The sequence below is a fragment of the Tripterygium wilfordii genome, chromosome 17 (assembly GCF_013401445.1).
Source record: "Tripterygium wilfordii isolate XIE 37 chromosome 17, ASM1340144v1, whole genome shotgun sequence".
NCBI lineage: Eukaryota > Viridiplantae > Streptophyta > Magnoliopsida > Celastrales > Celastraceae > Tripterygium > Tripterygium wilfordii.
Window position 1 is genome coordinate 9632667 of NC_052248.1, and position 72089 is coordinate 9704755.

General features: G+C 37.1%; 3 protein-coding genes across 4 annotated transcripts; 1 reads left to right on the forward strand and 2 right to left on the reverse strand.

The window, feature by feature from the left end:
* Window positions 1-16746: 16746 nt before the first annotated feature.
* LOC119982007 (nifU-like protein 2, chloroplastic) lies at window positions 16747-20527 on the forward strand. Its single transcript, XM_038825154.1, has 4 exons — window positions 16747-17009; window positions 17093-17195; window positions 18292-18602; window positions 20207-20527. Exons 1-4 carry the CDS (start codon window positions 16917-16919, stop codon window positions 20393-20395), a joined length of 696 nt encoding a protein of 231 aa, XP_038681082.1. The 5' UTR covers window positions 16747-16916; the 3' UTR covers window positions 20396-20527.
* A 4334-nt stretch (window positions 20528-24861) lies between these two features.
* Window positions 24862-34085, reverse strand: LOC119983112 (zinc finger transcription factor YY1-like). 2 transcript variants are annotated; one of them, XM_038826781.1, is made up of 7 exons: window positions 33943-34085; window positions 33708-33866; window positions 31906-31964; window positions 29232-29431; window positions 28856-28945; window positions 26742-26885; window positions 24862-25709 (listed from the first exon to the last, which is right to left on the reverse strand). In XM_038826781.1, the coding sequence occupies exons 2-7, from the start codon at window positions 33788-33790 to the stop codon at window positions 25173-25175; spliced, it is 1113 nt and encodes a 370-aa protein (XP_038682709.1). In that variant the 5' UTR covers window positions 33791-33866; window positions 33943-34085; the 3' UTR covers window positions 24862-25172. The 2 variants fall into 2 exon arrangements, with proteins under 2 accessions (XP_038682709.1, XP_038682710.1); XM_038826782.1 differs by lacking the exon at window positions 33943-34085 and having other exon boundaries at window positions 29232-29439; window positions 33708-33790.
* Window positions 34086-42524: 8439 nt separating this feature from the next.
* LOC119983111 (serine/threonine-protein kinase-like protein At5g23170) lies at window positions 42525-43895 on the reverse strand. Its single transcript, XM_038826780.1, has one exon. It carries the CDS (start codon window positions 43870-43872, stop codon window positions 42805-42807), a length of 1068 nt encoding a protein of 355 aa, XP_038682708.1. The 5' UTR covers window positions 43873-43895; the 3' UTR covers window positions 42525-42804.
* Window positions 43896-72089: the final 28194 nt, after the last annotated feature.

The following is a 72089-nucleotide window of genomic DNA, read 5'->3' on the forward strand; positions in this document are numbered from 1 at the left end:
TAAGGATTGGAAGAAGGGTTACTTCTTCGTGAAGGCACCCTTTCAGCCTGGGAAGCACCTTTCTTTCCAAACTAACTTCGGAATTCCTCATATTTTTCACTTCAATAATCCCTTTGAAATTAGACTTGAGGCTGATAGAGACTTGTTGGATTGATTGAAGTCCTACCTTACTCCCAATCCTTTGGTCCACTTATCTTTTAGTAGAGTTGATTCAATGTACGCCTACTCTTCAGTTATTCTTCAAAGAGGTGTGCTTTGGTTGGTCCATTTAGACTTAGATAAATTCCCTCCTTTCTATTGCTTCTTTACTAATAAGTTCGATCATCCTTTTTGTAGATATGGCTAGTATGGAGGATTATGTAAACATGTTCAGTGCCGGTGCTTCCAAGGGTAAGAAGCATGGCATTGGCAAGGGAAATAGAAGGAAGTCTAACCCGAAGCGCCTCTAGAAAAAGCAATACTAGGGAGACTTTGGTCATGAATGCTGCTCTTAACGCTCCCACCACTTTCAATACTTCGGTCAGAGTCACCCAGTTGAGCACAAATCGATCCCATACTCCAGAGTACTCGAACATGTCGATTCTAGTGACACAGCCCGCTCAAAGGATGAACATCGAAGACCTTACCGTTCATACTCCAAATTGGGAGGTTTTGGTAAGTGATTCAGCCAACAATCCAATGATTGCCGATAGGATGGTCACGAAGACCCTCACTCCTGCGGACTTTAGCCATTACGAGGCTCTGTCTCTATCAGATAAAGTGTCTGAATTAAATGTCGCAGTAATGAAGGTATGTTCTAGTTCACTTCGCTTCAGTTGTTATGTTACTTCAATACGATTTTAAGGACTTGGAAAATTTTATTGCAAATAACTCTGATATGAAGTAGTGAAGTCTATCTTCTTACCTGTGTAAGTCGTTTATGTTCTTGCCACATTGCCTGGTGGTATTACAACCTTGGCCCATAATGAGACTGCGACCCTTGAGCGAGCCAAAGCAGCTGTTGTAGCCAAGGCCAAGGCCGAATCTGAACTAGAGAGGTTTCAGGCTGAGCTTGTCGAGAAGACTGAAGCTCTTGCTTCAACAAATTCTAGAGAGCTGAAGTATCGTAAGAAAAAATCTAGGTTGGAGGGTGAGGTCGCCAAGCTTTCTCAAGTTGCTGAAGTAGAGCGGGTTAAAGCTCTTACTGAAGGTAAGGCCATTGGGGTTGATACCTTCAAGGCTTCAAAGGAGTTCAAGCTGACCTTACGGCAAGAAGGCTACTTCGGTGGCCGAGGTGCCTTCAAGATGTCTAGGAAGGCTTTGATTGATGCTGGGCAAGATCCAAGTGTTCTTGACAAGCTTTGCCCGGTTCTAGTTGGGAAGGACAGATTGGTGGAAGCAAAGGAAGAAATATACGCTAAACTTGCCAAAGCTGAGGATGAAATAAGGCGCCAGGCTGAAGATGAGGAGAACTCTGAAGCGGATTTCGAGGATGAGGATGAACCTCCTTCAACTGTTGACCTTACCTCGGTCATATCAAATGAAGATCCTCCTCACATTGTTCATGTAGATCAAGCTCTAGGCAATTCCCCCGTTCGTCTATTTGACCTGGGTGAAGTCCCTTCAGTCATTCCTGATGCAGCTTCTCTAACAGACTTTCCTGAAGCCCCTTCGACTGAAGCAATTGTGCCAGAGCAGCTGGAGACTGAGCTGAACCCTCCAGCTGAACATACTTAGTTTTTGTTGCTTTTTATTCCTTGAACTATGTATGAACAAATTTTATTCTAGAATGATATTTCCATATTTTGTTATCTTTAATTCTTAATTAATTTGTGACCGAAGTGGGGACTTCTACCCCAAGTTCGGTTTTTTTGCTCTTTAGACTTAGAAACTTCTGCAAATTTTTGAGGTTGAAGGGTACTTCAATGCCGAAGTGTCCTTTGGGCCGAAGTACCCTTCTTGGCTGAAGTACTCTTCTTGGCTGAAATGGCCTTTCTTCATTCTCTAAACAATTTTGCAACTTCTTTGGCTAAAGTGTCCATTTTGGCCGAAGTACCCTTCTTGCCCGAGGTAGCCTTCTTTGTAGACTTAGAGATTTTTCAAAGTGTTTGGGCCGAAGTGGCCTAATTGGACCAAAGCGGTCTTAGTGATCTAAGTGGGCCAAAATGACCTATTTTTAAGACATAGAAATTTTTCTGAGTTTTTGGGCCGAAGTGGTCTGATTGCACTAAAGGGTCTAAATGGGCCGAAGCGGCCTAATTTTGAGACTTACAAATTTTCCTAAGTTTTTGGATCAAAGTGGCCTGATTGGATCGAAGGGTCTAAGTGGGCTGAAGCGGCCTAATTTTGAGACTTAGAAATTTTTCTAAGTTTTTGGGTCAAAGTGGCTTGATTGGACCAAAGGGTCTAAATGGGCCAAAGCGGCCTATTTTTGTGCTAAAGTGGCTTCATTTTGGAGGATTCTTGAGATAATTTCTGAACTGCTTTTATTGAACTAATGAAAAAGTAAACAATCACTGTAATAAACATTGTTAACTTTAGATGAAATATCTATGTAAGTTGTCAGCATTCCAAGGACGCATCTCCTTCCTAGGGTTCTCTGGGTCTTCAATACGATAAGTCCCCTCCTTGAATGCTTCAATCACTTTGAAGGGTTCATTACATGTCTCCCCAAGCTTTTCGGGGTGCTTTCCAGCTGCTTCTTTTTTCCTTAGGATGAGGTCCCCTGGGTTAAACTTCCTTTCTTTGACCTTATGGTTGTAATACCGGGCCATTTTCTGTTTGTAAGCAGCAGTTCAAATTCGTGCTTCCTCCCTAGTTTCTTCTATCAGGTCTAGATTGTTCAGCAATGCTTCATTGTTCTCCTGGATATTAAAATTGATGACTCTTGTAGTTGGGATTCCAATCTCTACGGGTATCACAGCTTCAGAACCGAATGTCAGGGAGAAGAGTGTCTCTCCAGTAGAAGTTCGTGTTGTAGTTCGGTAAGACCATAACACACTTGGTAGTTCTTCTACCCGTCTTCCTTTGGCATTATCTAGCCTAGTCTTCAATTCTTGAAGTATCACCCGATTTGTCACTTCGGCCTGCCCGTTTGCTTGTGGGTGGCTGACCGACGTGATTCTGAGATCAATCCTCAACTCTACACACAGCTTCTTCATCTTTTCTCCGATGAATTGTCTTCCATTATCAACAATTAGGGCTCTTGGTATCCCGTATCTACAGACAATGATCCTCCATATGAAGTCTATCACCTTGTTCTCTGAAATAGTTGCAAGTGGCTCCACTTCTACCCACTTAGTGAAGTAGTCCACAGCTACTATCAAAAATATCCTTTGACTTGATACGGGCGAAAAAGGACCAAGAAGGTCAAGCCCCCACTGAGCAAATGGATAGAGGTCTGAATGGGCACCATCTGACTAGGAGGAAGGTGGGGTACGTTGGAATGCCTCTTGCACTTATCACATTTTTAAACCAATTTCTTGGCATCTGGCATCATCGTAGGCTAGTAGTATCCACAACGTAATACCTAGTAGCTCAATGTTCGTCCTCCTATGTGACTCCCACAAATTCCTTCATGTACTTCCCGTAGTGCATAATCAGCCTCCCTTGGTGCCAAACATCGCAAATAGGGGAGTGTGAAGGATCTTCTGTATAATTCTCCATCAATCAAAGTATATCTTGCTACCCTTTTTTGTAGACTTCTTGCTTCATTTCGATCTTCAGGAATTTTTCCATCTTGCAAGAAGTCTCTGATTGGATCTTTCCAACATGGTTCAGTATCTACTTGGGCTACTTCTAGTTCAACCGAAATACTTGGTTGAGGAAGTACTCCTATTCTGACTTAAGTAGGTTTGTTGGCCAAACAAGCTGAGGCTAATCTGGCAAGCACATCTGTCTCCGCATTTTCTTCCCTAGGTATTTGGTTGATCTCTACCCTGGGAATCTTAACCAATTGTTTCCTTACGGCAGCCAAATATTTGACCATTTTTGGGCCTCTCGCCTCATAGTCCCCCTTTATCTATTCAGTCATTAGCTGAGAGTCTGTTGATCAATAAATTTTTGACTTCAAGTTCAGCAGCCAATCTCAATCCAGCTAGTATTGCTTCATACTCTACTTCATTATTAGAGGCTTTGAAGCGAAATTGCAAGGCATGCTCGATACATATGCCCCCGGGCCAAAGAGGAGTACTCCTGCTCCACTCCCTTATTAGTTGGAAGAACCATCCACGAAAAGGTTCCACCTCGAGTAATCCTCTACGGTCGGCATTATTTGGTTCGGTCGGAGGCATTCTACTACAAAATCTGCTAAGGCTTGAGCCTTAATCACCTGCCTTGGTTTATATCGGATGTCGAACTCACTCAACTCTATTGACCACTTTATCGACCTCCCTGATGTATCTGGCTTCTGGAGTATGTTCTTCAGTGGTTGATCAGTGAGTACTACTATCGTATGTGCTTGAAAGTACGGTCTTAGTTTTCTAGCAATAACCCACCTGTTGAGTTCGAGTTAAACATTCACATCGGCTCAGTAATTTTTCAAAGTAGTTTTGATGTTCTCGAACCGTCCCAGTTTGCTTCATCTTAGTTAAATCACTGAAAAAATCGTTGTAATGAGTTAGCCCAAATCTCGTATGCAATTCTATCTTTAATGCTTCCCAAGTAACCGACACCTGCTCCTCCTTCATCAACTGATACCATAATTGTGCATCCCCCCCCCCAAGTATAGGTGGCTAATGCCCCACGTTCTTCATACACAGTTTGTTGGAGTTCGAAAAATTGCTCTGCTCGACATATCCAGCTTGTTGGGTCATCCTTCCCGCTAAAATGTGAAAACTCCAGCTTTGCCACCTTGTGGATTGAAGACACTTGACTCCCTCCTGAATTGGTCGTGCGCCCCATACGTTGATTCTGGCAACTCTCTCCTTGATCTCGACTCAGATTTCCCATGACTTGGTCGAACCTATTATTCATAGCTACAATCATGGCATGAATTTCATCCACACAGCTCTCCAATTGACTGATACGTTGATTATCCATGACCTATTCCAATACGAAGTTGATAGTTTCCTTGCTCATTGCACGTGTGATGGGTTTATGCAAGGAATTGGGATCCCGTTTGGCAAAGGAATTCTTGTGTTTACCAATTGTGATAATGTAAAATAAAAAGAAGATGGTTTAGTTCAAGGAAAACCAGACCTCCAAAGACTTAGAGTCCTGTTATAATTCTTGATAACTTCATTCCCATCCACAAGAAATTAAATACAAACATAGAGAAGAGGTTGAGTTGCCAACAATCGTGATCACCACCACTCCTTCAAACTAGGAAAACAATATAGAATGCAATAACAGTCTAAACTATTTACAACGTGTGCAACAAGCACCCATGATAACTGGAAATATAATAACTTGCACACCACCAACCCAACACATATGGTAACACCACCCACTCCTAGTATTGCATGATCACAATACTCCTTCATGGGACCCCATGTGCATCTCTAATAGGGGAAGTTTATTTTCCTTCCCACAGACGACGCCAAACTGATGATGTCTAAAACAGGTTCACCCAATCAGACGAATCAGTTAAGTTACACTGAGTAATAACAACTGATTTCTCCTTTGTTGGTGCATGATCCCTTCCTTCCTTCCTGCACAAGAAGCGAACGTAAGCTTTGGTAGGGCCCCGAGGGTGTACTCGGGGGGACCTCTCCAACGCTCAAGTCAATACAGTACTAAACTTGGGAGAATGGCTCAGTGCTTCGAGCATTGCCTATTGCTCAGTAAGTATTTTAGAGTGAGAGTTAGAGAGCTTACTTAAGGGCAGAGGTTCCCCTTTTATATGAGTTTGAAGTGTTTGAGTTGTAGTAGGAGTCAGACTCTCTCTCATTGGTTTCTTGGAGGGCTTTTTGAAGGGTAAATTACTTATGTGCCCTCTTCTAAAGAGGAGTAGGACTCTGTTGGGAATTGGCATCCCATGAGGACTCTTCATCGGTTGAACTTCGTATATACCCGTTTTGTAGTGCAGTTACCGAAGTACCCCCTTCTGTTATACACCGAGGTGTAGTCTTCGATTTTGTGCACTGAAGTGCCTTCTTCCTCTTTGTACGGAGGTGTATACTTCGGTTATGAAACGAAGTATACCCTTCAGTTCTTCTACCACCTCGGCCTTGCTGGCACTTGTTCTACCACGTGGCCTTCTCTAATTACGAGGGGTATTTTGGGAATATTAGATACAGTCAGTTTCCAGTTGCAGCCACATTCTTTTATGCACTTCAATATAAGACAACTAGGATCAGAGTGTGTTACTTTGTATTGCGTATGTGCTTCAATATGGTACATCTTCACAGCATAAATCAGTTCTGCCTTCGTTGGAAATTGTGCTTCGACATACAAGTTTTCATTTGTATTTTGGAGTTGAACTTGTTGCACCCACTGGCTATCCACAGTTTGGTTGGCCCAGTAACATCTATAAATTCTGGAGCTAGAGGCTCCATATAGTGAGCAGACATCCCAACACCCATATTGCCATGAACTTAAGAGTATGCAAAAGGCCCTGCGTCCATACTACTCTGAAACTGTGAGAATGCTGAAGGCCCACACCCATATATCCTCTTGTGATATCAAATTTGGAATTACATTTAAGTTCACCGTGTTAGCCCTAGGATCCATATTCCCTTGAAAGCACAAGTAATAATCTAATGAGATACATAAACAATATTTATATATATAAACAATACATACATATATATATATATATATATATATATATATATATATATTACCTTTGCAGCTGTGTGTCGTCGATAGCAGCAAGTGGAGACTGGAGAGAGGTGTGAGGGAAACATCCAGCAGGTGGGAGGGTTATTTAAGGGCAGTAGAACACATCAATTATTGATGAGAGGGGTGTTTACTCCATGAAGTGATGTGTGAACGCATGTGTAAGGTGACCCATGTGAGCATTATCATCTTTGTCTCCCTTTCTCAAATTTTATCATTTCTTAATGCATGTGAAAAAAAATAAGGCTAACACATGCTGACACATGAAAGAGATGTGAGGTATTATCATGTCTTTTGTGGTGCCATATAGGCTCTGAATGGTAGATTGGGTAATATTTGCAATCGGATGCTACATTGGGAAATAAAAACCCATACGGATGGTACATGAGAAAAAAAAATCTCAATATAGTATCGAGGATTCATGCCATTTATTTTTTATTTTTAATAACAACTTTCCAACATAGAGTTCGGGTGCTTTTGGAGTTTGGTGCATCATATTTAGGATCAGTTTGATAGATAATTTTAACAGTAGCATATAATGTGGTAGTATATATGGTGATAATAAATTGTAGCATATATGGTTCCTAAAATATTGGTAAGTGTTTGGTTGTACTTTTGCTTGTAGCATATTCGTGTTAAAATTATTGTGACAAATTATATACAGGGGTATTATACATGTAAATTGTAACAAATTTAAATAAATAACAAAATAAATTGTTAATAAATATCTAATACTAATAAAATTATTAAATTAAATAAACAAGATAAATAATAAAATTATATATTTTAATAAATAATTATCATATTTAATAAATTAACACCATCTGAACCATTACCAGATATCATAAATAATTATTTAATATTAATAAATTAATAAAAACTCTGTTGCAATTTCTCATTTACACAAGGACAAAATTGAAAAATTAATTAAACTATTGGACATAAATGGAAATTTGTGGTTAAAATGTTAGAAATTATCCAAAAGAACACCATTTTGAAAGTGCAATATTATTGTCTCAAACCTGCTTAAGCATATATGTTACTTAACAGTATGAGTTCGTTTGGTACACAATTTTGACAGTAACATATATTGTGTAGCATATATATTATAGACAATAAATGAGGGTAATAAATGATAGCATATATAGTTCCTGAAATGCTGGTAGGTGTTTGGTACTACTGGTGGCATATATGGTGTTAAACTTATTGAGTAAATTACGTGTAGAGGTAATACATTAAACAGAATAATTAATCAATTTAAAATAATTTTTGAAAATTGATTAATTAAATAATTACTTAAATTAGCTAATTTATTTAAAGGAAAAATAAAGAATAATTAAATTCTTTAATTAAGGATAAGGGATGGTTGTCGTCGAAGCTTGAATCGAAGGAACTGGAGTTCATACTCTAACTCCACCACAACGAACACCATCGAATCTTCAATGGGTGAAATCCTCCATCGATTTTTTCTTGTATTTATTTAAAGGATTCAACAATTGCGAGTACTTGCTGTCGATGTGGTCTTGTATGAAGAGACTAAATAGCCTGTGGGACTAACCATCATCTGAATCTTGTGCTCCGTCGATGTCGGAGTCTACCAAGTTGGGAAGAAGAAGAAAACAAGGTTTGAGAGAGAGAGGTGAAAGAGAGGGATAGAGAGAGATGGAGAAAAGTGGAAAATAGAGGTTGCAATGTGTAGCCTAACATAAATGGTATTATAGTTAGTTTCATAAAATATGTTGGACAAAAGTAGAAAATGGTTGCACAAATGCAAAAAATTGTCCATTTGTGAGCAATTTCAAAACCATCATAAAATTGTATCAAAAATGTCTCGAACTACCCACCCAGATATTACAGTTTGGTGCTTGCAAACAATATATGCTACTAGAGTAATTTATCAATATATATATATATATAACTGAGGATCCACAAGACTTCTCCTTAATTCATGTTGCCACGTGGACGTCTTTACAAAAAAGCCTACATAGACAAAAGAAAATTTTAAAATATATTAGAAAACTTTAAGACCCACAACCACACACATAAATATATTACAAAACTTTAATACCCACAACCACATTCATACACTTTAAGACCCACAACCACACTCATACAGTTAATAGTATTCAAATAATTTTAAAATTATATTACATTGTATGGGAATTTAATGTTTCATAGGAGTGGTTTGATGTTGTTTTGGTTTCTCAAAGGTCATGTATTGCTAATTATGAGAGTCTTTTCATATTACTCAATTAATGAAATTCATTTGTAGTATTTAGTTTGAAAACATTTTGTGTGTTTTTGGCATTAATTACCATCATTTTGTGGGAATTTTTGTGTGTTTTTATCATTTAGTGTGTTTTTGATGTATTTTATGTGTTTTTGTAGTATTTAGTTGATGTATTGTGCATGTTTAAAGTTTTGTCAGGTTTAGTAGTCTGTTTGGATTGTAACATACACAACATGAGAGGTTTTTCTCATGCTATATTGTTCTAATGTGTAAGTAAATTCAGCTCATTTGGTATTGGAACATGTAAGTGGTGACAGCAAAGCACGGTAGAATTCAATGAGTTGTTGAAGGTCAAAGTGATTATAGGCATAAATCTACCAGTCATACATAACATTTCAAAAATATAAATTCAAAAATCTTATTCTAAAAATATTAAGAATTTTATTCCAAAAATATCATTTCAAAAATACTACTTATGCTACATTGTACTTCTCGATATTAAATGTTACTTTGTAAAGATTGTTGTACTAACCATACAATATTATCTCATAAACATGTCTTTGGTGACCTATAACACTTTGTAGATACTAGCGACGCAAATAAAAATTGATAAACTCTTAGCATACTTATTCCTTATGCTACACCCTATTAGAAAAAATTTTTCTTAGCAAATTAAAAAACAAGTATTGTACATATTTTATCTTCATCTCACAATCATCTCTATTTTCTACAATTAAAGCTCTACTGCTCTTCATGTTAACAAAGTATTGACAAATTTTCACACATCTCTATTTTCCAATCAAAATATGTGTCGCGCGAAGCGCGGGCATGCAACTAGTTGTCATGTAAAATGGTGAGTCAAACGGGCTGTGTGTGTATATAAATATATATCTTTTTTCTTTTTTTGAAAAGGCAACTGCTCCAAAACTTCATCAAATATAGAATCTATCTATTTATACATAAATAAAATACGGAAAGTGATAGGTATATCTGAGTTTTGGTTGAGCCACGTCAGATTTAATGATTACCTCAAATCATGCCACTTGTCATGAAATAATTCATTTATAAAAAAAAGTATTTGCGATCAAATAATCCATTTATGGGTAGACGTATCTCTCTCACACGGCTCTTCATCTCTCGTAAGTTCGTGTATTCTCTCTCGCGCCTCTTCATTTCCATGGCCCTTCTACATCTCCATAAGTTCATGTATCTACATCGAATTTATGATTTTAGAGTTACTTTTTTAGAAATTTCTTTGTGCAAGATTCAAGTATTTGTCAGGTTCAGATCTATTCATGGTGTCAGCTATTGAGTCTCCCCTTAGTATGAATTAGTTTTCCTGAATCCCTTTGTTCCTGATTCATGTATATGATGTTCTCTTGCCGGATTCATATTCATGAATCATGTTGGTAATTTTGTTTCCATAGATATTATATCATATGTGGTTGGCAATCCAAGACATTGTTTGTCACTATCGATTATTGATTTCCTAGTCAGGGATTGTTTTATGTCTAAGCTCTTTGTTTGGCACCTTCAACATCTATTCTCCATTTCACAACTTTGAATCCAGTTTATGTCATCATTTTCCTCACGACAATATATATCTTCCATAGTAGATAGGCGCCTCGCCTCACGCATCGTCGGTTTGAATCGCCACAAACGACACCACCAGGTAATAAAATCTCCATTCTCCAGTTCTTTCATGGAGATTTTTTATGAAGATTTTTGGCTTTACATGGAGATTTTTGATGCATTCGCTTCCTTTACGGGTTAAAGAGATTCTTTGGGCTCTATGTCCTTGCAACCTCTTCACTGAGTCCATCATATCGATATTTTTCAAGGTTTTTGTGATGGTTAGCCACTCCAATCTATGGAGAGAAAATAAAGCTCAATCAATGTATGACTACCATGTTATATTTTTTGGATGAATCACCAATGGCAAGCAAATATTGTTTTGAAAGCCTTGACAAAACGTTAAGAGATATACTATGTAACAATCATAAGGATCTTGCAAAACTAGTTTGATTATTTGGAGTCACTTGTCAATTTCTTGCACCCATTTTCCAAGAATATGTAAATGTAAGCAATAAGATCTTGAATATCATAATTTTCACATATTATATACATTAGACATCAAAAGCATACCTTGTTCCATTGGCTTTCAATTGTTTCTCCCTCTTGCATCTCAAAGATTTCAATGATGGAAGCCAATAATATAGAAAATTGATAGATAGTTCTCTGTGTATTTATTTGTAGTTGTGGTGAGAGAGATGACCAGTTTCTATACGTATATAATGAGAGAGCATACTCAACATCATGTACTCCTATTTATCGTAATAGTAGGAAACACTTCTCTAATTGATATTTATTCAGATATTTCATTTATTTATTTAAAACCTTATCACTTAACTTATAGTGGTTGAACTCTTAAGAGATAAGAGTTGATTATTAAAACCAACCCAAAAACTACCCACTTATTACGTGGGGCATATTTCAGATATATACACCGATCAACGGTGTTTCATATCTTCTTTCATGACATTTAACCATTTCTCATAATCGATGCTCTCAATGGCTTGTGAAAATGAAACTTGGTCATCATTTATCCCAATGTCAATTTCAAACTCTCTTAGATAAACCACACAATCATTCAAAATTGTAGATCTTCTTTCTCTTTGTGATCTTCTTAATTCAATTCATTGTCACTTAGTTTATAGTGGTTGAACTCTTACGAGATAAGAATTGGTTATTAAAACCAACTTGAAAACTACCCACTTATCATGTGGGGCATATCTCACAGTAAAATCTAACGCATCACAGAAACAAGAGGAGGCGTAATATAATATTACCTTATAATATTATATGATCATCACCGTCATGTAATTGCATATATGTTTATCACCTATATTATATGACCATCACCGTGATAACCATAATAGCTATACTATGAAACTATGATTTTGTAACAATTGGAGAAGCGAAACAAAGGGGTACACAGGTGAATAAAAACAGTTAAGATAGACTGGACTTCTAGAAAAAGATAAAAGATAAAAGCCAAAAAATCTTATTTAATTCTGTCTATTAAAAGATGTTTTTTTATACATTTTTATAAAATACTTTATGTTTTCACTTTATAGAAAGTAATTGTCAACTTTAAAGCAATGTTTTAAATATTGCTATCGAAATCGTATAGTTCAATCGACTGTAACGCAGTATAATAGCAGCATAAATATATATATATATATATATATATATATATATATTGTTGTGGGTAGGAGTAATAAAAATCATATTACTCTAGTGGTTAAGCCTTACAATTTTCAACTTGAGTATCAAATTTCAATTCTCTCTAATAGTACTGTTAACATATTTTTCAACCCATACAACAAACATCACATAAAATATTATAAATAAAATCTTAGGTTATCGTAAAAGTCATTGTTAAAAAATCACTTAAGGACTCCTTTTGGAGAATTCAAGTACTAATTAAATTATTATTTTTATCCATCTATAACTAAAAATTTAATTTTAATTAAAATTATAAAAATATTTGCAAAGTTGGTTTAACACCGATAAAATTGATCGATTCAACTAGTTTTGATCGGCACGATTGATGTTGATATTTTAGGTTGAATCGTACCAATGAGGAGTTTGGTATCCAATTTAATAAGTTGAATCGGAAGGTACCTGCCGGTATTTAAAATATTATTTTAAAATTGACAACTTTAAGCAAAAGAAGTGTCGATCAATATGTGTATATGTGCTTCCCAGGCGAAAGCCCTTTGGTTTTAGAACACTTAATTAAACAAAATAAAATTAACCTTTAAGCATTTGTCTGCCTACTTATGTTTACTACATTCGTCATGTGGCTACAAATTTTGTTTGAAATAAAGATTTTTTTTGAACTTTGTGTTCTAATGTATAACAAAAATGATAAATATCCCTAAACATTCATAATCTAGCTGGCAGGTACATGTGAGCATTCCAACATGACATCAATTAAAAGAAAAATAATATTCTGTCAATTCTATAAACCTAGACAATATTACTCTCTCCAAATCTCAAATCTGATCCACCTACGCCGACTCCATACACCATTTCCATCACCATCACCAGCATCTAACTCATTCTCTCTCCAAGAATGATCTCCTCTCTCAAATCGATGACCGCTTCTGATTGAACTAGTCTTTCTCTTTCTCTTTCTCTTTCTCAAAGGAATTAAAGACTAATCCCCTTGATATGCACTTCTACATCTTCTTTAGAGAAGTTTAATCAGATCTAGATCAAATACGTCCTGCCTTGACTATTCATTCAATCAAATCTAGGTCCAAGTTGGTAGAAGTTGATTGGGAAGTTCTAAAGAGCATCCAAGGCCAGTCGAAGTTGGTAGAAGTTGATTCGTTCGATCAAATCTATGTCAAATACCTGCACTTGTCATTGTTACAATAAAACATGGTTTTATAGTTTTATGTGGATTTTTATTACATTGTTTCAGTGTTCCAAATTTTTATTACACTGTTTTTCAAAAATAATGTAATTAAGAATGACCAGATAAAACATATTAACCATGAGTCTTGTTGGAAAGAGTTTTACATGCTGAATCCGCATATGTAATTTTTTTTCGAAATCTAACATGTATTTTGAGATTTCGTTTAACAAAAGAAAATGTAAAAACACTGTGATGTCAACATTATGTCAGAGAATAGTTAAACCAATTGTTTTGGTACAAAAAAATAACTCTATTATCTTTACATATTATCAAGCTGAGTGACTTTGCCATATCAGTTATGGATCATTATGGAAGTATATTTTAGGGATACCCAACATTACCGAATGTATAATATGAATAACGAATTATGTTATCATGGTTAATAATTATTTTAATGGATAAAAAATATCAAAATCAACAAAATTGCAACTTGCAAGGTTGAATATTATTTTAATATTTTTTGGGACAATTATCAATAAAAACACAATTGGAAAGACATGTGCTAATAAGGAAAGCCTAATTTTTTTTGTTAAGTAGGATACAACTCATTAAATTATCTATATGCCCTTTTTTATTTAATAAAATTACAAGGTGTTAATCATCGACGCCTTTTTTCTATGTTTTCTCCAACATTTTCTCAAAGCATGACATCATTAATTTTATTTCGAAAAGTCTAAATATCCCAACACTATTTTGTCCCAGCACCATCCCAGTCTAGGTGGCATTGTGACTCAACATGCCTACATGGCATGAATTAAAATAAAATATTATCTCTTATTTCTATTTTGGCGAAGGCACAAATACCCTTCCTAGAAACTTCTTTTCTGTCGGTGTCAAGCACTCTCCCCCATCTCCTACTCCGGTGATTTTGCCATCTGAACTACCGTCATCTCCTCCAGAAGACACAACACCAGTTTTCTTATTTGAACACACAAAACCGAGTGCCAAACCCATTTTTTTATTAAATCTGATTGCCAAACCCACCTTCAATCTTATCCTTAGCCTTCCTTTCTCAACTTCACAACGTAATTTATAGCAGAAAATTCACGACGGTGACTATATTGGAGGAGCGACGAAATCGAAAGTCTAATCCTGGTGCGATGGCTTGGTTAGGTGTCGACTTGGTACATAATGTTCACTATCTATTTTGTTTTGTTCTTGTATTATGATTGATTAATTTGATTTAGTGGAGAGGGGGGTTGTGCATTCAGACTTGAGACATAATATCAACTTATTTGACCCTTGCGAAACACTGGATCATGACTTGAGATAGAATAGTAATGAAGAGTAGCCCAATTGACCCTTGAAATATCTCTCATATTCAAAAAAAACAATGCAATTATATTCTATGTTATGTAAAAACAATGTAATTAAGAACAATATGTGATAATAGAAAACAATGTAATTACGGTCTGGTAATAGAAAACAATGTAATAAATATGTATAACTCAAAAACAACGTAATTATAATAATTACATTATTTTAAAAAATAATGTAATTAAAAATGACTAGATAAAACATATCGACAATGGATCTTGTTAAGAAGAGTTTTACATGTTGATTCCGAATATATAAGTTTTTTTTGAAATCTAACATGTATTTTGAGAGATATAACGTTTTGAATTTTCGTTCAAGAAAAGAAAAAGGGAAAGACAATGATGTCAGCATCTGTAGGAAAAAAACAAAAGATACACTTTCCATGTCACATAATGATGTATCAATGCCACATAGACTGGGATGCTTTTAGGATAATATTTGCTGAGATATGTAGTGCTCCTGATTTTATTTGCTTAAAGGAAACTTTAAAATGATTTATCTCTCCAAATACATGATTGATTTTGAAAAAAAAGATATTTTAAATGAGCGTGGATCACCCATCCATATATTTTGAGATAAAAACAATTCCGCATATAAATTTAAAATATTTGCACTGCTATCATTTAATTTATTTTCACTATGATGAATTTATCTACACATCATATAAATTTGATTTTTTACGCTGCATATAAATTTGATTTATCTGCAGTGCAGATAAATTTTAATATATATTAATCATAACAAAATCACAAAAGATAATATAGATAAATTCACTAAAAATAAATTCAGTGCATATAAATTTCAGTATATATTAACCATAACAAAATCACATCATATAATGTAGATAAATTAATATGATAAATTTCAATATATACTAAATCATTGTGATTGTTCAAATACTACACAAGGCGAAGGATGGTAGAGGACTCATAAATTTATAATATTGTAGCCTCTTTGTCTCGACGCAATAAATTTGTGCCCATAATGTGTACATGAAACTGATGATATTTTTTTAAAATAAAATAAATAAATAGAGAAGAAAAATCAAATTAAAATCAAATCAATGAGATGCCAAAAACAGAGGAAATAAAAACACTAATAATACATACACACATCATATTCATTGCCATAGCTTCTTCTATGGCTATATGAAAATAGAGAAGACGGCATGTCCTGGAACCAGAAAAAGGTAGGAAAAATTGATGTGAAAAAATATGACATATATTCATTAAATAAAATTTTTGAAAAAAGAAAGTAAATTCGCTTTGCAAGGTTATTGTCAATTGTTGCCTGTGCTTGATATTGATATTTCTTTATTTTAGCTTTTTATAAACAATTAAAACATCAATGAGAGTACTTTGGTCAATAAAAAAAATTAAAATTATTTATGACATGTTGTAAAAAAAAGAAAATGACATATACTCCAACAATTTGATAGTCCAAGAGCATGACAGATTTATTTCATTGATTTAATCCACTCTTTTATCTCATAATTCATTGTTCAAAATTTATTGTTTTAATATAGATTCCATTGTTTTTTAATGTACAGTATAAAATTCATTGTTTTAGTTTGGAATTTATTATTTTTGAAATTCCATTGGAAAAAATAATGGAATTAAGATTCATCCGATAAAATTCATCGACAATGAATCTTGTTAAAAATAGTTTAATTTTTAAAAAAATCTAATTTGTATTTTGAGAGCTAAAACGTTTTAAAATTTCGTTGTAGAGATTTGGGTTTTATTGGACTAATATTATATGGATTACCCAACACTACTTGCAGAAAAATTAGGTGGAAGTATTGGAATAAAAATTAAAAATCTGAAACCTGATTTGAGTGATTTATTGCCTAATTAACCCTTTTTTTTTTTCAGGAAATAAGAAATTTTCTTTTTTTAGCAGGAAATAAGAATATCATTAGTCGCTTATAGGAACTGCACAAATCACACATTTTACTTATTTTATCCTGAAGTTCATAGAAAGACAATTTTTCAGAGAGGAAAAATCAAAGACGGGAGTAGTAGTGATAATCGATTTTTCTTCGTCTCCCAGCTGTTTGGTTTACGGTGAGAATTCATAGAGGAGGAATCTTGTACAGGCATACACAGGATATAGAGAGAGATGCAAGCCGTGGTGTGGAACCCTGCGTACTGCACCAGCTCCCCTCAAACCCTAGACGCCTTCTCCTCTTCCTCTTCTCGGCCGCCCAACAAGGTTAGCTTTTCTTTGTAGCTTTCATTTATGGCTTATTTTCTTCTTATTTTTGAAAATTTTGACTAAAGACTCTTGTAATCCAGAGCGCGAGCTTCTTTGGCACACGAGTATTGATCGGTAGGGGCCGCAAATTCGGATGTAGGGGTTCATGTAGTTTTGTGCGGATTGGATTGCCGTCTAGACTTGGTTAGTTTCTATGCTTTCTAATTGTTTATTTCCTTATCTTGGGGTGATTGTGCCTGGTTTATTTGATGAATGTAATTGCTACGTCGGGGATTTTATTGTGGAACTAAAATCCATATCTTCCCCTTTTTTTCCCCTTCAATTTCTTTTGGAATTCGTGAGAAATTATGATATTTATGTTTTTGTTTGTTAGTATCATTTCTCCTGGACGTGAATTCTATATGGGAGTTTGTCTAGAAGAGAAGGAGAAAGAGTAGGGTATTCATGAGATTATTCTATATTTGAGGTTAGCAGATTGAACAGGATGATTAAAGGGTGGCATCAAACACTCAACACCTAGCAGGTGTCAAGATTCTTGGTGTTGCATTTGATGAGAGAAAGATAGAGATGCATTTGCATATTCTTATATTTTGTTTAAATTGGCTGCTTAGATGGATATTTGAGAATCGAGGTCCTTCGAAGAGAAGACTACTTGCTGTCATTTTAGTTGGTCGATTGTCACTTGGGTGGTTGGGGTTGGGTTCAAGTCACTAGGATTTTATGGTGGGTTCAGTCATGAGGGTGGAAACAATTTTTTCCTGTTTGCATTTGGAAAATACACAAAGTACTAAACTACTAATCCATATTTAGGTCATAGTTTCATATGTCTGGAGATGCTTCCTGTGAGTTGTTCCACTTTCTGGATATTGTAATTTTGTTATTTTCAATGCTGCTGAACATGAGATAATCATTGAATATTTAGAAAAAATAATTTTGCAATACCCTTCTTTTTTAAAATATATTATGTTCATCTCAGTTTTAAAATAACATTGGGTATAATCAGTCAATTCAGATAAGTTAGTCAAATTATTTGTGCAATAATATCATTTTTTCGCCCTATTTCTGCCAAAATTGATAGAATCATATGTTTCGTACTTCAAGAACACTTCCATGTACTCTTTTTATTCTCTTTGTAAGGTGTAAAGTTTCTATAGTAAATTTTTAAATATGTAATAGTTGTTGTTCTCAACACCTATTAGATAGTTCTAGAATTCTATTTTCTGCTGATTTTTAATGATTTGTTGTTGATCCTGTCTAAGATCATTTTTAAGTTGTGCAGTCATAAAAGCTGTTGCCACTCCAAATTCAGTGACAGAATTGCCTCTCACTGCTGAGAATGTTGAAAGTGTATTGGATGAAATTCGACCATACCTTATTGCAGATGGTGGAAATGTGGCATTGCATGAAATTGATGGCAATGTTGTAAGGTTAAAGCTACAAGGAGCATGTGGCTCGTGTCCAAGCTCTGTGATGACGATGAAGATGGGTATTGAGCGTCGGTTAATGGAAAAGATCCCTGAAATAGTTTCTGTTGAACCAATAGCCGATGAAGAAACTGGCCTTGAGCTGAATGAGGAAAATATAGAAAAGGTAATCATGTTATGACCTTTAGAGCTTGTAAGCATCTGTACTCTTTTTTAGGCATATGGGGTGGTTTTGTGCAGATCATGTGGCTGCTGTGTGAAGTGCTTCTCCATGAGGGCAACTTGTGCACGCACTTGGAGTTTGGACTTTTTTGTGGTGACTGAACATCTATAGAAAGAATTTGGCTTACTTAAGCAAGTTAAAAATGAACCCTTTCAGATAACTTATCATGTGAATGAGAGGATGCCCTGTCTCTCTGGTTTTTTTTTTTTTTTTGAATAAGGAAAAAATATAGTAAGGGACATGAAGAAGTTGAAACCGGGAAACAGTGAACTAGCGTACTAGTCAGCTAGTCTAGTACAATTAAAAAAAATTAGAAGTGGCACTAGAAAGGGAGGGAGGGAGGGAGGGAGGATTCACATAGTACAACTCGTTTTGCGTTAATAACTTTTTTTAATAGCTTTGGAATATTTTTCTTGCAAAAACTAATTAGGTCTGCTTCTAAAATCGTGTAAAAGTTTTTTTTACTTCATCTTGAATCTTCTGTGTGAAGCACTTCTCCATGAGGGCAACTTGGGCTCGCACTTGGGGTTGGGACTTTTTTGTGGTGACTGAACATTTATAGAAAGAATTTGGCTTACTTTTAAGCAAGTTAAAATGAACCCTTTCAGTTAACTTTCATGTGAATGAGAAGATGCCCCATCTTTCTTTTCTTTTCTTTTTTTGAATAAGGGAAAAAATAGTAAGGGGGCATGAAGAAGTTGAAACCGAGAAACAGTGAACTAGCTTACTAGTCAGCTAGTTTGGCACAATTAAAAACATTAGATACTAGCATGCCAAAATTTTACAGTGGATGCCTTATCTCATGGGAGTTCTCTTTGAATTGATACCACAGAGTTTTGAGTTTCACTTTACTTGTTTTTAGTGACTTGCATGCTATTTTCTCCTTTGGCAATCTGATTTGGTGGTTTCAGTATTTTTAACATGAGTGTGTGGGCTCAATTGGATTTATGTGGTGGATCAAAATCAGTCGGTTGATACCCATATGTATGATTGAGAAACCTTAATTGTCTTTATGTCAGAACCAGAAGCTTGGTCCACTTGATAGTCCCATTTAATTCTGGGGAAGATCTTTATTGCTAGGAGCCTAGGACATTTCTACTCATGTTGATATCTTTGCTTGAGAAACCTTATTTCTTGATGGGTGTAATACTACGATAAGGTTTTTTCATTTAAAAGTCTTTCTTTATCGTTGTTTATTACTTTACTTTCTTCAGATGAGCATGTTTAGTCTTTTCCTCCCCAACCCTAAAAAGCTTTTGATTGTAGATATGATTGTGAATACGACCAAAAATGAAAGAGGAAACATGTTATCTTTGATTAGCAGTCCTGCTATCAATATAAAGGGAATTTTCTCTTCCTTAATAGATCAACTGTTTATTGGATAGTGTTTTCCCCTTCCTTTGGACCCTTGGAATTAGAAGTAATCCTATCCATATGAAATTTATAAACTTATTGTGGATATGCAAGCATCCAGTGATTATTTATGAAATTAAGATGGTAGTTTTTGCTTGGCCTAATGTTAAAATTGGTGACATACTGAATGTCAGGTGCTTGAAGAAGTTAGGCCCTACCTTGTGGGTGCATCAGGTGGATCTCTTGAACTTGTTGCAATTGATGATCCAATTGTGAAAATCCGGATTACAGGTCCTGCGGCTGGGGTAATGACAGTTCGAGTGGCTGTTACACAGAAATTACGGGAAAAAATTCCAGCGATTGCCGCTGTCCAGCTTCTCTAAGACTTTGCAATTTGTATACATGGAGTGTATCATTCTCATATAAAAGATACAAGATACAAGATGTTGGTAGACTTGTAAAGCCTTATAATATTACATTATGTGTTTTTTTTGGATGAACAAATATTTATTTTAGTTGTTGGTTATTTTTTAACATGGTAGAATTCGAACCTCCAACATGTTCGAAATCTGAAGTAGTGGCTAATCACTAGGCCTAAAGTAATAAGGTTCTTTGTTATGTATCACAGTATGTTGTACGCATAATTTATTGTCTTGGAATAAATGAGTATCACCTCTTTATTTTGAAATAGTGAAACGGGGCCATTTCAACGGGGAAGGAGATTTGAACACTGATCATTATGATGATATATATCATCTTTATCACTTTAATTAGTGGCTTGGGTGTGATGTTGATATAACCTAATAGAACTTATGGAATGAAAATTGGCTATAACTTATTTTTCATCTCCAACTTAGGACATTACTGTGAAAATTGGCTATAACCTCTTGACATTTTATAGTGTACTCATTAACTGCGGTGAATAACCATGGTTGCCTCGGGTGGAATTTACGATACATAACACCTGTGCAAAATCCACGACACCTGTGCAGTTTGATAGCCACAATCGGATATTTCCTCAGTTACTTTCACTGTCATGTACAAAATTTTTATTTTTAGATTCTTCAACAAAAGAAAAGGATCATGCTAAATTTAGTCATATAGTTAATAATAAAGAAGAAAAGTATCATTATTCATTGCTAAGAAAATTTTATTTTGTTGAGCCATTATAATTAAACTAGTTACAAAAAAATGAAATTTAATGCTAATTAAATTAGAAAAGGAAAAAAAAATTATTAATAATAATTCAATTAAAACTCTACCTATTAATAATAATAAAGAAAAATAAAAAAAAATCCACATGACTTCCATTAAAAGTGTATTACCTTAAATAACACTTTAGATTCGTAAATTATACAGTGTTGTCAAGTTTGTAAAGGCATTGTCGCTTCAAAAAGCAAAACGCACTTTAAGTGCACGCTTCAAATATGTGATGGGCAATATTCATAAATTATTTAATAAATTTAATAATAATAACAAATTATACATATTTTACACACAAACAAATTCAAATTAAATTAAGCAATCATCATATAAAAATTTCAACACAAATACAATGAAAACATAATAAAGAAACTGGTTCAGAAGTCACAACTCACATAAGAAAGGTAACAAACACACATATTAGAGTTAAATATAAAGTCATTTGTTGTCAAAAAAACTTAATTAAACAACTCTTAATCTACTAACCATGGTGCCTCAACAACATCATTAATCTTCCAAGGTTCATTATTATCATACTCATTGAACATCTCTTCATCGGATTCAACACCTTCATAATAATTATATCCACTAATATCTTCCTCTTCTGTGTTCTCAAAAACTCTTCCTCTAAAATTTAACACTCTAGAACTAGAAGCACTCGACTGCTTTCTAGCATTTTCTTTTTATCTAGTGTTAACTTTTGCTTCCCCAATTCCTATTGCTTATTGAACAACATTACATGTTAAACTATCATTCTCAAACCCCAGTTCATATTCCTCCATTTTGTCCAGCCAATCACTCATTGCTATCATTAACATCATTCAAACAAATGGGATCACTAAATCCCTCTTACCATATTGAGCCTTGAAAATTTGATTATATTTGACATATACTAAATCTTGAGTTTTTAATGTTCAAGCCAATTCCTTTTTGTAGTATGAATTTGTTTCATGACCAGACAATGACAAACTAACAAAAATTATGAAATGACTCAACTTTAGAATTGAAATAAAAATTCATATTTGGAGAAGCTTAAATGTGCTAAATAAAATTTACATGTTTAAATGTGGTCCAATTGCTTTCACGGCCATATGTACTACAACTTAAATTGAGAATCTTGATTTCTAATTGTAGCAAATTAGATGCTGAAAATCCATACAAACTCCACCATTGAACTAGCAAAAAAATACAAACATCTATGTGAAATCTACTAAACAATGAGGAGTTAATTTAAGACTTAAGAGTGAGTTAATAATTACTAGATGACTTGGTTTTTCTCGATCTAATTATCTTTAGATTGTCAAATAGTTGCTAAGATCATTTATATAACTCCAACTCATCCATGATTTTATCTTGCAAAGAAACATCCGGAACCAATATCATAAAGCACTTCATCAAACTCCCCATTAGCTCTTTAGAATTTTCAATACTAGAGTCATAATAAAAGAAACCAGGATTCAAGTAGTGGCATGTCGCATTTAAGGATTGATAGAGTTGGCATTTCCATCATTTATTAATGATATCAAATATTGACTTTTACGTTGCTTATTTATCATGAAAGAACTTTTAGATAGCTTCTTGAGATACAAGCAACAAAAGTATTTGAAGTTTTAAATGTTGGTGAAATCATGCTAGAGATATATCAATTTAACTTTATATTCAACCTATATTTACTGAAAGCACTATTGAAAATAATGAATGAGTTGTCACAAGCATTATGGAAGAACGACCAAGACATTGAGAATGTGATAAGGCTAGTCGAATTTTCCAAAAGTAGGCTACAGTCGATGAGGGATGATGAATATCAATAGGATTCTATCATTGATAAAGTTTTATCATTTATGTGGTGTACATAATATTTGTGTTCTTATCATGAAAGAGTGTTATCTAGTTGCAGGCAGATCAAGACTCAGAGGACAAGAAGTAACAAATTTACATTATTTTCATATTGAATTGTTCTACACTATGCTAGATAGACAATTTAGAGAGCTGAATGATTGCTTTACTGAGACAAGTAGACAACTACAGAGTTGCTTATTTGTGTGGTACGCCTTTAATCCTAGAGATTTATGTTTAGCTTTTGATTAGTAGAAGCTCATTCGGCTTGCATATTTCTATCCCAATAATTTTACTTGTTGAACTAATAATCTCAAAGATCAACTTGATACGTATATATTTGATATGCATCATAATAAAGAGTTTAAAACAATTGAAAGAACTTGGTGATTTATATGAGAAAATGATTCAACAAAAAGAGACCAAGTGTATCCATTAGTGTATGTACATGCTTGCCCCTTGCTATGTCCTTGAGTCTTCCCGTAGAGTCGATTCTCTTTGAGATGATTTGTGTCCTCCTTTAATGCTTGATTGACGGCAAAATTACGCTCAACTCGAAATAATCAACCATTCAACTCGAAATAATCAACCATTTAGGTTGTCTCCAGCAAATAAGGCAACTCAAGTTTCAATCGACCAAACTTCCTCTCCAGGGAAGATCGTCGCGCAAGGACTTCATCGGCAACCCGAGAACATGGATGGATGTATTCATATACTCTTGATGATATCACTGATTCATAGAACGATTTTTTACAACTAGAAATAAGGGAAGTATGATAGAAAGAAAGATAAACCCTAGTCTTTGAGGGACTAGGACCTCCCACTCTCTTTGCAGAGAAACCCAGCAATAACCAAGATGTGTTTCACCTTTGTAGCCTACGCCTATAAGCAACACAATTCAAAAAGATAACCAATAGAGCCACAACACATGGACCACTCAAGCACTACCACGTGTCCACTTCTTTTATTATTATACTGCTTTACCATAGGTGTATCAGAACACTATACAAGGGAAGACACATACTCAAACAACGATTACAAATAGAAATCGACAAGAAGTTGGTAGAATTTGATTTCTTAATGATGATATGAGCAACGTTTCTTTGAAAATCTCTCAAACTCACTCTTGCGTTACACTCAAAATATCTTAAACTCACTCTAATGTTTTTCTCTCAAACTCACTGATGTTGTTTTTCTCTATCTAGAAGAGAGCGATGCTCGTTAGTTTATAATACAATGAAGCCGCATTTCACACTTGTGGCATTGCAAAATCCAATGCAATGCCACATTTGTGAATAGTGGCATTGCATTGGATTCTGCAATACCGCATGTGTGAACGACATAGCTAAATACAAAGGGTGTTGTTATGATCTAATATGTTGTGGTTAGTAAAAGCGGCATATGTAAAAATTATTAAAGTCGCTGTTGAAAAGACAAATGGGTGCGGCTAAACAACTGCACGATGCTATATCACAAAATAATTAAAAACGGATGTTATAGACCTAATAAATTGTTACAGGGATGCTAAACAAAAAAAGCTAATCATTGCCACATAATATAAGAAATTAATTATTTTGAATATTTAACCCATCTCAACAAGTTAATTGCCTGAATTTGGAACAAATTTAAAAATTTGATACTCAACTTGAAATATTTGAAAAATGAATGACCGAGTTAAATTGGATCAGATTATTCAATGGTCAAAAGTGATGTTCCCCACAAAAAAAAAGACATAATGAGATCTTAACAGATAGTAGAGGAGGAGGCTGAGGGGCTGATCTCCCCCTCTTCGACAGTTCGACCCCAAACGACCAAGAAACTGGGGTTTTGTGCCCTCACCCCATTCGCATAAAACAATACTCTATTTAAGATATCAGAAACATATCAGCCAAATTTGCCACTTCAAACTCCCTATATGTTTTTTTTTCTATGTGCTGCAAAACAGATGTTTTTCGAGAGCCTCAATTTCCTCAATGTCATTCCATCAAAACTTAAAATTGTGAGAAATGTATACGGATGGTGAGGGTTCTGACTTCTGAGAACTTAGAAGGAAAATTACAGATGGCGTGATAAGACTCAGAAGCGAAGCAAAGCAAAGGAAAATAATGCCATACTTATGCTTTAATCTTCATACTCTGTCTCTTCATCATCATCGTCATTGTTGTCCGTATACCTCCATCCATCCTCAGCATTGTCGCCGTCTTCCTCGGTTTCCTCACTATCCTCTTCCTCATAAGTTTCTTCTTTAGGTTGCCATGGTTTTTCCGGTACATTTAACATGACTGGAGATGGAGTAGAACCCTTGCGTTGTGCAATTTTGGAAGGAGGCATCTTATGGTTTGGCTTTGGCCTACTTTTCTGACTTTTTCCATTCCCACGCTTCCCAGCATAAGCATCTTGGTCACTGCCTTCATCCATCTCATTATCTGCATTTGGAGCATTCTCAGCATTTTCATCAAACTTATGTTCAGGATGTTCCTTCCTCAGATGCAGCTTAAGCTTGTATTCATGGATGTATGCCTTATCACATCCTTCATAAGGACAGGTGAAAGGGCGGTCAGATGATGCAGATCCATAAGCCCCTATTGAAGAAGGCTTCGGAGTTTTGGACACTTTCTCTGGAGGTGTGGCATATTTCACCACATCCACAGCTGCAATCTATAAAATGGAAGGTGAAATGAGACTCGTTTCCCAGCCCAGATACCACGATAACGAAACACAGAGCTAGATGCTGACATCATATACATAATCCACAATATTAAGACAGATATGGCTGATAAAAACAAGGGATGTCCAATTAGAATTCCAGATACAATTCTAAGCACCTTTTGGACATTAAATTGTCCAGCTGTTGAAAGAGAAAAAAATAAATTGGCCCTAAATCCTCCATAAATGTTTTTTAAAGGCAAGTTTTTTTGGGAGAAGGCTGGAAGGGGGATTGAACTCGTCTCCTCATGCAGTTGTCCTCCACAACTCACTCACTCTCTCTATTGACAATAAATTGGCCACCAATGTATTGTAAATTTATGCCTTATTTCTAACTGTAGAAAAAGGTAGCAGTGGAAAATTATGCTCTCTATGCAACCCAAACTGAACTGGCTCAAATAATTGGAGTTATGAATCTATTTCGCACCACATGCGTGGAATTATTTACAGGATTCTCAATAAATGACAAACAAATTGTAGTTATCACTTTCTAAACACAAATCAAGATACACTAGGATGTCGTCATGTCTACAAGGTTGACATTTTACAGGAAGGTTTTTGTGTGGGAAGGCATGGATTATTGTAGAAACTTAACTACAGGTGAAAAAGAAAAAGAACAAAATGATTGCTATTTTTTGACTAGAAAATATTTATTAACAGTGCTCCCGGGGGGAGGGGGGGGGGGGGGGGTGCAACCATACACATCTGAGAATTTAAGACAATCGAAAAAGTCAGAACACTTTTCACTCAACCAAAGTTTGACAACGGAAAGCCACCTATCCATGAAAACCAAAATTGACTCTTTTTCTAGGAAAATTCTGGAGTTCCATACCTTCCAGATAAACCAACAAGTGGGCTGGAAGGAAGACAGCATTACTCTTTTCCTGGTTTTGCCAAAGGATAAGAAATGCCAAGCCTCAACTTCCGAGGTCAGACAGCTACTCAGTGAAAAACCAAAATGAAAGAAATGATTATGGAACTAACCTTCTCATGATGAGCTGAAATGTGGTTCTTCAGCTTGTACTCATGAGCATATCTCTTTCCACAATTAGGATATGGACAGATATGATAGTTTTCCTGTGAATGTGTTTTCATGTGTGACCTCAGGTTGAAATCAAGAGAGAAAGCCTGCAGCACTCATAACTGAAATGTATCACAATATGGACATTTGCATGCCTGCGCAATTGAAATGTCTGAAACAATAATAATAATAATATAGAAAACTTCATGGAAATCCAAGCACACCATCATATGGTTGGACTAAAAATTTCAAAAGTGGTTGGCTACCTCAGAACTAAGTTTTCTTTCTCAGTTCACTGCGTACCTTATAACTAGATGAAAAACTCATCCTGTCTCGGAATCAACAGAAATTCTATAACTTATCTGATATAATGATATTTGAAACCAAATGAAACAGAAGGAGAAAAAAAGGGTAATAAGCAAAGGCACCACATGAAGCTTAGGGCAGCCGCAAGCCAAACCGTGATCTTTGAATGCTGAAGAAAGCCCTTTGTATCTCACTGAAGTCTGAAGATGTAAATGACCCCCATCTGTTAACCTCTTTGCTGAAACTAATCATTTGGGTCTGACTAGACTAATTAAATTCATTGAAATATAGTACAAAAATGGTTATAATACTCAATATAACGGAAGCTATCCTACTCGACATAGTTGCCATTGAACCAAGTCTTAATTCTAATCTCTCAATCAGAACAAGCATGTGATTTCCTCAACCAAACTCAAACAAGCATGAGACCAACACAAAAGGTACTTGCCGTCCAGATCAAAATCTTTATGATCTCAAAGAAGAAACATTTGTTAATTTGAACTCTAACACATAATTCACAAGCAAATCTCAAGACGCACTAACATAAAAGGGCAAAAAGGCCCCACATATCAAACCCCCATTTGATCTACCCCACCAACACAAACAAACCTTCAAACAAGAAAATGGATTTCACTTATCTTATGGTGAAGCTCAAGAGTATGTCAGCATAACTCTTGGGAATTATTTGCGGTAGATTGGTGGAAGGAGGGAAATCATGTAGATGGTGGCACCAGTTGGGCCAATGTACCAGGCTGAGAAGTTGTGCGGGAACTCATAGGCAACAATGGCAGGAATTCATACCTTCAAACGTTCATAACTTCAAACGTTTAAAGGAGCTACATGTTCCTGCACAAAATCACCAACGAACATATTCAAGGAATTATGCATGTTGGCAAGAGGGCTGGGCATGCCATATGTGGTGGTTGGGTCAGTATATAAGTGGGACACTAGGGGTTTCCTTCACTGAGGGACCTGTTTACAAATTTGAAGATGGAAAGAAGTGCAATACTGCAAAATTTGCAAGGTTCTACAGGGAAATGTTGGAGAAAGGTGTATACTTTGCACCTTCAGAATTTGAGGTTCGGTTTACAAGCTTGGCACATACTTCTGAAGACATCCAAAAGACAAGGGTTGTTTATTTGGGGATGGTGGGTCCCATATGATTATTATGCTCATCATAATAATCAAGTTAACTGGTCAAGAGGGATCCGCAATGTCATTTTTATCACTGAAATTAACATAAAAGGCTTAGTTGCAGCATCATAGAAGAGATTTCTTTTCAGAATTCAAAGAACAGGGTATAGCCTTGCCATTGCCTCAAAGTTCAGGGGGGCCTCTTTGCTATTTACACACAAAAGAAAAAGGCTGCTACAAATAACATTTTCATTAAGATATACTTTTAAGAAATTTTCAGAATTTAACTATGTTGGGAAAGCAAACATGACAAAGCTAAAACCTTCAAAACTTCAGTGTCTTGCATCCCAGGTAAGAGTCAACTTGAATTGAACAAAATTATTGATCAGGGAAAACTTCACATTCATCCAAGAGAAAAATATGTAGAAGCTGTTATAGACTTGGCCAAGATGTGGAATTGACAAAAAACATAAATGTCAATTATTCTTTCATATATTGATTCAGGAATACAAGAAAAAAAATAACATTTTCATATGTAAGGAAATTAAAATATAACAATATCTTTGAATACTAACGCCAATAAAAGAGCCATGCAAAAATGTGAGAAAACTCTTGACAAAGGATTCATCATGATCACCTTACCACAGCCTTCAACTGGACAGACAAAATCTCTTGCTCCTGTATGGATGAGAAAATGTCTTTTCAACTTCGAGCTGTCTAAGAATTTCTGCAATATGAAAACAAAAGACATAGTCAGAGACACAATCATGCCTGACAAAAAGGGAAATAATACAAGAAAGCTTGAAAGGAAAGAAGAAACAACGAAGTGACAAACCATGGATGCTTTTTTATTATTTAAATTCTACGAACATAAAGAAATATTTTTATTATTAGGACTCAAGTAAAATACCACTATACCTTTCTTGTTGGAATGGAATCCAAGTAATATAAACTAACCATGGATAATGAAAGATATAAGATAAGTTATAACACTTAAGGGCTCGATGATAAACCTTTCCACAATTTTCATAATGACAAATATACGACCTCTCTCCATGGACATGAGAATGTTTTCTCAAAGCACTAGCATCAATAAAGGTCTTTCCACAGCCTTCATAACTGCAAAGAAAAAGGACTTCAGTTGTTGGTTCTGGTTCTGGTTCTGGCGCTGCTGGCTCTTTCTCTCTCTCTTTCAAGGCCATCAATGTGTTCTCTTAACATCTCAAACACAAAGGAAGTAATTCAGTTAACTCAATTGAACTTCAATGGAAAAAGTTGTGCAAGTAACTTCCTATACCACTTTTCCATGTGCTACCCCATTCACAAATAAAAAATAAAAAATTATAGCAATCTAGAAATACAAAAACCTAAAACTAACAATAGCATTTTCAAAAAGGTCTACCAGCAATTACAGATGTTAGAACCAATATAAGATTGAACAAATAACCACAATTTCGAATAGGATGGAACATTAAGTGGATGGACTCACATACATAGCAATGCGAAGTAGGAAATCCAAAATTTTCAATTTTATAGGATTATGTTTTCTATTTTTATATTGTAACTTTTTTTAATAGAATTAGACTTATTATTAGATGCGATTTTTAGTTTTAATTATTGTTTTTTTTTGGGAGTGGTTTTTATTTAAAGTGTTGAAGAGTCTATTTGGAAGGATGTAACGTTTTGCATAAAGAAACAATTTAATGTTAGAACTAGTTAATATTAGGGCTAGGATAGGAGTCTAATCCATGTTCTCTCTATATAAACAAGAAGAATATTTCTACTCTCTTTCTCCTCCTTCGCTTCTTTTGTCTCTCACTTATGTAGTCCTTGGCTTCCTTTATTTCCCTTATCATTATTCTTCTTCTCTTTGGCTTACCTTCCCTTGATTCTCTCGTTCTTAGATTTATTTTATGTTGATTCTGTATCAAATTTGGTATCAAAGCCTAAAATTGATTCCCCTTCCACGCTCCACCAAAGCTTGATTCTTGCACAGGAGGTGCAAAGCATATTCCTTTCAAAGACATTGATAATTTCAAAGGATCACGACAACATTATCACTCATGATCACGAATACAGAGCGTTTCTTCCACGCATTGGGATTTCGTATTTCCTGATAGCTTTGAAGGTGGAAAAGAGTGAGAGATTTCAGACCTACAGCACTTATTATTTTCTAACAAGACGACGAAGTCACATCAAGTACAAAAGGAACAGCCCCTAGGTTCAATATCCTCTATACTGGAGGAAATCATGTGAAATACACGATTTCCTAGATTTTATCTATTTTATTCAATTAAAATTCTTTTTTTTTATTTTTAAACTGCCATTTGTCAATGTGCATTGCATAGAATTGAATTCTGAATAGAAAAAACTTTCTGGAAGCTTACTGAGGAGCTTCATCAAGCTTCTTTTGCACTAATTCATGATTCATAAAGACATTTCAATTATAAAATGAATACCAAGATTGAATTGCACCCTATCTTTTACCACCAACAAATTTTTCACACACTGCTACCCACACAGCAATCAGAGCAAAAAGTATGGATCTGCATGGTCTATGACTCTACGACTGCATTTTGAATTGAACATCTATACCTTTTTCTCCACCACATACAACATCAATGGCATTGATGTAGAACATTTTCTGGAGTTTATAAGAGCTTAAAAATATGAGGTTAACTTAACATACTACCATAAGAGTTTTATGACTGCAAAATGACAGAGACAAACCTTGACATGAACACAAGGTACGTCTCAATAGCCAAGTCTAATTATGGTAGGCGAACTTGAAACAATTAATATACTTTGTTAGAAAGTGAATTGCATTTTCATATTCTTTAAAAGATGACTATTCTCTAAAAGTTACAAAACATGAGTCAGAAACTAGCAAGTTGCGAACAAAGTCACTACTGATTTGTGGGCCAACTTTATCCTTGTACATACCTAAGAACTAAGTTCAACGAATCAGAATGATAAGAATATGGAATTTGAAACCTGACCAATTCCGCCATGTTCTAGTGGTAAGGATGATTAACATCAACCTACTGGACGAAGGTCCGAATCCCCCTCCATCCATGGAAAAAATAATGCATTTGAAATCTAGATTGAAGCCTTCAACACGAATATGAGGACATTAAACCTAGCCAAATAACATTAAGTAGAGGTGATTGAACCCATTTTGACTGCAAAGGAGTCACAAAAGCTTGTTTGAGATCCTTGAAATTTCAAAGGGGAAATATAGAAGCACCAAAAGCCCTTTGGTTGTTAGAAATTTAATTTGAAGTGTTAGAGATATATAGATGTATTATTGATGATGAAACTAGGGTTACAAGCAAGCATATATAGAGGCTTAACATAAAGACTAGAGTGACCTCAAGTATAATATAAAATAATACATCTATATATCTCTAACGCTCCCCTCAAACTCAAGGTGGATCAAACACCGAGAGTTTGCCAATGAGAAACTAAAGACTAGAGTGACCTCAAGTATAATATAAAATAATACATCTATATATCCCTAACATGAAGATATTAACTCACATTCAAAATAATCAAAACCAACCCTAAGATTAGTAAAAAATGATAAAAGACAAAAAAAAACCTAAATCTCCCAACACCATTTTTTTCATCATCAGCGAAATAAATAGCAAAAAAATATAGGAAGATAAGAAGACAAGCCCTACATACCTGTCACCCATTTCAAAAGTGAGCACTTTGCACCTGTTGCCACCACATCCTGAGGCACCCTAATGAGAATAAGAATCACTACATTATGGCAGTCCAGAAATAAAGGTAACACAATTTCATTACATAAGGCCACAGGGGAAGAGGGCACTGCCACTAGCCATAAACAAGACAGTCTTGGGTTCCAATTCCACCCAGTTGAAACTCGGATTAGATTAATACTGGTAGATTGCAAGTAATTGCTACTTGCTAGTATCCAGGGCTCTCTTTGCATGTGTGTATCTAATAAGTCCTTAGCTCTTTTTATTTTAATATTTACATAAAGATAGTGTAAGGTACCTTTTCTTTTTCAAGCAACAAGGGTAAGGTAAAGATAGCATTCATAAAGCAAAAAACAAGTTAGACATGGGAAAAATGTCGCAATTCCTTGGAGGTGAATTGGTATTGGTATACAATTGCTTATCTGATCCTACTGCACTCAAAAAAATGTTGCAAAGCCATACAATCAGTTAAATTGGGCCATGAGGTTTTGAATTTGACTTTTGGCTGAAGAAGTCCAAAGAAAAATGAAATATTACTGCTTTGGCTTTCGTAGTCATAATAGGTTCAGATCAGGAGTTTTAGGGTCATAAAATACAAAAGAACGATACCAGACCGGAATCCACAAAACATTGGATCCCCATAAATTAATCCCACTACAATGTTTCAAACGCTGGTCGGACAACTAAGAACACTCATGTTAGAATCTGAAAACCTCATCAAGTAGCTAAAATATAGACCCAAAAGTTCTGATTTTGACAAATAGTGCTTTACATCAGAAACTGTAACTGACCTGAAAAATGAAATAATAATAAAATATTCAATAATTGTTATTTGTTATAATAAAAATAAACTAAGACCTCTGCAGCGGTGCAGCCCGCCCGAAAGTAAACAATTAAACTAGTATATTATTCTTAACTAATATATTGTATTAACTAGTTTTTAGTTATAATTAATTGTAACTATTTTTTATAATATGTAATCTACAATGTAATTCGTAAATAACCTCATTTTTACTTGAAATCAAATAATAAAAAAAGTCATAATAAAAGAAATACTATTTTAATATTGCACATATTAGAATAGAGACTCTAATGCAGTTGTTGTTGAGAAGAGATGTTGTAAATCGTGAAAAAGTAGTATTTGAGTAAGTAAAGTAGAGAATCAATTAGGAGACATTGATGCAAATGCTTTCAAGCAAGAAGAGGCCTGGTTTATGAGACATTGAGACTTTTTTAAAAGAAAAATAAAAAGAAGGAACAGAATAAATTATGTTAATTATGTTCAATTGAAAGTGCAGAAACACACTACAGCTTGCTGATTTACCCAAGGAGAATTCGAGGTTGCTAAGACAAATAATCAAGGGAAACCTGAATTGTTTAAATTCTCAATTTAGGAAAATTTCACCAAAATAAAAGCACCATGGACTACCAAAAGCAAAAAAAAGAGTATAAATTCAATTACTTCTGTTTTCCTTAGCTTCCATCAAACTCAAAGCTTCTAGACAGTCAAACCATGATCATTGATGCTCATCTTAGCAAAAGAATTCTACTATTTTCTCGACTGAACACAAATTGAGTTATCACAACCAAAAACAACACAATAAGCAGTAAGTAATAAAAAAACAGAAAATAGAATCAATAACCTTTTCTCAGTAAACAAACAACCTAACCCAACCCTTGAAATTAAAAACTGCGTAATTGAGAAGGAGATTGCAACATCAATTGATCAGCAATTTATCGGGAAAAAAAAGTTCAATTGATTACCATTCTTTGAACCATGTAACAGCTGGAGTCTTGGACTTGAGAATAGGGCGCCTCTCGAACAGATTGTGATAATGGTTATCCATTGCTCCCTCGCTCTCTCTTCGTTATAGGCCTTGGTTTCCTAATATATTCAATCCAAACGTTGCGAGTTGTCCCCCTCTAAATTATAGAAGTGTTAATCCTGGTGGAGGCTGAACCTAAAAAATAAAGATAAAGAGGAGGGTGACGACCTTACCTAAAGGTGTTTCTCTGCTGGCGGAAGTCTTCGTGAGGACGGGGGTCGGGGGGGCTAAATTAACAGCGACATATGGCTTTTGGCGAGGACAGTCGAGGAAGAACCAGAACGGACGTAGTCGAAGCCCGCTTCGGAAAATGATACGTACGTATGATACTATGACAGTACGACTCGTGCGAGGGACTCAGGAATTAAGATGGGCTTAACTCATTGGGCTTTCAAACAATGCGGGCTTGGATCCTCAACTAATTCAAGGGAATGTTTATAGGGTGGTGGAACTAGGGTTGGGCATGATCCGTTTTACCGGTCATTACCGACCAATCCATAATCAATCATCAATTAATCCACAAAATTGAACCAATAATTTCACCCGACCCACACAGAGGTGGGTCGGTTGGTGGTTGCCAGGATGTTAAAAAATTGATTGGTCGATAATTATCGACCAACCGACTTCCAAACAAATAGTAATTAATCTCCTAATTAATTATGAATAATTAATCCCCTAATAATAAATAAAAAAAATCCTCTATTTAATTAATTAATCCCAAAGATCCCCCTCCATTCTCTATCTCTCCTAGTTGTTCATATTGTTTCATTTCATAGACTCTCTCGTCATTCCCTACCTCATCCATCATCACCATTCATCTATCACCAGCAACACCTTCCTCGAAGCCCCACTACTCCTCCATCAACTGACTTTGGCTCCATATCTAGATCTAGATCTTCAAGCATCGTGTCTCTTCTGCCTTCACATTAATTGAATACTACTTCAGATCCAAATTCAACGAGCACCACAAAAAATTACACATAATCTCCTCCTTCTGATCATCTCCTTCATAGTTATGTGAAAGAAACCTTATCTTTGTTTTGTATTTATGCTTGAAAATTCTAGTCGATCAAATGTATTCTTACTTTTGTGGCTTTGATTTAAAAAAAATTGCCTTCATAAAATGATTTGAATTCATCTCTAGTAAGACCATCCTTTTTCTCAGAACATGCATTTCGGCCCCAAAAATCTTAGATGAGATCGAGGTTCTATTTTCCAATGTTGATTTTTGGATTTGTGTAATTTGTCATGAAAAGTTGGTTGTTATCGACCAACTAACCTAGTTTTGTCAATTGACAACCATTACCCGTCCCACAAAGTTGAGCTTATAATGATTTTCAATTTAGGGCGAAGTCGGTTGGTCGGTTGATCTATCGGTCAATAATCAATCGAACCAACCTATGCCCAAACCTAGGTGGAAGGGGAGAAAAAAGGCATGAAAGAGAAACTCGGTTTGTTGTTCAATGTTTTTGGAGATTTGTCAATCTCAAATTCGACATTTGACTGAGGAAATAGCCAATCTCGAATCCGGCATCCTATCTATCTTTATTTCTATGTTTCCCTTCTTCCTAGTTCTTTTCGTTTTAGTTAGTTTCCATTTCTATTTGTTGTAACTAACTCAAGAAAATCCATAAGAAGATAATAAGATTAAAACTCTAAATTATGTTGTTGTAATTTACAGAGATTAAAAAACCATTCAATTTCCTAACCGGGCCTTTCTAATTTTTTTCAAATACGAAAACTTGCCCAAATTCTCTTTCAATTGTGGGTGTATTTCATATGGAAAGGACGGGTGCTCCAATTTCGTTTCTTTACCATTGCATCCTCTAATATGTTAATTGGTTACATGCAACACCTTTTTAGAAGTGGCATAGCAAGCCTTACGATGGTAAAAGGGTTTTAGATGGTGACTCTAATTTTCATTGAAATATACAGGATTTTTCTTTTGTTGAAGGTGACATTGATAATGAAAACCTATCAATCTCACAAGCTTCTCAGGCTGGTAATGTAAAATCCCAGACTTTTGTAAGTGGTAATTGAAATTTCTTTAAAACAAGGAGGGGTTAAAATGGAAAAGAGAATAAAATGGAGGGTTGAAAGTTGAATTAAAGGAAATCTCATATTAAACCTATTATAATCACTCTTTCCTAGGTTAGCGTAAAAAAAAAAAAAAAAAAAACCCTAATTTCTTTTCTTTTCTTTCCTCTTTGTTCTTCCCGTCATGTTTCACCATGGGCAAACATGACAAGTCGGCCGTCCAGCCATTTTTGGCGCCACCACTGGTCCCAAACGAAGCATCAAACTGGTGATAACATAGTCCCGTCATCCACCACCATTAACGGCCTCTACTTTCATTGGAATTGCAACTTGAAGCCACGGACAACCTACACTTTGGGAGCCTGATCCGGCCACCTCCGACATCTTCTTGGCAAACAAACTCCGCCAATGGACTCACCGGAGCAAGGAGCTCGTAGGCCAGCCAAGTTCCGGTAGAAACAATCACCGAAAGTTGCCAACCCTCGTTTGACACGGTTTTTCCGACTCGTTGACCTGGTATACACTTGATTTTGTTATATATAGATCAGGATGTTAGGAAGTAAGACTTTCTATTGCCAGTAGCTCGCGCTGCCACCAATGTGGCAGCCAAATAGCAACGTCAAGGCCACCTTGACAGTTGAGTCACGAACATGGACTCGGGTGTCACCAATTCTGCCATAGCAGACTCTTGAAGGAGAAACAGATATATGGGCTGGGAAAATTTCAATTTTGTCTAGTTAGAAATAATTGATCTACCTAATGGTGGGACTCCATTAAGTCAAACAAAGTTTGATTTTAATAAGCCAATGAATTGGGTCAATGAAAAGTGTCCATAATTGGTCCACTAAAATTGAAAGTGGCCGATATATGGATGGGTGACAATTCGACTATTTGAGCCGTGTAATACATTGACCTAAGATGTAAATTTGGGCAATCATTTGATTTGGACACTTTAGTAATTTACTTTAAATTATTTAGTAACCAACCATATGTCGGTATGTTTTTAGGAGATCGAGGAGTCAAAGTAGACGCTATAGATGTGCATTTGATTTGCACTGCAATCGAGGTAGGGGTTCTGATTCACCTTGCCTTCTAAATACCTGACTTTTCGATTCAGTTTAAATTCTGGGATATTATTCCCCTTGTTATATGCTTGTTCATTGAATTCCTTAATGTCATATACATTAGGAATTATATGTATTCTGCTATATCTGATTTGGATTTGTGTAGAGCTCGTTCCTTGTATTGTTAGTTTGATCGCTGTCACGGCATGTAGGGGTTCTTCATTTATTGACCTCTATTACCCGATACTACGTGTTCTACAATTTTCTATGTTTTCCTCACGTGTTAAATACCTGCCTCTTGAATCATTCTTTGTTGGCTCTTCATTGATTCGCATTTCTCCGTGCTTGACTATAATCTTTCAGCATGTAGATAGGCATGTGTAATTTTGGCTATGGGAAACTGTTTGATTTGATTAGGACTCTTCGTAGAGCTTTGTGTCCTATTTTCTAAGAAAGTAAAATATTTTCTTAACGATTTTGGAAATGGGTTTTGGGTGCATGGAAAACCTTATTGTAATACATGCATCATGATATATGTTGACATTGTGTTTGGATTGTGGATTTGTGGAGATGGGTGGATGTGATAGCCTTGTTGTTGTTGTCTGGCTCTGGTTTGTGCGGTGGTTGTGACTCGCGACGCACCACTTTGAGACGTGATCACTGTCTGAGATTTATTCCCCTTTATCTGTTCCCACATGATTATTCGGGGATTTGATTGTCGCGGCCTCGGAGGGGAAATCCGGACTGCCGTGCAACGTGATTATATGGGGATTTGATTGCCGCGGCCTCCGAGGGGAAATCCGGACTGCCGTGTGCCAACGATTAGATGTGGATGGTTTGTGACGCTACGCGCATTGGCTGGAGATATGTGGTTGCATATATGTATTTGCATGCTTATATATATGCATATTGGATGGTGTTTGTGGCATGATCATATTCATATTATTTTCTACCTATCCTTGCATCATCCTTGAGTTGATTGTTGTATATGTAGACTAGTTCTACTCTCTTTTCTTTTTCACATCGTTGTGACTTGACCCCTCTCGGTATCCGCATTTTGGATATCTGAGTCCTTATCGGGTATTTTACCCCTACTGGGCTATTTAGCTCAACCTCTATTTTTTTTTCCTTCCTTTTCAGGCGAGTACGAAGATGGTGGCCAGTTTTCGAGGTGTGAGCGGTTTTCCATGGATACAGTCGAGGTTATGGGTAGTGTAGGGTTGATATTATAAAGACTTCCGCTTTGTTAAATTTTAAAGACTTATTAATTATGTCTTAATGGATTTCTAAATACATTTTATTCATTTTTTTGGAATTATATTAAGTGATTTCGGAGGATTTGCATAGATAGTTTATGCTTTGGATAAATTGGTAATTTCGCAGACCCCCCCTCCGGGACGGGTCGTTACAGGTAATATGATAAAGGCTGACCCACAGGACATGCAAACTCTTAGTAGGAAGAAGGAAGAGAGTTTTAAGCTTGTGGCTAAAAATTCAAAGGTACCTCATTGGGTAGGGTTGTCAATCGATCGGTTTGATCGGTTTTTACCTATATTTTCAGACCACCCAAAAATTTGGTTTTTAAGATACACAAAAATCATGGACCATTGGTTATTTTATGGTTTCGGTCATCACCGACCAATCGATTTTGGTTGGTTTTTTCAGTTTGCATCTACAAGAATCTCAAAACTTCACAAGATGAGAAATTCACATAAAACTAAAGGTTTGCATCTACAAGAATCCTATATTTTAAATACAACGACAACTTTTGTCAGATTTTAAATTTTGAAACATATATTCCTTAAGTGGTGGAAAACAATGCTAACCCAGTCAACTATGTTCTCATGATATAACTGATCTTTATCAATGGGTGGGCGTCTTGTTATTAGCTCCAGAAGGACGATCCCAAAGTTATAGACGTCTGACTTGTGAGTGAGGTCTCCTGTAGTTCCATAATCCAGATCCATGTAGCTATATATGACAATGGATGTGAGGATAGAAAAAGCTTTTATCATTGGTTCTAGTCTAGCAATGCTACAATATGGTAAAAATAAGCCATGTTGATAACATCATATATTCTATTTTGTCTTAAGCATGTGTGGCGGAATCCCAATGTGAAATCCATGAAGTGTCTCATTCATATTTCTCTAATTTATTCATTGCTTCAGATTTTGAAGGCGAATTAAACTTTGTGTCATATATGGATTCAATCGTTATTAGTGCGATGAACTCTGATCTTTGCCAAAATGTATCAAATGATGAAATTTGGAGGGTGGTTCAATCTATTGATGGAAATAAAGCTATTGGTGATGATGGCTTCAGTTTGAGTTTCTATCAACATCATTGGGGAGAGATTTGATCAGATGTGTTGATTAAAAACCTTTTGTGTTAGTAATTTATCTCTTGATGTCAATCGTACCTTGATTGTTTTAATCCCTACGAAAAGTCATCGTGATCAAGTTATAGACTTTCGGCCCATAAACCTATGTAACGTGCTTTATAAAATCTTGTCCAAAATTTTGGCTAGTAGAGTGAGCAAAATTCTTCCCCTGCTCATTAAAGGGAATCAATAGACATTTATAAAAGGCAGATTCATCACTAATAATGTGATGATTGCTCATGAAGCTATTCGTTCAATGAGCAGTTTGAATTATGGTCATGTTGGGTTTGTGGCCCTAAAATTGGATATGAGCAAATCCTATGATCGATTGGAGTGGAAATTTTTTACATTGTGTCATGTTAAAGATGGGTTTTTGTATGCTTTGGGTGGAATGAGTGATGATATATGTTTCTTTGGTGTCTTATGCTATTATGGTTAATGGAAGAAAGGAAAACTACATTATTCGAACAAGAGGTATTAGACAAGGGGATCCACTATCATCGCTATTATTTGTACATGGTACAAAGTCTCTTAGTTTTGACTTGGGTCCTAAAGGCCAAATACTTTAGGGCCTCAAATCAGTTAGAGGCATAGTTGGGTTCTAATATGTCTTTCATTTGGAGAAGCCTTATGGGAGCTCAGCCTTTGGTGATTGAAGGGTTACAATGGCGTATTAGGGATGGATCTAAGATTTGAATTTGGTCTGATAGAGACAACATCGGATTTACCCTCTAGTTTGGTTGTGGGTGAAAGGATGACTTCTAACTCATTGGTTCGGAAATTAATTGATAGAGACTAGTTGGTGGAATATCTCTTTGATAAAAAAAGGTTTTCAACTAGGAAGAATGCCTCTGTTAGTTTACAATTTCCTATTGGGGGCGGTATTTTACAGACAAGATGGTTTGGACAGCTATTTATAATGGTCTCATCACAAGGCCATGGATCTTAAACATCAGGGAAATGCATCCTCTTCTTATTTTGAAGCATCTAATCATTTTTGGGACACTATTTGGAACTTACTTGTTTACCCTTCAACTAGGTTTTTTCTATGGAGCGCAGAAGCAGATGTCTTGCCTATAAAGCTTAATCTAGTTTGCCATAAGGTAATAAATGACCCAATATGACCACGTTGTTTAAAAGAAGTAGAGACAGTGGCTCATGTTTTATGGGCATGCCCGACAATAAAGGATGTCATGGGGGCTAATACTAAACTTATTCAGAAGTTGCATTGCCCAGCATAAGGGTTAAGGCTATATCTTAATCGTCTTTCTTAGCTCCAATAGCCTCCAGTTCCGAAACTATCTCATTGAGAACATTAAAAGTGATATGAGATTGTAGTACTTTCACTCTTGCCCAATGTATGAAATTGCACCTTTAAGGTACTCATGACTTGAAATTCCTTTTGACTGCTACAACTTTTCAAGCTTTTTCTAGAGTTAGCCGTGGACAATTGTAAGAATATTTTTGGCTAAACAACGTCGAATTGCACTTGTAGCTCTCAAATCAAGTTTTTCCCAATCTAAATCGCTCATGCTAGATTTACCAAAATTTTTCATGTCAGATTCACTAGGATCCTAGTTCCAAAACTACTTGTTGGGAAAATTTGAAACCTTAAACTAATATTTCAAATTCCCCTCTCAAGATTCTCATTTATAGAAACATCAAGAATAATAGAGAAATAGAAATAACGTATACCATCAGAATCACAACGCAAGAATTTATGTGGAAAACTCCAAATACCAGAGAAAAACCACGATTGTTGTCAAAGAAAACTAGAGAAAATTCACTATGTGAAAATTGTTATAACCATACTCTCAGTAATTCTCTCTTACCCAGAACACAATTACACCCAATAAATTTCTTTCTCTCAAGCTTGCTTTCGCTTCTTTTATTTATTCTGTGTGTGCTAGGAAAACCCTAATTAAAAATTATTGAGTGGGAGGGGGTTATATTTTTAATCCACGGCTTCTCAAAGGTTGACCCTTATTAGGGTATATAAACTTACCCGTGTTGCATTTGCAATGTCCCTTAGGGATGTAGTTTATATTCTAGGTCTAGGGTTTGAGATTCGGAAAGGTGCGAAATAAGTGATGGTTCCAAAAATAAAAAAATTCAAATCCTTTTCTTTAAATAAGAGGAGGGTTTGAAGGGAAAATTATTTATATCGAAAGTAACCTTCACTCATTTGTTGAAACGGACAGATCCAACATATACCAGCTACTGCCATGTAAGCAGTTGTGAAGTCATGGCCATTCAAGGGATTGCCCATGGATCTTATTGGCAAACATCTTCCCACCTTCTAATGAGGGACATCATTTCATCATAGTAGCCACGGATTATTTTATAAAATGGATGGAGGCCTTTCAACTCAGATCTGTAACCCAATGGGATATTATCAAAGTCGTTAAGGAGAACATCATTCACAGATTTGATTTTTCACAGCATATTGTGGCAGACCGAGGCATAGTCTTCTTTGTTGATAAGGTATAAGCCTTTGCCTTGAAATATGGTCTTGAAATTTCTCATCCGACACCATATTATGCTCAAGGCAATGGTCAAACAGAGTCTATTAACAAAGTTTTAAAGAACATCATTGAGAGGATGGTGTAAAATAAACCAATAGCCTGGAGTGAGACCTTATCGGAATCTCTTTGGGCCTATCAGACTTTTAAAAGTACATCAACAAGAGCTACACCTTTTATGTTAACTTATGGGAAGGATGCAGTTCTTCAGCCCACTCGTTCTGAGGAAGGTGAAGGAGAAGGAAATGTGACTTCCATTCCTGTCAAACTTTTAAGCTGATAAATCTCTTCGGCAATTAACAGTTTGATGTCGACTACGAAGCAAATAGCTAAGAATATGAAACAAGCAAGTCAACAGAAGAGAGTGAGCATGTTAGTACTTGAATTTTCATAAATCTTAATGGATTTTTACTATCTGAAAATAACAGGGGTAGTGATAATACTTACGATATAATCAAGAATGGAGTATTGAATATGTTAGGGAAAATCGATTCTCAACATGGAGAATAATTAAGATTAACATGCCAAAAAAAATTGAATATAATTGATGATGGTGAAATTAAACGCCTGTAGTGCCTTTAACTTGATTAATTTTGTTATTTTAATTTTACACAAAACAGGCAGAGAAGTTCTTACGACAGACTTATTAACATATATAAAAAAAAAGAAAAGAAGAAAGATAAGATGTATATATAAACATTAGTAGACACAACCTAATGGAAAAAAAATATTAGTAGACACAGAGGGACCAAGGCAATAAAAAAAAATCCCCTATTTAAAAAAGCATATAAAATATATAAAGAAGGAGAAATGTAAACATCACCAAAAAAGAATGACAAGGCATCAAACCAAGCATTTTTGTAATACTTCCCCCACCACCAACTTTTGGGAATCTTCTGTTTGGAGTGAATGCTTTTCCAGGTTTGAATGTTTGATTTAATAATTGTTCTCATGATACATAGCTTCACTTTTCTAACCCGGTCGAGTTGCTTGACTCAACTGAGTTTAACTGAGTTAGCTCAGTTGACTCAATCAATTAAGTGCCAAAACCTCTCTTAATAACATCCTCCCACCTTGTTGTTGGGCTTCAGACTTTGAGTGTTGCTTCGAATGTTTAATTAATTTTCTTCTCATCCTACTGCGGAAGAAGTAACTCGTCCAATTGGGGGCTCTAACTCGCTCAATCAAACGAGTTGTCTCCTCTAATTCCATGACAACTTCACCTATTGACGGCCGAGTTTCTTCATGCTGTGACACACAACGTGCAGCCACACAAAGAAGCTTCTCTACCGTGCCTTCCATAAACATTGGTAACACAATTCTCTCATCGCAAACTTCGCTAAATCGGCCACTTTCGATCAACGGAACCGTCCAATCAACCATCAAGGCTGACTCTCTTGTGACATCAAACACTTTTTTACCACTTATTATCTCCAGCAACACAACCCCAAAACTAAAAACGTCATTTTTGGTGCTTAATTTTGTAGGCGTAGTGTAACATGGATCCAAGTACCCAATAGTCCCTGCAGGTAAGGGTTGTAGTTGTTGACTCGCTTCTTGACTCGTTACCTGACTCAGTGAGTCAGCAACAGCGAGTCCAAAATCGGCCAACTTAGCATCCCAATTTGAATCAAACAACACATTAGCGGACTTGATATCTCTATGAACAATCACACCACTCTTTCCGCCACAACCTCCTTCGTGAAGGAACCGGACCGCATTAGCGATCTGTAGCGCGATCTCTACTCGTTTAGGCCACGGTGGTGGTGGAAATGACGACGAATGAAGCAAGTCGTGTAGAGAACCGTTTGACATGAACTCGGTGACCAGAAGAAGCTTCTGATTGTGACTTGTTCCAAGAAATTTGATTATATGAGTTGATGATAGAGATGATAACATGCCTATCTCGTTATGGAGCTTCTCGTCATCAAGACCGCCGGACGACCTCTTCACTGCTACGACGACGTCGTTTTGGCTGTTGTTGTGGTGGTGGTGGAGAATGGCCTTGTAGACTGATCCATGACTTCCTCTACCAACCAGTCTTGATTCACAGAAATTCTCAGTTGCCTTGACAAGCTCTTCGTACTCAAACTCAACCATTTAGCTTCTTGTGTATGACAGAATCAAGGATTTATGTATATATATATTGATGAATTTCCTCTCCCTCAAAAATGTTATTTATAAGTTTGAAAAGGTTTTATTATTAACTTTTTAAAAAAAGGATAAATAAAACATTGTATATGGTATATGATGACGTGCAAAATCAGACTGAATTGTCCACTGCTCGGTAATCAGTTGCTCTGTTCTGCATGCGTCTCAGTTGATCAAACAAGGGATCAAGAGAGGTTTTTTTTTTTTTTTTTTTTATCTCTGCACAAGAAGTAAACGTGAGCTTTGAAATCCTCGTGGTGTACCTTAGGGGGACGTTACGATGCTCAAATTGGATCGGAAGGAAATGAGGTTAGTGAGACAGCTCGATATTTAGACATCTCTCTTTAGATAGTAGTGAATAGTGAAAAAGTGAGTGAGATTTATCTGAGTGGAGGTATTCTTTTATATATGAATTTTGAATTAGTGATTGCCCCTAATTGCTAGCGAGATTTTTGGAGGTGAATCCCCTAAAGATTTTCTATAGATCTCCTTGCAAATTTTCTTCCTAATTGATGATTAGGTGTCCTCCATATCCCAAAGTGTTTTGATCACTTGGGGTTCATGAGATCATGCTTGTCAGGTTATACCGAGGAGTCCAAGCCGAGGTGACATGTGAGTTTACCAAGACATTCTGCAACTCGATCTTCTCTCATTCAATCTGTATAGTGCCACGTGTCCGCATATCACTGGAGGGGTATTTTTGGTATTATGAGTATCAATTGAAAAGGACTTGATCAGTACCACTACTACATTACATCTGTCGTGCTTTTATATATATTGTTCAATTAGCTCAGTCGTAAAATTAATTTTTTTGATAGATTTTGTGGGATTTATTACTAATTTCTTTAGAGAGGGAAAATCGAACATTGCACTTTGTGTCAATATACATATTGTTTCACTAATTTATCTTTCCTCTCAGAAACGTTAACAATATATTTATAATTTTTTCGTAACTTAATTGGGTTTTCGCACTACTAATTTCTCTTTTCTCTCAAAAAAATTAACAATATTATATATTTACAATTTTTCACATTATTAAGTTTTCAAAGAGCAAGAATTGAACTTTGCAGCTTGTGTAAAAGGATTGGTGACTACTGATGTATACATATTATATCACACTTTTGCATATGAATTTCATTAATTAATTTCTCATCCGTTTGTGATGGAATTGAATTGATTCTGCATAATTCCTTTGTGTTTCAATTTTCAAAAGAACTAGACAATGTGTGGCGCATAAGAAGTATTTTCAGCACAAATACGTGAAAAACCGCCCAAGCGGTATGGGGGCACTCCCGCATACTGAAATGTGAGTTCTATACGTAATGCTGATATGAAAAAAGCTAAAGCAGCTTCGGGTCCTCAGAGGAAATGATCAGACATGGAAGTTGATTAAGTATGTGATTTTCGAGTTTTGTGCAGAGTTAGGATTCTTTATTTTGTAATATTCTTTTGGAAAAAAAAGAATCCTAGAGGGTTATGAGACTTTAGAAACCCTAAAAGATATAAGGGAGAAAAACAACACAAGGATTATGCACTCTTCATTTTGGAGACACAGGCCTTGGGAAGAGAGTTCTTCAACCAACAAAAATGAGGAAAAAAAATCAACCCTTGAACTAAAATTGATATTGTATATTTTTATGCTTGATATTTGTTACTTGTAATTGGGTTGTGTGGTGAAATCACTACCCTAATTTCTCATCCTATTGTTTACAAAATCTTCCTTGCTAATTTCTCTTTGCATGCAACTGTTTTGCTAGTATCCAATTAGTTCTTAAGTAATACAATTAAATTATACTTATCTATGCGGGATTCCAACTCGTACTTACATTTATTATACTTATTTCAGTTAATTGCACGTGTGTAAAGAAAAGCTGTAGGGGCAGAGAATAAAGGGCGGCTTTGGGGGGCAAAAAAGTTGGGGGAAATTATAATGGAGGAATTATTGAGAGGAGGAAAAGGTGAGAGAACTTTAAAAAAGAGGGGGCTGTCCTAGTTGAAAGGAAAGGCTTCTGACTAGGTGACATTGAGATTCTCCATTAGCTGTTTCTTGGGTCCCTAATGTTCTACCTTTTCGTACTCTATGTTCCCTTCTTTTTTAAAAAAGAAAAGAAAAAGTAAATCTTTATTTCTCAAAATTTATTACTTATTGTTATTCCTTTTTAAATCAATTTTAATTTTGAATGGAATATATATGGTTGTTAAATACTATATTTGGTAAAAGAAACCAAATGGTTGTTTGGTTGTTATGCTAAAGTTGAACATAATGGGATGGAAATCTTATCTTTGAATATTATATAAATATATATATTTATATAATATATATAGTTGGTGGGCATGTGAGAATTCATATATATATATATATATAGTACTGAATTTCCATAAATAAAATGTTATGAATGGAACATGAACAATAATATCATGAATTTCATTTTCAAATTTTTTTTTCGACAAATGCTTTCAATCCAATCAAAATATTGATTACTTGATTGTGCATATATACTTCAATATAATATTTATAGGATTTAGAAGAAAAATAATAGGAACTAATCATTTACAAATTTGAAAACTAAAAAAAAGTTAAGATAAATTAGGATTCTAGATTTTGCATATATTAAACTTTGAAAAGTTTAATTATTTAAAAGAGAACAAACACAAGAGAAAAAGAAAACATTTATAAATTTTGACCATCAAAAAATTTCATCTTTTCTATCAAGATAGAAGATATAATTAATGGAATTTGTTTCCCGTAGCTTAAAATAAAAATATGTGGGATTAGAGGGCTTTTGGACTTCTCAAGTTTTAATCTAAGGGCATAAATCATGCCACATAAATAGTTATCTAACGGTGAAAACAACACCACATCAGACCATCACAATTTTTTTTTTCGGAAAATTGAACTAACTAGAATTGTATAAACGGGGGCAAACAACCGCTACAAAACCAGCTTGAAGAAAATGACTACAATCATAAGGTGTCTCGTTAAAAAAATGAGTCCCTATGTTCAAATTGAAGGCATAATTGGCGAACCAATCAATGCAGGTATTGACTTCCCCATAGATATACTTTATATGAATCTACCGGTCCCTTGCAAGCCATGCACGAATAATAGATATAAATTGATGACTCGGATGACTTAGAACATCTTCACGAGTAAGTAGCGAAACTACCACCTGAGAATCGACCTCAAGTTCAACCTGACGGAATCCTAGCTCCCAAGCACATTATAGATTCACCATTACTCCCCATAGCTCAGCTCTGGTGACTGTACAAATGCCAATATTAACGGCTAACCCATCAATCCAATTTTTAGAAGCATCGCGAATAAGCCCCCAGTCGTGACTCTATTACTTGATGCACAAAACGCACCATCTGTGTTTAATTTGACCCAAGTATAAGGTTAAGGCTACCAAGCAATTAATCTCTCAAATTTACGCACAGGAGATCCTGTCAAACACTGAGCATTCGTCAAACTATGCTGAATTACAGCCACCTTTTGCTTCACAAGTAAAATAGGACAATTAGGATATGCAAATGATTCATCAAATATAAATTTATTCCACTACTACCAAAGAAACCAACAAATAATTCCATACCACAAGTGCCGAGGATTACTTCCATCAATCTTGTGGTTGAAAATATGGTTAATTAACCAGCAGCTAATGATATAATATTCATTTCACAAAAGTTATAATGAACAATCTCTAGAGCTCCCATTGCCTCCCAAATGATGCGAGCTACATAGCAATCAATTCACGGAGAGCATGCAAGGTGCTCTCATCTTGGAAGCAAGACCGTTTACCATTACCAATTGTCCAGCCAATTCCTTGAAGCAATTTAGGCCAACTACGATAAAAAGCCGACCAAACATTTGCAATAATATTAATTCCACCCTATCTTCATATTCAAAGCTTCATTCGCATGAACCATAATTCTTAAGCCTGATCCACCTATTTCCTTAGGCAAACATACCTTCTCCCATTTAACAAGATGCAGCCTCCAATTCCCCCTCTTGAGACCCTCAGATAAAATTTCGACAATGTTTTTGTTGACACGGTAACACAATCGATTTTGGTCGGTTTTTTTTCGGTTTGTATCTACAAGAATCCAATCAACTATGTTCTCATGATATAACTGATCTTTATCAATGGGTGGGCGTCCTGTTATTAGCTCCAGAAGAACGACCCCAAAGTTATAGACGTCTGACTTGTCGGTGAGGTTGCTTGTATCTGCATAATCCAGATCCATATAGTTGTATATGACAATGGATGTGATGAGGCTAGGAAAAGCTTTTATCAAGATTTTAAGGCAAAAAAATATCGTCCCGATTATTATTTCTAGTTGTTACACAATTTGAGGACATAACATCCTTGGAATTAATTTTAGATCAAATAAAATGTAAGTATAACATACCCAAAAGTTCCCATTACTCTAATTGGAACATGAGTTTTAGAATCTGAAGAGTCCTTGCCTACATAACATCCTTGGAATTATTTTTAGAATCTCAAAAACCTATTGATTGGAGTAATGTATAAAAAAAATTTATTTAGTATAATTTAACTACTTAACTATATATATATATATATATATATATATATTATAATATTTATAAAATATATATAATTTATTTCCATCGGTTCAATTTTAAATGATCAATTTTATATAACAATTAACAAACGATCAAAAATTAAAACCAATTTGGTTTTAATTAAGGCAAAAACCAATCGGTTCGGTTTTTTTTAAACATTAATATAATAACAATTTACTCCTTCTACTCCCTCCAAGATATTGAAAGCCTCTTAGCCAAATTGGCTAGCAGAACTCTTATTCTGCTTCCTGAAATTTCAGATATGGCTACCTTCAGTTCTTCTGATCTTGCCCCATTGACAGATGAGCAAATTATTGCTACAAAGAGACTCTTGAAAGATCTCAATGACTCTCTTTACATGTCAGCATGCCACGTGTTATGTAATGTTATGGACGTATTCTCTATGTATGACTAGCACTATAGATTTAATTGCAAGCATAACTACAAATACAGTTAAATGGATATGATGACTGGGCCTACCTACATTCATTTTCTTGAAACTTGATGCGGGACAGCGGGAGGATTATTGTGGACCCAATCCAACCCAATGGGCCACTATAACCTTCGTGGATCAATTTGGAGGACTTGCCTCTGGAGAATTAAAAAGCGGTGTGAAGATAGTATTTTTGTGGTGTTGAATTCCAATCTATTATGTAGAATCATTGTTGAATTCCATCACAGATATTTCGTGTACGCCTTCGTTCCGTGATTTAGTTTGTTTTAATGGCTGCCAAAATGGTCTTACATCTAAGATTTATGCCTAAATTTACCCTTTTTGTAATACCCCAAACTTCTTTTTCTTTCAAAAATTAAGTAGGATCAACATGTGTTAAGTATATATATATATGTATAAAATCATTAGAAATTAATACCGAGTGAATTGTGGATGTACGGGTGGTTTTAAAACTGAAAATTTTGACTACATATGTAACTGTCCGGACAGCTTTTAAAAGCCGTCCGGACAGCTATAGAAGAAACTGCAACAGGGAGGGTTTCAGGCAAGAGGTGTCCGGACGGCCTCTTAGGGTGTCCGGACACCTCCATAAAAATCAGCACGCGAATTTGTTTTAAAACACCCTTTTCTCGATTTTTTTCAAAATAACCGACCAAAACAAACCCTAAACCCCATTTTCTCTCAAATTTCCTTCCTTCCATCAACCTAAGATCATCAATCAAGGTAAGATTGTCCTCTTTCAAGTTGTTTCAAGTTGGATTCATGACTTCTCTCTCTAGCTTACATATTATTAATTAAATTCCTCTCTTTGTTCTAATCTTTCAAGGTTTGAACTCAAACTCCAACCCATGAGTTCCTACATCATTTGAGGCAAAAAGGAAGCTTGAATCCCTTCCTTCTACTTGTTTCTACAACCTTGGTAAGTTTCTTAAACCTAAAAGCCAGTATTTAGAGATTAGGTGATTTGAGATTCTAGGGTTTTGTGGGTTTGGGGGAAAATCTTTAAATTAGATGAAATTAGTGATTTAATAGGTTGATTTAGACTTGTTTATGGTTGTATTGCTAGATTCTATTGTTGATTGGAGTAGCAAGCTTGAGTAGGTGAAGTTCAAGAACTTGGAAAGTTTTGGGTAAGAGAAGGTAAGGGTTTTCTTGATTTATTGGGTTAATTTGTGTTTGATATATGAAATTGAAATTGTTTGTATATTGATTGGAGGATGGGCTTATCGAATAATAGGTTGATTAAGGCCGAAAAATTCAAGGTTGAGTATTGGTTTACATAACTAGTTTTTGAAGTGCGAGGTAGGGAAATTCCACCCTTTGCTATTCTCTTGAATATGTCTTCCTATTGAGAACAACTATCCTTTCCCATTGTTCCGTATGATGCGTTCTCGCCTTAATTGCACCTAAGGGAGAACAACCCCATTTTGTGATATCCTTATTGTATGATTTGAACTATATTGCATACCCTACTTGTTCAATCTTCCATTGAGCATGAATTACTCTTGAACATGCATCATGTAGTAGTAGTATATATATATTTAGGTTGTATGTATACCCTATTGCATAACCATGTTGGACATGCATTGTAATTGCATGGAAGATGTTGGGTATGGACTCGTATATCTCCTAGTTGTGATTGATGTGAAATGTGGAATGTCGTTGGGCCGTTCAGGGTTCCCATGAATACGGTAATGCCAGTGGACCGGATCAGGATTCCATATGTGCTTGAAACACCATGCGATGATGCCGTTGGGCTGTTCAGGGTCCCGATATGTATAGGGATGCTGGTGGGCCAAGTTAGGATCTCGTATGGTGTGGTTATCTACTTGTGTTTGGTGTACATGATGTTAGTTATCATATTGTTGCATTTGTGTCTTTATTTAATACTTCAACCTTATATTGTTCACTTACTCTTTATTATTCTCTACTGGGCCTTTCGCTCACCCTTTCTTTCTCCTATTCACTCCTCGCAGGTGAGTCTAGTTCCGGTACCAAGGTCGCGGATCAGGAGGAGGGTGCGTGACATGGATGGACCCCTGGAGAGTGATAGGACTAGATAGTTCTAAACTTTGATTATATTATAACTATTTTTGTCGTACCTGTATTTCCTAGTTGGGACATATTGTGTGATATCCCTATACGATGGTGGGATGGACGGCTGGGAGGGTACTCCGTGTGATCGGGACTCCCTAACCGGGTTTGTGGAATTTGTATCCTGACAATTTATTTGTTTGCTGGATTGCTATTTGCATTGGATGCTGATTATATATGTTGTTGTTTGGAGAAATTATGAGTGACTGTTAGGTGGCCTGAGGCCCTGCTTAGATGTGAGAAGTTGATTGATTGTATGATTTGTTAGGTGGCCTGAGGCCCTGTTTAGAATTGAGAATTTAACTGTGATATGAATTGTTAGATGGCAGGAGGCCCTACCTAGGTTTTGAATATATTTGTGATTTTGCTGTGTGTTTACTCTAGGTTGGCATCCTCCATATTATGGGGAGGTGTTGTCGAATTTTTTGTTGACTTGATGATTGAATTAATTAGGAGATTGATTAAGAGGATACCAAAAGTAACGCATTCAGGGTCGGGGCGTTACACTTTTCGTGTAATCATTGAAAGCCGATACCTTTCAATGTTTCTGTGATTGGGTTTGTCGTTCGTATTTAGTAACCAATCTATTATCCTTAACGATGTTCAATGTTTCAATGTTTCTTGTAATATCTGGGAATGGCAGTTCAACTACATATTGGAGTGTACAGTTGAATTCTATATACGATACCATGGATATGGGATGGGTGGGGCTGGAATTGGCTTTCCTGAAATTAGATGGAATTTTTTAAATCTTGACAATCTGATGCATCAAAGGGATGAGATTTAATCACAATTCATGAAACTAAAAATTCTTTTCTCCTCTTCCTCTCTACTCGTTTCTTCTATTCTTGCTCAGCTACCTCACTCATACTAGCCATTCTCAGGATCGTCACCAGCGGAAATTAAGTAAACACGAACCAATTTCCCTATAAGAAGTAAGCAGATCCCATAGTCAATCTAATTCAAGTCAGTTCAAGAGTTGAGGTTTTTTCAGTCCCCATAGAAGGGGTTTTGTCATTGACTATTGCGCCACGCATCTATAGACATAAATCAAGCTAAAATTGAGAGTCGAGCAATAGGGGACAAGCAGCGACGATCCAGAGGTTAAGAAACATAGATTTGGGGTCGGGAGCGAATGCATCAAGGATTTGGTGAAGGAGAGTTGACTCAGTAGCATCCGCAGAGAGAAGCCTATGTATATTGAAGCCAAGGATCTCGCCCACAATGCCTTGTCTCTGCCTTCAAAACTACAGAGAAGAGGAGAGAGAATGGGTGTTGCAGCCTTGCAGGGAAGAGGAGAGAGAAACATGACTTTTTGTTGTTGATGGTGTTGCAGAGAAAAAAAGAGAGGTATGTGCCACTTGGGGGATTATTGGATAAAATGAATGGTTACGATTTTAAAAATTTCATTTCATTCCACCAAAACAATTCCAGCCCCCCATCCCAAGATAAAGATACTGTTTTTTTATTCACGAATATTTAAATGAAAAATAGATGTAAAAGCTTTTTTTATTTATTTAGATGATGATAAAAGCTGGGGGCTGGGTGTTGCTGCTTATAATCATCAGACATCACGAGATAAACGAGTTTAGCATCAAATCCATGTAGATTTCTGGATAAGGACAGACTGTTTGGTAGGCCCAGCTGGACCACCATACCCACTTGTCACGGTCTATATAAGGAGTTCAACCTGATTTTCCAAACGCTCTTCAAGGTCGCGTGGACTAAACGAATCTATTTTTTTAATAATAATAATTTTATCTTTTTAAGACAAAAAAAAAAGTCAAATGACCCAACTTTTTTTAATCCAATTCTTCACAAATCTAAGTGGCATTGTCACATAACATGATGACATGGAATACAATGCTGACATGGCACACATTTGAAATTCAAATATTCTCTCCTCTCTTCCACTTCCTTCTTTTTGAAAATTTGAAAATAAAAAAATCCATTTTTTATCTCTCTCTTCACTCCCACTTTCATGTTCTATCTCATTATCTCATTATTTCTATAATTGTTGGAAAAATGATGGTCAACCATAGTTTGACCGAAATTTAATGACTAATGAATGAGAGTCATTGAATAATAATTTATGGGTTTTAATCTTCAATATGAAGAGAAGAGTTTGGAGTTTAATATGTTCCAAAACCATTTTTCGGTTGAATGGAAATTGACTCCAAAATAGTCATGTTAATCATGAAGAACAAAAGTGCAATAAGTGTGTGTATGAGAATCCCACATTAGAACAATACAATATGGACGTGTTGTTTATAAGCCTAATGTTTGTATGAAAGCATTAGGCCCAAGGGCACCCAAGCTTTTGTAGGAGAGAGAGGCTCTCCACTATGGGTTTTGTAATATCCTGACCCGATTATACACTGTTTATGGTATTTTGGCACGTTGATCGAGGTGGAGTGAACCTCGGTAATCGTGAATCGGGATTTAGGGAGAATAAAAATCAAATCAAGATAAAACTATAAAAATATTTTTAATAAATGGGAGATTTAAAAAGAAAATTATTGGCGCAAGAATTACTCGAATCGGATTTAAATTGGATTTATTATAAATTTTTGAAGTTAATTTGAACATTTTAGTTAGGGGTGTTTTTGAAAGATGGGTGTTTTTGAAAGTAAAATATTGTATAAAAGAAAAATTAAAGAAAATAAAAAAAATAAAAAATTGCAAAAATACCCTCTTCTCTCACGATTTTCTCTCTCTCTCCCCTTTCTCTCTCTAAAACGGGTTCAACTGTGATTTCATGATTCCGGCGACGGTGACGGTCAAGGCTGGTATCAAAAGAAGCGTACGGACGAGACTAGTGTAACCCAACTTGAATCACGTCGATCGGAGCTCCGGTTTGGAAGAAATCTGAGATTGAAGTTCTGGCCACCGTGAACTTTCTTTGGTCGATCCGGCCGATTCCGGCGACGGTTTGGCTTGATTCAGGTACCTATGAGTTCATTTCATCGAGCTCTTCAATTTGATATAAGATTTGGCAGGTTTGGGTGGCCGGATCGCCTGACGTTGAATGGGTTTCGGCCGAGTTGACCGAGTCAGGCCGAGTTGACTAATATGTTGACCAGTTCAACCCAGTTTGATCCGGTTTAACCCGGTTTGACCCGGTTTAACCTGATTTTGACCCATTTGACCCGGTTTGACCCGGTTTTGATCCATTTCACCCGGTTTGACCCGGTTTTGACCCATTTGATCCGGTTTGCCCGTTGATCATTGACTTTGACCGTTGATCATAGTTGACCGAACGTATTTTAACTGTATTTTCTTATATCGTGTTTTTCGGTATAGACGGTGATCCCGGTTGAGATTTGGAGCGGGTTGACTTTTGGGGTCAGGGGTTAATCAGGGACGCGTGATTGATATTTGCATCCTGATTTCCAGGCAGGGGTTTCCGTGTCTCTCGTGTGTGATTCTAGGGTTCCGGTTTCACGGACTCTTACTATATTGTGGTTCTGTCGGTTTCCAGGGGTGGAAATTCGACCTGTTTGTATGTTTTATACGTATTCTCTGTTGATTATCATTATTGACATGCTTTTGGGAGTGAGGTGATTGGAGGTGGTTGATGTAAACTGTGGGGCCCATATAGGAGCCCAATATATCGGATTATTATGGATTATACAATCAATCGGGTATGTACCTGTAGACCGTCTGAGGTGAGGTGCATCACAGGGGACGCTCTCTGGTGTAGGCTATGCTATCGGGATATCCGATCCTCATCCAGTTTCGGTGTGGACCTGGACTGGGAGACACCCTACGGGGATTAGGGTGGGTCCAGGGGTGGATTATGGATTATGGATTACCGGAGACTAGTGTTTGTGGTTACGGTGCTGTATAGCCTTATCGGCTACCATATTACTTGGTTGAATTGCCAATGATTGTATATTTATTGTGCTGCATATTATGCGTCATATCCCTGGATTCCTTTTTTTTTTTTGATATCGGTGTTCCCTTTCTATGCCCTACTGAGCTTCTTGGCTCACCCCTCTTCTTGTTTCCCTTTCAGGTGAGTTGGATTTAGGTGATGCTGGTCAGCGGCGGGACGCATGAGCTAGTGTGTAGCCTCGAGCTGCTTCTTTAGCAAGTTTTGAAGATTTGGGGTTTTGTATTTGTATATATGTTACTTATTTGCTCAGTCTGATCTCGGGTAGATAACTCTTCTTATTTCCGCTGTTGTATAGATACTCCGATGTTTTCGATAGGTGTATATATGTGGTATTCTGGAGAGACTATGCACATGTTATATTTCAGGAGTTGTTACTATTTTATATATTTTATATATTGATTTAGGTATATTGGATTAAGGGTTGGTTCGGGGGATGGGGTCCCCTGTCGGTCACGTTCTTATGGGTTTAGGTACACTTCGGTATACCTTAGGAGAGAGGGGCGTGACAGTTTGGTATCGGAGCTGTAGGTTTAGATACTTATGGGGTTAGACTACCTAAGTTATGTCGTTGGCTACACATCATGCGCTTCCCGCTTAACCTGGTGAGTTTTTATTTTTGTGTTTCTTGCTTTTAGATTTATGTATACGTGTGTTACATTTTGTAGATATGGTTGACACACGTAATACTCGGGTGCGAGGACATGGAGGGGGTAGGGGACGACATGAGGCGGATGAGCCTCAGAGGGTAGATGAGGTGGGTATGCCCGAGGTGGTTCCATTGGAGCGTGGGCGGGGACGGAGAGGTAGGGGTGCGAGACGTGGTAGGGGTGTGAGACGTGGGAGGGGCGGGGGCAGGAGAGGAGCGTATATAGCTCCAGTAGATGATATTGGGGAGGTACCACTGGTACAACCAGCACCACAGGGGGTAGAGGCAGTAGTGACTACTTTACGACAGGAGGTCGTGATGTTATTGAGTTGGTGCGAGTACTTGGGCAGACTGTTACCGGACTTATGACATAGATTGCCGCTTCAGCCCCAGCTGCATTACAGGCTCCTGCTGAGGTTCCAGCACAGGTTCCTATTTTAGGTGGGTTACAGGAGGGTGCAGGACAGATTATTGAGGCAACTCCTTTGGCGATTGATACTTCGATCAAGGAGCTAGCTGAGTTAAGAAAGACGAACCCTCCGGTTTATAGGGGAGTGATAGATCCTGTGGCAGCAGAGGAGTGGCTTCGCCAGCTACGCAGGAAGATGACTTCCTTGCGGATTCCTGAGGAGATGAGAGCTTTATTGGCTGCAGAGTTTTTAGAGGGTGATGCTTTTACATGGTGGGAGGTGATGACAGTTAGTCGGGGCAGGGAAGGTATGCAATGGGCGGAGTTTGAGACAGTTTTTCTGGCACTGTATGTACCACAGACAGTGCGTGTAGCTAAAGCTAAGGAGTTCCTTGAGTTGATTCAGTCTCCGGACATGACAGTGACTCAGTATCAGGCTCGCTTTGAGGAGTTAGGGAGATATGGGGAGGAGTATATTTCCATTGAGGAAAAGAAGATACTGAGATTTCGGAGAGGATTGTCTCCAAAGATTTCACCTCACTTGGCGGCTTAGACTATCACCACCTATCGCGAGTGTATTGATAAGACACTCGAAGTTGAGAGGACGTTAGTGGAGATTAAGGATTATTGGGAGATTCATAAGAGGAAGCTTGAGAGTTCAACATCTACTACTGGTGAGAGTAGTCAGCGCAGACAGAGGACTGATACCCGTGTGCAGTAGCAGAGTCAGGGGCAGAGTTCTCAGAGTCAGAGACAGAGTTATCGGGGACCTAGACAGGGACAGCAGGGTCCTAGACAGGGTCAGTAGGGGCAGAGACAGGGTCAGCAGAAGCTGAGATTGGATCAGTAGGGTCAGGCTCTGAGACGGGATCAACGGCCCCAGCATTGCTATGCATGTGGTCATATGGGCCATATGCGTTGGGATTGTCCTATGGCAAACAACCCGTTATGTTTTCAGTGTGGCTTGCCAGGACATACTCGGAGAGATTGCCCACAGGGTGGAGGACCTGCTCCGCCAGCAGCTCGAGGTCAGAGAGCTCCAGCTCTAGCTCCAGTTCCAGTGCCAGCACCAACACCAGCACCGATTCCAGCACCGAGAGGTCCTGCAGGACGTGGTAGACCATTAGCTCAGTAGCATTAGCAGGTCCAGAGAGGTGGAGTGTATGCACTCGGGCCTGATGCAGTACCAGCAGAGCGAGATCATTTGGGAGGTAGGTTTCTCTTATTCAGTTCTTGGGTACGTGTTTTGTTTGATACTAGTGCTACGCATTCATTTATTTCTGCATCATTTGCTGAGGCATTGGGTTTAGGGATTACAGGAGTGGCGAGGAGATTTATAGTTGATTCGCCCCTAGGATCAGGTACCGTGATTAGTGGTATCTGTAGGGATTGTGTATTTAGTTTTGCAAACCATGAGTTTAGAGCAGATTTGTTTGTGATGCCATTTACTGATTTTGATGTTATTCTCGGATTGGATTGGTTGACTGAGTATGAGGCAATTATAGAGTGTGCTGAGAGGAGGATTACACTGACCACACCTGCGGGGAGGGTTAAATTTCGTGGGACGAGATTTCTTTCGTGTCCACATTTTTTAGATAATCCTCAGTACACCGATTGTATTGTAGTAGGTTTGATTACCTCAGAGTCTAGGGAGGAGTCTTTGACTCCTATACCTGTGGTGGATTACTATATGGATGTTTTTCCTGATGATTTACCGGGGTTGCCACCGCAGAGGGAGATTGACTTTGTGATTGAGTTGTATCCGGGTACAGATCCTATTTCTATACCACCGTACAGGATGGCACCAGCAGAGCTGAAGGAGTTAGACGCTGAGTTGACAGGTTTACAGAAGTTGGGTTTTATTAGACCGAGCACTTCACCTTGGGGAGCACCTGTTCTGTTTGTGAAAAAGAAGGATGGTACGATGCGGATGTGTGTGGATTACCGACAGCTGAATCGGGTGACAGTGAAGAATAAATATCCATTGTCGAGGATTAATGATCTGTTTGATCAATTGAGGGGTAGCCACTATTACTCCAAGATTGATCTCAGATCAGGATATCACCAGCTGAGGATCCGTGAGGAGGATATTCCGAAGACAGCTTTCCGCACACGGTTTGACCATTATGAGTACTTGGTTATGCCATTTGGGCTAACCAATGCACCTGCAGCATTTATGGATTTGATGCATAGGGTATTCATGCCATATCTGGATCAGTTTGTGATTGTGTTCATTGATGACATATTGATTTATTCAGCCACTGAGGAGGAGCATGTTAGACACTTGGGGATTGTGCTGCAGACGCTCAGGGAGCATAGATTATATGCCAAGTTGAGCAAATGTGAATTTTGGGTGACTCAGGTGAAATTTGTAGGGCATGTGATATTTCAGGAGGGGATAGCAGTGGATCCAGCTAAGGTGGAGGCAGTGATAGCTTGGAGGAGACCGAAGAATGTAGGAGAAATTCGTAGTTTCTTGGGGTTAGCAGGGTACTATCGGCGTTTTATCGAGGGGTTCTCGCGGCTTGCAGCGTCGATGACGCAGTTGACCCGAAAGGATACTCCGTTTGTCTGGTCAGACGAATGTGAGCAAGCTTTTCTGGAGTTAAAGACTCGACTTACATCTCCACCAGTGTTGGTGATACCAGACAGAGATATTGGTTATCAGGTATATTGTGATGCTTCAGGAGTTGGATTGGGTTGTGTGTTGATGCAGCAGGACAGAGTGGTTGAGTATGCTTCACGTCTACTGAAGCCGCATGAGAGGAATTATCCGGTGCATGATTTGGAGTTAGCTGCTATTGTGTTCGCATTAAAGCAGTGGAGATATTATCTTTATGGAGAGAGATTCGAGAAATTCTCAGATCATAGGAGTCTCCGCAACTTGTTTACTCAGAGAGATCTGAACCAGAGACAGCGTAGATGGATGGAGTACCTTGAGGACTTTGATTTTACTTTACAGTATCATCCAGGCAAGGCCAATGTGGTGGCTGATGCCTTGAGTAGGAGATTGGTTGTAGCTCGGTTGGCTATCCGTGAATTTGAGTTAGTGGATACGCTTAGTCAGTATCGACTGGATATGGAGGAGCGTGGAGACTCATTGAGTTTACGGAGTTTGATTGCTCGTCCGACACTTGTACAACATGTGTTGGATGCACAGTTGGGGGATACACTATTTGATGACGTTGAGGATATTGAGAGATGGGTCAGAGGTACTGATGGTGGAGTTAGATTCCGGGGCCGGTTAGTGGTCCCAGAGGATACCGAGTTACGGGAGGAGATACTTCGGGAGGCATCCTGGTGCTACTAAGATGTATCGAGATTTACGGAGACAGTATTGGTGGAGTGGCATGAAGAGAGATGTTGCACAGACCGTGACTCGATGTCTTACCTGTCAGCAGGTAAAGGCAGAGCATCGACGACCCGCAGGATTGTTACAGCCGCTTCCATTACCTGAGTGGAAGTGGGAGCATCTTACTATGGATTTTGTGATGGGTTTACCTATGACTCCACGGAGGCATGATGCGGTTTGGGTGGTTGTTGATCGGTTGACAAAGACAGCTCATTTTATGCCTATTCGACAGACAGATTCGATAGAGTCGTTGACCAGGTTGTATGTACGAGAGATAGTCCGACTGCATGGTGTACCATTGAGTATTGTGTCTGATCGGGATCCCAGATTTACTTCACGGTTTTGGGGCAGTTTTCAGGGTGTTCTAGGAACAAAACTGAACTTCGGTACAGCTTTTCATCCTCAGACTGATGGGCAGAGTGAGCGTACCATTCAGATTTTGGAGGATATGCTTCGGACTTGTGTGGTAGACTTCCGAGGAGATTGGGAGACTCATATTCCTCTGGTGGAGTTTGTGTATAATAATAGCTACCAGAGCAGTATACAGATGGCACCATATGAGGCATTATATGGGAGACCTTGTAGATCACCATTATGCTGGTCAGAGGTTGGTGACAGACCATTATTGGGTCCAGAGATGGTGCAGCAGACTACTGAGGTAGTGACAGTGATCCGGCGACGACTTCTGACAGCTAAGTCACGTCAGAAGAGTTACGCAGATAGGAGACGTAGACCTCTAGAGTTTCAGGTGGGGGATCACGTGTTTCTGAGGGTTAGTCCGAAGCGAGGGGTAGAGAGATTTGGGAGAGCGGGGAAGTTAGCTCCGAGGTTTATAGGACCATTTGAGATTTTGGAGAGAGTGGGGACAGTAGCTTATCGATTAGCTTTACCCCCACAGTTGTCAGGGGTACATGGTGTGTTTCATGTGTCTATGTTATGGAGATACCATAGGGACCCTTCTCATATGTTAGATTGGTCTACCTTGGAGATTGGTGAGGACGCTACTTTTGAGACGCGTCCTATTAGGATTGCGGATAGACAGGAGAGGCAGCTACGATCGAAGACCATGCCTTTAGTCAAGGTGATATGGCAGCACTATGGTGCTGAGGAGGCGACCTGGGAGTTGGAGTCTGACATGCGAGCTAGATTTCTGGAGTTATTCACTACCTAGGTACGATTTTAGTTTCGGGGACGAAATTATTTTCTTAAGGGGGGGGGATGTAATATCCTGACCCGATTATACACTGTTTATGGTATTTTGACACGTTGATCGAGGTGGAGTGAACCTCGGTAATCGTGAATCGGGATTTAGGGAGAATAAAAATTAAATCAAGATAAAACTATGAAAATATTTTTAATAAATGGGAGATTTAAAAAGAAAATTATTGGCGCAAGAATTACTCGAATCGGATTTAAATTGGATTTATTATAAATTTTTGAAGTTAATTTGAACATTTTAGTTAGGGGTGTTTTTGAAAGTAAAATATTGTATAAAAGAAAAATTAAAGAAAATAAAAAAATTGCAAAAATACCCTCTTCTCTCACGATTTTCTCTCTCTCCTCTTTCTCTCTCTAAAACGGGTTCAACTGTGATTTCATGATTCCGGCGACGGTGACGGTCAAGGCTGGTATCAAAAGAAGCGTACAGACGAGACGAGTGTAACCCAACTTGAATCACGTCGATCGGAGCTCCGGTTTGGGAGAAATCTGAGATTGAAGTTCTGGCCACCGTTAACTTTCTTTGGTCGATCCGGCCGATTCCGGCGACGGTTTGGCTTGATTCAGGTACCTATGACTTCATTTAGTCGAGCTCTTCAATTTGATATAAGATTTGGCAGGTTTGGGTGGCCGGATCGCCGGCGGTGACGTTGAATGGGTTTCGGTCGAGTTGACCGAGTCAGGCCAAGTTGACTCGGTTGACTGATGTGTTGACCGGTTCAATCCAGTTTGACCCGGTTTGACCCATTTGACCCGGTTTAACCCGGTTTTGATCCATTTCACCCGGTTTGACCCGGTTTTGACCCTTTTGATCCGGTTTGCCCGTTGACCGTTGACTTTGACCGTTGATCATAGTTGACCGAACGTATTTTAATTGTATTTTCTTATATCGTGTTTTTCGGTGTAGACGGTGATCCCGGTTGAGATTTGGAGCGGGTTGACTTTCGGGGTCAGGGGTTAATCAGGGACGCGTGATTGATATTTTCATCCTGATTTCCAGGTAGGGGTTTCCGTGTCTCTCGTGCGTGATTCTAGGGTTCCGGTTTCACGGACTGTTACTATATTGTGGTTCTGTCGGTTTCCAGGGGTGGAAATTCGACCTGTTTGTATGTTTTATGCGTATTCTCTGTTGATTATCATTATTGACATGCTTTTAGGAGTGAGGTGATTGGAGGTGGTTGATGTAAACTGTGGGGCCCATATAGGAGCCCAATATATCGGATTATTATGGATTATACAATCAATCGGGTACGTACCTGTAGACCGTCTGAGGTGAGGTGCATCACACGGGACGCTCTCTGGTGTAGGCTATGCTATCGGGATATCCGATCCTCATCCAGTTTCGGTGTGGACCTGGACTGGGAGACACCCTACGGGGATTAGGGTGGGTCCAGGGGTGGATTATGGATTATGGATTACCGGAGACTAGTGTTTGTGGTTACGGTGCTGTATAGCCTTATCGGCTACCATATTACTTGGTTGAATTGCCAATGATTGTATATTTATTGTGCTGCATATTATGCGTCATATCCCTGGATTTCTTATTTTTTTTTTGATATCGGTGTTCCCTTTCTATGCCCTACTGAGCTTTTTGGCTCACCCCTCTTCTTGTTTCCCTTTCAGGTGAGTTGGATTTAGGTGATGCTGGTCAGCGGCGGGACGCATGAGCTAGTGTGTAGCCTCGAGCTGCTTCTTTAGCAAGTTTTGAGGATTTGGGGTTTTGTATTTGTATATATGTTACTTATTTGCTCAGTCTGATCTCGGGTAGATAAGTCTTCTTATTTCCGCTGTTGTATAGATACTCCGATGTTTTCGATAGGATACATATGTGGTATTCTGGAGAGACTATGCACATGTTATATTTCAGGAGTTGTTACTATTTTATATATTTTATATATTGATTTAGGTATATTGGATTAAGGGTTGGTTCGGGGGATGAGGTCCCCTGCCGGTCACGTTCTTATGGGTTTAGGTACACTTCGGTATACCTTAGGAGAGAGGGGCGTGACAGGTTTGGATTAAAAACACATGTGCACGCGCCCACCGAGCCTAGCCGGCCGGCCGGGCATTGCGTGGCAAGGCGAGTTTGAACTGGTCAATACAGTTGTAACAACACCTATTCATGGGCTGGTGGTTGGACAGAAGATTTATTCATGTCAGTCATGGCCCGTTTGAATTGGTAAATATAGTTGTAACAACACCTGTTCATGGGCTGGTGGTTAACCATTACCTGGTTAAGGGTCGGTTACAATAGCCCAAGAATATGGGCTGGTTGCAGGCTCCAAAAATCAGTGATAGTTATTGATTACCTGAGCTTCTTCTTCTTTTTCTCTGTCGTCTTGTTCTTCTAAGAGTGTTATTCTAAATTGGTTCGTTAAACCATCTATTTTGGCGTGTTGTTAACAAGGTGGTGAAGGAGAGTTGTATCTTGGGAGGTGATTGTCCGGAGTTGCTGGACACCACGGGGCAGAGGCAAATTCACTTTAAGGAGATTCGGTGCACACCGTACCTCGCTCTTCCTTACTGACATTCTCCTCTCTAGCTGCTACAAACTTCGGTTTTGGTATTCTTAATTCAAGCAATTTTACTTGTGTTACTGTTTCTACCAGTGTTACTGTTTTTAATTGTGTAACTTGGCTGTAGAACATGCAATATATTTATTACTACATTTGCTTATGCATGCTATATATCCAACAATCTTAAAGTGAATTTCGCTTCTGTTAAATCTGGAATAAGTTTGCATGCTTAACTGTTGAATTCTAGGCTTACAATTTTGTCCAAAGTACTTGCATGAGCATCTGTCTAATATACAAGTATCAACTTCTCAATCAATAAATTTCTATATAAGTATTCTGTACTTTTGATAAACCGGGTATGATTGCATCATCAATACATGTACGTGCGTGAATATTGTTGCTTTATCAAACTACAATTGTTGATTCGGCGCATTAATTGATTTTATTAAAACAAAGCTTAACAGTTTTAATTATCTAAAAGTTTGGTAATCTTTTTAGTGATTAACAATGACTAAGCAATGTCTAGAAAGTTCTGTCTAGAAAAAGGGATTACTTAATTGTGCGCCGTATTAAACGGAATACCCTCTCTTTCGTGGAAACGATATGGTTGCTAAAGTTGTTAGTCTCTAATTTAGAAAGCCGACAAAGTGTTTTTGTGCATTTTTAAACCATTAATTCTGTATTGATTCTGTGGTGTTAAATTACCGAGGATTATAATTTTGAATTATTTTATATAATTGTGTTACTTACTCTACACTTTGACTTGTGTCGAGAATCAATGGAACCAATTAAAAATGTTGAGGGATCCACCATCCACACCGGAGGTGATGACTTGACCCCTGGTGGTTTGAACAATCCAGGTGATGTAACGGTGACTTCTCCTATTGGAGGTGTGGCTACTCCTAACGGAGGCAAGCCTAAGACTGCTCATGTTGAGCCTGCTGCTCCAGCTTATGCTGATGGGAGGACTGCGGCTCCTTTGGCAGGCCGTGTAATGGTTCTAGCTGAAAAGTCAAAAAGTTTATCGGCAAGGATTTCAAGAGGGAGCAACCAAAGATGCGTTTTTACTTGACCACCTTGAACCTTGTCAAGTACCTCTATGAGGTGTGCCCCGTTCTGTCACCAGGCGAGCAAGACAGAACGACTATAGCAGCAGTCCAATTTTGGAAGGATAATGAATATCTGAGAAGGAGGAAGATCAAGAGATATTTTGTGTTGTCATCTCTCAGGTGAACATAGTGACAAACACCAAAGGTTGGTGGATGGACATAGGTGCAACCAAACACATCTGCTTCCACAAGGAGCTCTTCTCAACATATGAGAAGAAAGATGATGGTGAGAAGGTTTATATGGCTAACTCTGCTCCAGCCACCATCGAGGGAGTCGAAAAGGTGATCCTGAAGTTCACTTTCGGCAATAAGCTTGAGCTGCTAAATGTGATGCATGTCCCAGATATCAAGAAGAATCTGGTATCAGTGCCCATTCTAATCGAGAAAGGATTCAAAATAGTGTTTGAGTCAAACAAATTTTTACTATCTAAGGGTGAGATTTATTTGGGAAATGGGTATATCAATGACGAGCTTTTTAAAGCCAACTGTGTTGTAATAGACGGAAAGTCTAAATTCTTGTACCCAAAGACTATTATCAATAAAGAAGAGTCTTAAACTTACATGGTTGTTTCTCCTTTTCTATGGCATGGTAGATTAGGACATGTAAACTATGGTACAATGAAAAAATTGGCAAACTTATGTTTAATTCCGAAATTCAATTTGGATGTCAACCACAAATGTGAAACATGTGTTGAAGCAAAGTTTGCCAAGAAACATTTCCCAATATTGAAAGAAGTACTGAGCCTCTGGCATTAATCCATACAGATTTATGCGACTTGAAATTTGTTCAAAGTAGAGGTGAAAAGAAGTACTTCATTACTTTCATTGATGATTGTACCCGTTATTGCTATGTTTATTTATTAACTAGCAAAAATGAAACAATGGACATGTTTGTAAAGCACAAGAATGAGGTTGAGACTCAAATTGGTATGAAAATTAAAGCACTAAGGTCCGATAGGGGAGGAGAATACGATTTTGCTATCTTTGATGAGTTGTGTGCTGAGTTTGGAATAATTCACCAAACTACAACACCATATACACCTCAACAAAATGGAATTGCTGAGAGGAAAAACCGAACTTTAAAAGAGATGGTTAATTCCATGCTCATAAGTTCAGGTCTACCACAGAACTTGTGGGGGGAAGCAGTCTTGACCGCTAATTACATTCTTAATCGAATGCCCCATAAGAAAACAAGTAGCATTCCATATGAGATATGAAATAAGAGACCACCATCCTTCAAATATTTGAAAGTGTGGGAGTGTCTTGCTAAGGTGGTTGTACCTCCACCAAAGCAAGTAAAGCTCGGACCTAAAACGATGGATTGCATATTCATTGGATATGTTCAAAATACCATTGCATTTAGATTTCCGGTACAAAATTTGAAATTGATGACATCCATATCAATACGATCATGGAAACGAGAGATGCAGAATTTTTTCAGAATATTTACCCTTATAAACGAGGCGAAACCACTCAGAAACGGAATAGAGATTCAAATTTTGAGAATGAAGAAATCGGTGAACAAGAGACCGATGAAACAGAACCAAGAAGGAGTAAGAGATCGAAAATCTCTAAGTCCTTTGGTTCAGATTATCTAACATACATGTTAGAAAGTGAACCTCAGACTTATAATGAAGCAATGTCATCTCCGGAATCTTCATTCTGGAAAGAAGCTATTGACAGCGAGCTGGAATCCATCCTAAGTAACCATACTTGGGAATTGATAAATCTCCCACTTGGGAATAAACCAATTGGATGTAAATGGATATTTAGGAAGAAGCTAAAAGTTGACGGATCCATTGATAAGTACAAAGCAAGGCTTGTAGCCAAAGGGTATATACAAAAGGAAGGTCTAGACTACTTTGATACTTATGCACCAGTCACGAGGATTACATCTATTCGAATGTTAATCTCGATAGCTTTGCTATATGGATTGGTGATACATCAAATGGATGTGAAAACCGCTTTCTTAAATGGTGAACTCAATGAAGAGATTTATATGGAACAACCTGAGGGTTTCAAGGTCAAAGGACAAGAACACAAAGTGTGTAGACTTGTCAAGTCATTGTATGGGCTTAAGCATGCTCCAAAGAAATGGCATGAGAAATTTGACCAAGTAATGATTCGAGACGGATTTCGAATCAACGAGTGCGACAAATACATTTATAGAAAAACTATGAACAATGAGTGTGTAATCGTTTGTCTATATGTCGATGATATGTTAATTCTTGGTCGTAATGTTGAGATCATCAACAAAACCAAGAAAATGCTATCGAAGAACTTTGACATGAAAGACATGGGTGAAGCGGATGTGATACTAGGCATTAAGATTCTCAAATCTTCGGAAGGCCTAGCTTTATCTCAATCACACTATATTGAGAAAGTGATTGAACGGTTCAAAGGACATGGCATTAAGGATGCAAACAATCCTTTTCTCCCTCACCTGGTCTTACATAAGAATACTGAAAACAATATTAACCAGCTAGAATACTCTCGAATTATTGGTAGTGTCATGTATATCATGAACTATACGAGACCGGATATTGCGTATTCTGTTAGTAAACTAAGCAGATACACTAGCAATCCTGGACATGAGCATTGGAAAGCTCTATTGAGAGTATTGGGGTACCAAAACAAAATAAAAAATAATGTTTTGAGCTATGGTATTTCCCTGCTGTTGTAGAAAGATACAGTGACGCCAATTGGATTTCAGATTCGGAGGAATTGAAATCAACTAGTGGTTACGTATTTCTTCTTGGAGGGGTAGTTGCATCATAGAAGTCATCAAAGCAAACGTGCATCACATGATCGACGATGGAATCGAAGTTCATCGCTCTCGATAAAGCCGATGAAGAAGTAGAGTGGCTTCGTTATTTTTTGGAGGACATTCCAATATGGCCAAAGCCTATGCCTGTAATTTGCATTCATTGCGATAATCAAGCAGCAATTGCAAGAGCACAAAATATGATAAATAACGGTAAGTCTCGACACATTTGTCGAAGACATAATTTCGTTAGGCAGTTACTCTCGAGTGGAATAATTTCCATAGACTTTGTGAAGTCTAAAGAAAATCTTACGGATTCGTTTACAAAAGGTTTGAGTCGAGAGGTGACAGACTGCGCATCTAGGGGAATGGGCTTAAAAGCCTTGATTCAATAAGTTACCTTGATAGAAACCTAACCTAGCGATTGGAGATCCCAGGGACTAGGTTCAATAGGACAACACAAGTTGGGTGTAACTTAAGTGTGAGCAGTAAGGTGTTTTACTCGAACCCATTCCTAGGACCCAAAAAGTGCTGCTAGAATGTGTCTATAAGGTTAAGCTATGCTTTTAATGATTCCTATATCTTGTGGTAAACAAGTGGAGTATTAGAAGATTCTCTTGATAGGAAATCACCTATGTGGCTGAAGAGTAAGGCCGACTCTATGAAAGTATTTTAAGGCGATACTTTCTAAAACACTCACTGAACCCAAGACGTTCATGGGCAAAATAATGAACACAGCCGAGAACCAATTATGAATTGGAACAGTGCTGTGTGAGGTCTGTTGACTAGGCTTACACAAACAACTAGCAGTTCAAGGCATTAGTCTACTGACTAGTTATGTAAGTCCGATAGACTTTCACTAGAGAAGGTTCAAAGCCAAAAGCTACCTATCTCAATGCAGTATTGATTCTACTGCACTCTCAGACGTATTCCCGTGTTCAAATTGTCGTCTGTTTCCATTCAATGTGGGGGATGTTGGAAAAATGATGGTCAATCATAGTTTGACCTAAATTTAATGACTAATGAATGAGAGTCATTGAATAATAATTGATGGGTCTTAATCTTCAATATAAAGAGAAGAGTTTGGGGTTTAATATGTTCCAAAACCATTTTTCGGTTGAATGAAAATTGACTCCAAAATAGCCATGTTAATCATGAAGAAAAAAAAGTACAATAAGTGTGTGTATGGGAATCCCACATTGGAAAAATACAATATGGATGTGTTGTTTATAAGCCTAATGTTTGTATGAAGGCATTGGGCCCAAGGGCACCCAAGCTTTTGTAGGAGGGAGAAGCTCCCCACTACAGGCTTGGATGAAAAACACATAAGCATGCACACGCGCCCGCCAAGCCGAGCCGGTCGACCTGGCCTGGCGTGGTGTGGCGAGGCGAGGCAGGCCGGGCTGGGCCTGTGTGTGGACTTGGGCTTACAAAGGTCCAATAGTCCTCTATATTTTTGCATAAAGTTCATTTCATTTTTTGGCCCATTAATAACCCAAATACATTGAGTTGGATAGAAGATTTATTCATGTCAGTCATGGCTCATTTGAACTGGTCAATATAGTTGTAACAACACCTGTTCATAGGCTGGTGGTTACACCATTACCTGGTCAAGGGTCGGCTGCAACAGCCCAAGAATATGGGCTGTTTGCAGGCTCGAAAAATCAGTGATAGTTACCGATTTTTCGTGGCTTTCGGTTGCACATCCTCCTATATAAGGAGTGACTTGCAGCAAGCTCAAACGCACCAATATCACACCTTCTCCTCAAGTCTGAGCTTCTTCTTCTTTTTCTCTGTCGTCTTGTTCTACTGAGAGTGTTGTTCTAAATTGGTTCGTTAGACCCCCTATTTTGGACTGTCGCTAACAAGGTGGTGAAGGAGCGTTGTATTTTGGGAGGTGATTGCCTGGAGTTGCTGGACACCATGGGGCAGGGCAAATTCACTTTAAGGAGATTCGGTGCATATCATACCTCGCTCTTCCTTACTGACATTCTCCTCTCCAGCTGCTACAAACTTTGGTTTTGGTATTCTTAATTCAGGCAATTTTACTTATGTTACCATTTCTGCCAGTGTTATTGTTTCTAATCGTGCAACTTAGCTGTAGAACATGCAATATATTTATTCCTACCTTTGCTTATGCATGCTATATATCCAACACTAATTACATTTTTTTTTTGCCATATAGACCTGCAATTACATTTGTTTCAAAACAATGTAATTTTTAGAATAGGCAAATATAAGTTGGAGAAAAAATTGTGCCTAAAACAATCAAGAATAACAAGGTAATTACATTGTCTCAAAAGCATGTTCATTGAAATCGTTATCTAACACAGTGTTACGTTGTTTTCAATACTTTGTAACCTACAAAATATGAAGAAAAAAAAAGTGAGAAAAAGAAACATTGTTGCTGGAGGTGGAGGTGGCCGAGACGTTTATGGAGGTGACTGGATGTCCAGATTGATAAATTATATTGTTTTAAAAAAATGCAAGGTGGAGGTGGCCGGAGACGTTTCTGGAGGTGAATAGATGCCCGGATCGATAAATTACATTGTTTTGAAAACAATGCAATTTCCTCGGGTTGCCAGAATCCAATAACTATATGGTCGAAAAATGGGTGGGTCAGGTATGTCTCAATGCATGGAGTCCAAATATAAGATCGGTTACCAGAGATGTCGCTAGATTTGTGTCGTGGTGATTTCGTCATTTGCTTGTTTTTTCCAATGATATGAGCGGTGATGGGTGGTGTGGAGGGTCAAAATTGACTGTGGTGGTCGAGCGCTTCCATTCAGTAGGTCGACGGCTTCGATTGAAGGCTGGACAGTGGAGAAAAAGTGGTGGTGGTAGTTGTCTCGTGAGTCGAAAGGAGAAAATGAGAGAGGATGGAGAGAGAAAGGTGAAAGAGAAGAATGAAAGAGTGGGTGTTTCTATAGAGACAAATGCTTATGTGAAATCCTATGTGAAATGCCACATAGGATTTGGATGGGTTGGGATAAAATTTATTGGGACATTTAGAAGGATTGCTTTAAGATTGACTCTTTTTATGCAGTAATGCTAGATAGATAATATAGTGGTAACTCAAGGGAATTTAAATTTTAAAATACATGTTAGATTTTTAAAAAAAAATTATATATTCGGAATCATCTCATAAAGCTATTTCTAATAAGATCAATTGTCGATGAGTTTTATCGAGTGGATCTTAATTCCATTATTTTTTTCAATGGAATTTCAAAAACAATAGATTCAGAACTAAAACAATGAATTCTAGACCATGTTTTAAAAAACAATGGAATTAATATTAAAAAAATAAATTTTTGACAATAAATTCTGGAATAAAAGAGTGAAATAAAGTTATTCCATTTATTAAATCAATTAAATAAACTTGTTGCGTTCCCTTGGATTATCAAATTGTTGGGCTACATATATTTTCGCTTTTTTATATGTCCTTGTAATTGAATTCTGTCACTACTGGAACGCATCAAAAGTGAAATCCGTATAAAACAAATTAACATAATAAGTGAAAATTACACCCTCCATATTCCATATACATATATTATTTCTTCCTCACAGTACAAGAAATAATGTTCCTTCAAATTAACCCTTTAAATTATGGCCTTTCCATTTTTATTTCTACAATACCCATATTTCAGGATGAACTAACAAATATAATAAAATTTTTCCCTTTTTATCACTAAATTCTCAAGTTAATGAGTAGTTTCTTTGAATGCTGCATTATTTTTGTCATCCAACTTCAATTCCAAAAATGCGTTTGTAGGTCATAACCAATACCCCATTTTGAGAAAATCCTCTTTTCCATTTTAATCAAAAATATAATTTAAGGATCTCTATTTTAACATTACTCCAATCACATTCTCATTCCAACATTACATCAAATATTTTATTATTTTCCAACATGACTATTTTTAACTACCCTTAAATTTGAGGGAGAGAGACCTCAATTTCATTTCAGGGGTTGTAGTAAAGTACCAGTAATTAGAGTTGAGGAGTGCGTTGGAACTGTTCTTATGAGATATAAAAATGTACTAAAATATGATAATTAATGTGGTAAAACTTTCAAAATTTTCACTCTTTTACCGTCTCCTCATAAGAAAGCTTGACAGGAAAGTACTGGGGTGATATTTGCAGCTTTTACCATCTCAATTAAACCCAATTTTACTTTTCTCTTAACAAAGGGGCAAATGAGTAGCGAGTAAAAGGTCAAAATAGGAAAGTTAGCTGGAATAGAAAGAAATGAAGATCGTCACCGAAAAATGACTGATGGATTTTTATTGTCAATTAATTTTTGAGAAACAAAAAGTAAAAAAAAAAAAAAAAACATGTGGGTTGTCTGAAAATTCTGGCAGACCTGTGACAACATCCATTTTGGAATGTGATGTCTAAAATAAATACTTTAATTATATATTTTGAAGGATACTTTAAATTTGTTTGTTGGAAAATAGAGAATTTAATTTTTGAACAAAAAAATAAAGGAGAATAAAAGGGCAGGGTCGCTTTCAAGAATCCATTTTAATATGGAGAACTGATTGAACCAAAAAAAACCTTCAGTCACCTAGCATCGTGGGATTCACCAATGATTAAGATCATCCAATCACCATTGGACCCGTGGAAAGAGCAAGAAGATTTTGTACTAATATTTTTTGATTTTGTAGATATTTTGCTATTATTTGAGTTAAAATCCAAGAGATACTTGTTGGTAATCAGGAGCGTCAGAAGAGTTATGTCTGAAAGACAATAGTTGTTTTATTTTATTCTAAAATAATTTGTTAGAGCATAGAAGAAGCTCAAGAGATTTCAGAGTTTACAGCCTTGCACATTTCTAAAATATTTCAAACACGTTTCTAGCAACTGCATGACAACCAGAGATCAGATCCTTGTTCGTCCTGCACTTTGAGCAAGAATAGACATTCCCATGTCCAAGCAAATAGGAGCAGTCAGGAAAGGCAACAACTAGCATATTTCCCTCAACAGCCGGCATGAGGCCTATTTTTAAGGAGAGTGGCAAGTTGCATACTCCTAGAGATATCATATCCACATGGAATAAGGGACACGACCTGAGACCTTGTCCATGATCCCCATTAATTTGAAGATGTTGCGGTTATGAAG

Bases quoted from the DNA above. Each gene is read 5' to 3' on its own strand.
- LOC119983112 (XM_038826781.1), bottom strand. From the start codon at position 33,790: ATGGATAACCATTATCACAATCTGTTCGAGAGGCGCCCTATTCTCAAG. The intron at 26,886-28,855 runs GTGATCATGATG...TGAGTGCTGCAG, and splicing joins CAGTTGAAGGCTGTGGTAAG to GCTTTCTCTCTTGATTTCAA. The intron at 25,710-26,741 runs GTTAGTTCCATA...TCCATTTTATAG, and splicing joins TTTCAGCTCATCATGAGAAG to ATTGCAGCTGTGGATGTGGT.
- LOC119982007 (XM_038825154.1), top strand. From the start codon at position 16,917: ATGCAAGCCGTGGTGTGGAACCCTGCGTACTGCACCAGCTCCCCTCAA. The intron at 17,010-17,092 runs GTTAGCTTTTCT...CTTGTAATCCAG, and splicing joins CTTCTCGGCCGCCCAACAAG to AGCGCGAGCTTCTTTGGCAC. The intron at 18,603-20,206 runs GTAATCATGTTA...ACTGAATGTCAG, and splicing joins ATGAGGAAAATATAGAAAAG to GTGCTTGAAGAAGTTAGGCC.
- LOC119983111 (XM_038826780.1), bottom strand. From the start codon at position 43,872: ATGGTTGAGTTTGAGTACGAAGAGCTTGTCAAGGCAACTGAGAATTTC.